Source organism: Musa acuminata, chromosome BXJ1-8, assembly GCF_036884655.1.
Source record: "Musa acuminata AAA Group cultivar baxijiao chromosome BXJ1-8, Cavendish_Baxijiao_AAA, whole genome shotgun sequence".
In the NCBI taxonomy this organism is placed as follows: domain Eukaryota; kingdom Viridiplantae; phylum Streptophyta; class Magnoliopsida; order Zingiberales; family Musaceae; genus Musa; species Musa acuminata.
Genome location: NC_088334.1, coordinates 43,130,469 through 43,198,997, shown reverse-complemented (window position 1 = coordinate 43,198,997; position 68,529 = coordinate 43,130,469). Strand labels below are relative to the sequence as shown.

At 38.1% G+C, this 68,529-nt stretch overlaps 11 protein-coding genes and 1 long non-coding RNA gene across 19 annotated transcripts in view; 7 read left to right on the top strand and 5 right to left on the bottom strand.

The window, feature by feature from the left end:
• The window catches only part of LOC135584717 (protein ACTIVITY OF BC1 COMPLEX KINASE 3, chloroplastic-like), a 4,997-nt gene extending 1,274 nt beyond the window's left edge, over window positions 1-3,723 (top strand). Inside the window, exons 4-8 of one of the 2 annotated variants that reach the window (XM_065079873.1) lie at window positions 1-547; window positions 766-952; window positions 1,061-1,427; window positions 2,522-2,665; window positions 3,522-3,723. The exon at window positions 1-547 is cut by the window's left edge and continues 9 nt beyond it. In XM_065079873.1, the coding sequence (XP_064935945.1) occupies window positions 1-547; window positions 766-952; window positions 1,061-1,427; window positions 2,522-2,644 (1,224 nt within the window). In that variant the 3' untranslated portion in view covers window positions 2,645-2,665; window positions 3,522-3,723. Of the gene's footprint in view, window positions 548-765; window positions 953-1,060; window positions 1,428-2,521; window positions 2,807-3,521 lie in introns of those variants that run through there. The other variant, XM_065079872.1, reaches the window with a different exon arrangement.
• Window positions 3,724-6,531: 2,808 nt separating this feature from the next.
• On the top strand, window positions 6,532-12,670 carry LOC135587978 (UDP-xylose transporter 3-like). 2 transcript variants are annotated; one of them, XM_065079875.1, is made up of 8 exons: window positions 6,532-6,772; window positions 6,868-7,025; window positions 8,130-8,314; window positions 8,688-8,755; window positions 9,984-10,116; window positions 10,375-10,536; window positions 10,609-10,881; window positions 12,268-12,670. In XM_065079875.1, exons 2-8 carry the CDS (start codon window positions 6,905-6,907, stop codon window positions 12,382-12,384), a joined length of 1,059 nt encoding a protein of 352 aa, XP_064935947.1. In that variant the 5' UTR covers window positions 6,532-6,772; window positions 6,868-6,904; the 3' UTR covers window positions 12,385-12,670. The 2 variants fall into 2 exon arrangements, with proteins under 2 accessions (XP_064935947.1, XP_064935946.1); XM_065079874.1 differs by having other exon boundaries at window positions 6,533-6,772; window positions 6,855-7,025.
• Window positions 12,671-13,285: 615 nt separating this feature from the next.
• LOC135587977 (superoxide dismutase [Mn], mitochondrial-like) lies at window positions 13,286-17,950 on the top strand. The gene is made up of 6 exons (XM_065079871.1): window positions 13,286-13,664; window positions 14,820-14,866; window positions 14,961-15,086; window positions 15,203-15,259; window positions 16,547-16,624; window positions 17,743-17,950. Exons 1-6 carry the CDS (start codon window positions 13,349-13,351, stop codon window positions 17,833-17,835), a joined length of 717 nt encoding a protein of 238 aa, XP_064935943.1. The 5' UTR covers window positions 13,286-13,348; the 3' UTR covers window positions 17,836-17,950.
• A 2,602-nt stretch (window positions 17,951-20,552) lies between these two features.
• LOC103995406 (transcription repressor OFP1) lies at window positions 20,553-21,758 on the bottom strand. The gene is made up of 2 exons (XM_018830159.2): window positions 21,676-21,758; window positions 20,553-21,572 (listed from the first exon to the last, which is right to left on the bottom strand). Exon 2 carries the CDS (start codon window positions 21,539-21,541, stop codon window positions 20,705-20,707), a length of 837 nt encoding a protein of 278 aa, XP_018685704.2. The 5' UTR covers window positions 21,542-21,572; window positions 21,676-21,758; the 3' UTR covers window positions 20,553-20,704.
• Window positions 21,759-29,560: 7,802 nt separating this feature from the next.
• Window positions 29,561-32,666, top strand: LOC103995408 (CBL-interacting protein kinase 18). 2 transcript variants are annotated; one of them, XM_065079870.1, is made up of 2 exons: window positions 29,561-29,720; window positions 30,767-32,666. In XM_065079870.1, exon 2 carries the CDS (start codon window positions 31,097-31,099, stop codon window positions 32,459-32,461), a length of 1,365 nt encoding a protein of 454 aa, XP_064935942.1. In that variant the 5' UTR covers window positions 29,561-29,720; window positions 30,767-31,096; the 3' UTR covers window positions 32,462-32,666. The 2 variants fall into 2 exon arrangements, with proteins under 2 accessions (XP_064935942.1, XP_009414263.2); XM_009415988.3 differs by having other exon boundaries at window positions 29,564-29,726.
• A 734-nt stretch (window positions 32,667-33,400) lies between these two features.
• On the bottom strand, window positions 33,401-47,008 carry LOC103995409 (uncharacterized). Of its 2 annotated transcripts, none has more exons than XM_009415989.3 (6): window positions 46,838-47,008; window positions 45,540-45,636; window positions 34,690-34,871; window positions 34,382-34,579; window positions 34,036-34,095; window positions 33,401-33,812 (listed from the first exon to the last, which is right to left on the bottom strand). In XM_009415989.3, exons 2-6 carry the CDS (start codon window positions 45,628-45,630, stop codon window positions 33,672-33,674), a joined length of 672 nt encoding a protein of 223 aa, XP_009414264.2. In that variant the 5' UTR covers window positions 45,631-45,636; window positions 46,838-47,008; the 3' UTR covers window positions 33,401-33,671. The 2 variants fall into 2 exon arrangements, with proteins under 2 accessions (XP_009414264.2, XP_064935941.1); XM_065079869.1 differs by lacking the exon at window positions 46,838-47,008 and adding an exon at window positions 46,384-46,529.
• An 834-nt stretch (window positions 47,009-47,842) lies between these two features.
• LOC135587975 (WEB family protein At2g38370-like) lies at window positions 47,843-51,057 on the bottom strand. Its single transcript, XM_065079868.1, has 2 exons — window positions 50,666-51,057; window positions 47,843-49,470 (listed from the first exon to the last, which is right to left on the bottom strand). Exons 1-2 carry the CDS (start codon window positions 50,861-50,863, stop codon window positions 47,953-47,955), a joined length of 1,716 nt encoding a protein of 571 aa, XP_064935940.1. The 5' UTR covers window positions 50,864-51,057; the 3' UTR covers window positions 47,843-47,952.
• Window positions 51,058-54,410: 3,353 nt separating this feature from the next.
• On the top strand, window positions 54,411-54,911 carry LOC135680357 (uncharacterized). Its single transcript, XM_065194236.1, has one exon. The coding sequence runs from the start codon at window positions 54,411-54,413 to the stop codon at window positions 54,909-54,911; it is 501 nt and encodes a 166-aa protein (XP_065050308.1).
• Window positions 54,912-56,708: 1,797 nt separating this feature from the next.
• LOC103995413 (uncharacterized) lies at window positions 56,709-59,098 on the top strand. 4 transcript variants are annotated; one of them, XM_009415995.3, is made up of 3 exons: window positions 56,709-56,862; window positions 56,948-57,003; window positions 57,219-59,098. In XM_009415995.3, the coding sequence occupies exon 3, from the start codon at window positions 57,389-57,391 to the stop codon at window positions 58,958-58,960; it is 1,572 nt and encodes a 523-aa protein (XP_009414270.2). In that variant the 5' UTR covers window positions 56,709-56,862; window positions 56,948-57,003; window positions 57,219-57,388; the 3' UTR covers window positions 58,961-59,098. The 4 variants fall into 4 exon arrangements, with proteins under 4 accessions (XP_009414270.2, XP_018685126.2, XP_064935938.1 ...); XM_018829581.2 differs by having other exon boundaries at window positions 56,710-56,862; window positions 57,258-59,098; XM_065079866.1 differs by having other exon boundaries at window positions 56,723-57,003; window positions 57,258-59,098.
• Window positions 58,576-60,119, bottom strand: LOC135587974 (uncharacterized). The gene is made up of 2 exons (XR_010476025.1): window positions 59,518-60,119; window positions 58,576-58,943 (listed from the first exon to the last, which is right to left on the bottom strand). It is a non-coding gene; the product is annotated as an uncharacterized LOC135587974 (long non-coding RNA).
• Window positions 60,120-60,446: 327 nt separating this feature from the next.
• On the bottom strand, window positions 60,447-63,111 carry LOC135587973 (CASP-like protein 4B4). Its single transcript, XM_065079867.1, has 3 exons — window positions 62,764-63,111; window positions 62,532-62,667; window positions 60,447-60,896 (listed from the first exon to the last, which is right to left on the bottom strand). The coding sequence occupies exons 1-3, from the start codon at window positions 63,051-63,053 to the stop codon at window positions 60,705-60,707; spliced, it is 618 nt and encodes a 205-aa protein (XP_064935939.1). The 5' UTR covers window positions 63,054-63,111; the 3' UTR covers window positions 60,447-60,704.
• Window positions 63,112-68,247: 5,136 nt separating this feature from the next.
• LOC135587971 (sorting nexin 2B-like) overlaps window positions 68,248-68,529 on the top strand; it is a 6,972-nt gene continuing 6,690 nt past the window's right edge. The window contains exon 1 of the mRNA XM_065079865.1: window positions 68,248-68,529. This exon is cut by the window's right edge and continues 945 nt beyond it. Coding sequence (XP_064935937.1) covers window positions 68,404-68,529 — 126 coding nt within the window. The 5' untranslated portion in view covers window positions 68,248-68,403.

Genomic DNA, 68,529 nt, shown 5'->3' with positions numbered 1-68,529 from the left:
AATGCACGGAGATTTAAAAAGTTTTATGCCGACAAGGAATATGTACTTGTGCCAGATATATATTGGGATTACACTAGCACAAAGGTACTGACCATGGATTGGGTGAATGGGGTTAAGCTGAGTGAGCAAGAAACTATCGAGAAGCAAGGTCTGAAGCTGTTGGATTTGGTTAATATTGGTGTCCAATGTAGCTTGAGGCAGTTGCTTGAATATGGGTTTTTTCATGCTGACCCCCATCCTGGTAATCTCCTTGCAACGCCAGAGGGAAAACTTGCTTTTATTGATTTTGGGATGATGAGCGAAACACCAGAAGATGCACGATCTGCTATTATTGGTCACGTAGTTCACATGGTTAATCGGGATTATGATGCCATGGCTCGTGATTATTATGTGTTGGATTTTTTAGCACCTGATGTAGATGTGTCTCCTATTGTGCCAGCTCTTAGGAATTTTTTCGATGATGCACTCAATTCAACTGTAAGCGAGCTCAATTTTAAGACCATCGTGGATGGTCTAGGAAATGTTCTATATCAATATCCTTTCAACGGTGAGTATTATTTGTGCCTAGCGCCACAGTATTCTTGCAATTTTGTCTATTGTGTTTTTATAAACCCCAGAGTGCAGGCTGGTAAGGTTATGCTGATTCAGGAATGCGATATCTGCTCCTATAGCCCTACATTATATATTATTTTATAGATTTAAGGCTTCTTTCACATTGACACCTAGCAAGACTATTAACTCGTGGAGTGGTTTACTTGCTTGCAGTTCCAGCATATTATGCACTAATATTGAGGTCACTCACTGTGCTAGAAGGTCTAGCCCTTTACGCTGATCCCAACTTTAAGGTGCTTGCTGCGTCATATCCATATTTTGCTAAAAGACTTCTAACTGACCCAAATCCATATCTTAGAGATGCCCTCATCGACCTATTGTTTAAAGATGGCAGATTCAGGCAAGCATTTTTATTGGTTCAATTTGGTGCAATATGTTTAGGTTGGACCTATTTGGAGTTGGCACCTTATCTGGATTAACATTTGTGATACCTCTACCTAGTGTGCAGGTGGAATAGGCTTGAGAACCTTCTTGTTCAAGGAAGAAAGGATAGAGATTTTACTACTAAGGATGCTTTGCAACCTGTTTTGAAGCTACTACTAGGTCCTGATGGTGAAGAGCTACGAGTTCTTGTTGTGAAAGAAGCTGTTCGTGTCACTGAAGCTATTGCCTTGGGCTCGATGATTGATGCATATGATTCTATGCCTGAATTTATGAAGGGTTTGGTCAGTAATGGCAATGCAAGTGGACCTTTTAAGCTTAATGATGGTGAACAAACACAGATGCTAGAACTTCGAGATACAGTGTTCAGAATATGGGGCCTTTTGAGATCCTCGGATAACTTTGATCCAAGCCTTCTGCAACCAATTTTGCAGGTACTACAAATATACTCTTCTGTTGTTCGATTATCATGTATGCACTAAATAAATCTACACGATGGTTTAGATTTGCTGTTAAAAAATTTAGATTTTATTGAACATTCCTGGAAGCACTATTAGCCAACAACATAATGCTACAATTTTTTTTATTAGTCACAATCTCTTGTAGTCATAAACTCCTGTCCTTTATGGAATTTCTCTAGTCAATTTGCTGCATCCTAGTTCTATCCCCTTCAAACATTTTAAGAAAAGAAATGAGTCTCGAAAACCCTATCAGCAGAAGAGAGTCCTAATTTATGATTCTTACAATAACAGTATGTTCTCATACTGAACTTTTTCTTTAATATTCTGATTTTGTTGCTGTACTTTTGCATGTGGTATGTGGTTATTATATTGTTCATAAGCTGTGAATCAAACTGGTGGATGTAATGATTCAAGAATGAGATACCCTCTTTGACTGGTAATTCCTTTTGGGTTCATATCTTAGTTATTGACAGGCCATGTCTATGATGAGCAAACAAGGCAAGGGAATTGCCTCTATGAGAGATCAGATATTATGGTAGATGATCATGGTTCTCCCATGGCCTAGTTAGTTGAAATTGATGTGAAGGATCAATTAAATCTTTTCATTATACCACATGAATGTGATCATTTTCATTTCGAGTCAAATTCATTTCATGGTTTGACAATTAATGACATAGATCAAGATTTATTATTCAAAAATGCCATAGCACCTTCATCTTGCAGATCTTCAGTGACGACCAATGTAGGCATCAACTAATTTGCTTGTACTTGTTACTCTATCTAGTCCATCTCACATGTTTCAGATTCTGGGAAATATATGAATTTGTTGAACCATTGTCAATGAGTTTTGCTTTCTAGACATTTACATAAAATATAGTTTATAAGAGCACTGTAAGACTGAGAAATCAGGTGCTTATTTGACCCAATATGCTGCCAACTGAAAATAAATGACATCTTTATTCAAATTTTTTTGGACCTCTGATACACATCCAATGATGTCTTTTTGTGTTCATGCATTCCATTTATTCTGTTGAAAGGTTTAATGGAAGTATGCATTCATTGCACAGGTTCTCGAAGAACCTACAGCTCGCAATCTTGGTGGTCGTGTTTTCGGAGGAATTACTCAACGCCTGGCAGCTCGACTGCTGCAACAGGTTCTCAGATCCGCTTCCACTGCTGTTCCTCAGTAGAAGTTACCAGCTCAAGCAGTGGTATATGTGCTCTCAAAACTATTTGCACAAAAAAAAAAAAGTGATTCATGTATATGTTCTATTCATTAGTGTATTTGCTGTAGTTCATGGATGAAAATCCATTTCTGGTGATCATAATCTCAACCACACTTTCTGAATTCACTGTAAGTATAGGATTCTAACAACCTAAAAGTTTTCCTAAATCTTGGAAATTTCTTACTTTTATTTTTTTTCCAAGTGTTATAAAAAGACCATATGCACCCTTGTAAACTGAAAGCAACACATGCATGATGCATCAAATGTCATGATACACTAAACTTCATGGATGAAAACCATTTATGGTTATCATAGTCATTTGATATGTTCTTAAGCTTGAACCTAGTCATACTAAACAGGAAAGTAATACATTTTAAGAAACTATAAGCTAACTTAAACCTTGGAAATATCATGCTTTATCTTGCCAAAGTTATTAAAAGATCATATGCACCCTTGTGAACTGAAAACAATACATGATGTATCAGCTGCCATGGTGAGATCTTCCAATGATCTCACCTACAATTCCTATTTTCACCAGAAACCTCAATAATGGAACTGTATGTTCTTACTGTATAGTGCTTCTCATGTGGACATAGAATTGAGTGTTCTTGGAAATCCAATTCTTCATCTTGAGCGGGTACAAAAATTTAGACTTGTGTATAATGCAGAGTTTGATTACTTTTCTATACTGGTATCTGATTTAGGATTATGGCTTTATTTTACTATTACAATATATATTTCAGATGGTGATACAATCAAATAATTGTTGGATGCATAATCCTTCAGTTTAGATATATAAAAGTAAAAATTTTAATTTCGAATGATATCGTCCGGTATGCAGATTGCCCGTTATCGGATGGTATCAGTCTGGTTGAGGCTTGGTTGTAGGGAGAGAAGAAGCGTCAAGGGAGAATCAGGAGAACCTCGATATTTTTTGATCCGGCACCGTCCTCCCTCGACGATCTCGATCTAGGAGGTAACGAAGGGTCGACGGTTCGGTTTCTTCTTTGTTGTGTTCTTCGATGAAGGCTGGAGTCGTCTATGACCTTCGATGTCTTCATCAAACACCGTAGATGAGGAGAAGATCATATTCTTTTCCTTGTTTGTCGTTCAGGCAACGTGTGTGTGTGTGTATATATATATATATATATATATATATATATATATATATATATATATATATATATATATATATATATATATATATATATATATATATATATATGAATCGAACGATATATCATAGCGTACCGTTCGCATCATATCATATTGAGCAAAGCTCACAACTTGAAATGTCAGTACAATACAAAATTTGTATAAAAGTAAGTTTTGCTGCTTGAAACAACTTGAAACGTCCGTACAATACAAAATTCGTATAAAATTCATATAAAAGTATGTTTTGCTATAAGATAGATATGAATCTTAATATGAGGTTGAGGCATTTATAAAAGTAAGTTTTGCTATAAGATAGATATGAATCTTAATATGAGGCTGTGTAATGTCTCATTGAACTGTTACATATTATTTTGAAGTTTTTACATAGTTATTCTTTGGAGTTTCTAACATAGCACATTTGCTATGCCCTTCCAAATGTCAAACATTCATTCAAAAAGCTCAGCTTAGCCACTATCAATCATGGTTATCAATTTCTAACTTGAATTAGAAAATATTCTAAAATTTTCATTACCATAAAAAAAATTTAATGTCTACTAGAATCAAAGATTTAACAGATATTAAATATAATGGAATAGGAAATCATCTATAATGGAATATTTGTAAGGTTTTGGGTTTGACAGTGACATACATGTATATCCCAAAAGGATAAATTCGAAAACATATAATTTATTTATTTATCTATTTATGGTCTCCATGTCGACCACGGCAAGTTAGGTGACTAAGAGACAAGTCACATGGTGACATGGCCATTGGGTTCATTGGATGGGGACGACAAAAGTGTCGGTGTGCGAGAAGCAATGGGTTCGTTAAATTAGCATTAGATGCGACTCATTCCGCATCTAATTTAGATCCGACAAGTTTAACACATGTTGAATTGAGGTGATGATACTTGCGTGTTGACCATGGATTTGTGCCATTTATTGTACATGTGGCATCATAGAATATATATATATATATATATATATATATATATATATATATATATATATATATATATATATATATATATATATATATATATATATATATATATATATATATATCAACGAAAGAAATTTAAATAGAAGTACTGCATAATTTTTGGAAAATGTTTCGTATTCTATAAATTTTTAATTTTCTCATGTTGACTTAAAAGCCCCCTTTCCTCTTTGTGTTACACTAATATACTAAAAAAAAAAAGTAAGAAGGATCTCATGTAGAAAAAAAAAGAATAAGTGAAGATGACAGAGATTTGATTAGAGGATTTTGACGTGATTTGTTAAACTCTTTACCGATTAATTTAATTAATATTTTTTAAAAAATATATTGGATGAGATTATGAATCCTCATAAATGAGTTTGGTATATTGTTTAAGATATAAAATATAATGAGTGGGATTTTAAGCCTTCAACCTTTATCAATAATATATATACATGAATACCAATATTTATCTATAAGAAATTTTTTGAGTTTTCTTTTTACACTTAATATTCATTAAAGATTTGGGTCTTTCTTTCGGTTTTCAAAAGAGGTGGAAAGGACTTTAATCGCAAAAGAAAAACACATGACATGAGTCTTTTCAAGAAAATAATAATAATAGCCCAAAAATAAGACATTTCTTCCATACCTTTCAAGAACAAATACAAATGAATATTAATATTCACGAAAACTGAAGTGAAGAAAACCATTTAACATGAACTTTTTTAAGGAAAAACATTTTTGCACCAAAAATGTGTGACATTTCTTTAATAGCTGTTAATTAAACACAATTGAATACTAATATTAATATTAAAAAAAGCTGAAATTTTGGTAATTTTTCGAAAAGACTCCCAGCTTGAGTTTCTTTCCCTCTTCGGTTCCCTAAATTAGTTTCGAATATTACTATTTATACCTCGTTTTAATTACTTACAATCCCATGAATCTTGAATATTTTTAAGTTATCTTTTTATAAATAGATACATATTCTCAATTTATAATTTAATTTTAATAAGATTTTTTTACTCTTTACCTATAACCCTTTTTTTTTTCACTTCTCATCTTTTCCTTCTCTCTTTCATCGAGGGTGACGAGTAGTGGAGAGAATTTGCAAGGTGTGCAGACGAGCAAGGTGCAACGGGGATAGATTGGCGACGTTGATTAGTGATAGAAAGTATTAAGAAGTAAGTCGTAGGTGATCCTCGATGATAACAAGCAACGATGAACGATAAAAAGAGTCATCGATAGTAAAGTATGCAGGAGGAGAGAGTGATAGAATACGTAGAGAGCAAAGATCGACGACTATGAATTATAAAGTAGGCTATGAGGTAAGATGGGTGGTGAGGACTATGAATTATAAAGTATTAATTATTTATTATTTTAAAATAATTAATTAAAGATAGAGAAAATAAAAAGAGATAAAAGCATATTTAGACGGATGATAAATAGTAAATTATTAATTAATTAAATAATTAAAGGGTTATGAATCGTTAGCGAGAGACGTGAGAGGACCTGAAATGAAAAAAGAACATATGACATGGATCAATATGATAAATTGCCCGAAAGATTTCTTTTACGCCAACCATCCGATCAAACTTACCAGCAAGATCGCGTGTTCGTCAACCGTTGGATGCGGCCGGTGTACTCCAATGGCAGGATTCCGTTTGTTTGGCTTCACCGATTAAGGGATCCTGTAACCAATTTCCCGCAATTAGCTCGCCATTTTTAAGGCCGGTGGCGAAGGCGAGTAACATTTGGCGACGCGACTTAGAGCGCAACACGACACTCGCTCGCTGTCTCGCTCCCGCCCTCTGCTCCTCCCAATCCCCAGAAGCGGAGGGAGAGAGGCGCAGATCTTGTGTTCCTTCTGCATCTCCCTTCAGATCCGGGTTCCCACTTCTGGGATCTATCCTCTGATCCGGCTGGGCGTCGGATTCGTCGCGGTTCTTGGGTGATGATGAGGTGAGTTCTTGCGTTGCGAAAAGATTTGAGATTTTGGGTCTCTTTTCTAGGGGGTTTTGATGTTTGTTTCCATGGGGGAAAGGTGTGGTTTTTAGATCGAGGAAGTGAGAGGGGATTTCGATTGGATTGGAGATGGGCGAGGGCGCGGGGTTCCAGCTGGGGACCGTCGGAGCGCTGAGCCTGTCGGTGGTCTCGTCGGTGTCGATCGTGATCTGTAACAAGGCGTTGATGAGCTCCCTTGGCTTCATATTTGGTATGAGATCTGATGATCTATATTTCGCTTTTCTGGTTTCTGCTGATTTTTCTAATGCTTCGGGTATATCGATATATAGCTTGTATAACTCGTTTAGGTAATACTCGCCGTGGTGTGGATCTCGATGATTTCGTCTTTACTTTGTTCTGTGGCATAAGCCATTCAGAAAAGAAATGCATCGGCTGATGGTTGATCATGCTTGTTTCATGCTGCATCACGATTAACATTCACCCAGCAGAAAAATAAGCATCTAGAGGTCTTTTACATGGTTAAATTGGGAGCTGGTTGTGCAGCTGCGTGTGGTTGTTAGCAAAGGTTTCGAAATGGTCATTTGCTGAACAAGTCGTGTACACCTGCAATCTCTTGGGAGTGTATAAATGCTTATAATATGACAAAACAAAGAATAGAATCTTAAAGGAACTTTTCTTTTGAATACTGATATTGATCTGAAGATGAAACAAACAACACTTTGCTGTCAAGCAATGGAGTACTGTAGGAATGATGTTTGTTTGACAATATTCATAACTAAGACTTGAAAGCGAGATGTGTAGCACTGTAGAAGCATCGGTGGAGCATAAAACTGAGTGGCTTGATTAGTGTAATATACAAATCAAGTATGAAAAGTTATATGCAAGAGCCCTTGTATAGTAGCACTTGCAAGGAACATTGCAATTTTCAAATAAAATTCCAGGCTTCATTGATCTCCATTTTTTCCTGAACAATTAATGTCATAACCATTTTAGCCTGAAAAAGAAGAAAAAATTACAAGTCAAATTCTTTAAGGTCATCTCTTACTAGAAATATTTTCTTGTAATCTGATATCCCACAAATACTTGTCCACATAATTTATTATTTTAGCCTGAAAATGAAGAAAACATTTCACGTTTGCAAGTTAAATTCCTTAAGGTTATCTCTTACTAGAAATATTTTCTTGAAATCTGATATCTCACAAAGACTTGTCCACATAATTTATTATGTATTGCAAATATAATATGATCTGAATTTTGTTTTGATCCGTAGATGACTGCTACTGTCTGATGATTGACTGCTTATTAGATATTGCTAATAAATATGAATGTTTATAATGTTTTCTGTTATTCTCAGCCACTACTTTGACAAGCTGGCATCTATTGGTTACCTTCTGCTCTCTTCATGTGGCATTATTGATGAAACTGTTTGAGCACAAACCTTTTGATCGAAAGGCCGTGTTGGGTTTTGGAGTACTCAATGGAATCTCCATAGGGCTATTAAATTTAAGCTTGGGTTTCAACTCTGTTGGGTTTTATCAGGTACATACACATTCTTCTAGTAGTGGATGGATGGTTGTCTTTGAAGCTTGTTGATTTTCCTGCATTAGTATTTAGAGATTATGGTGAATTTGAATGCATGCCACTAAAAAACTACAAGTGTACTACTTCTGGATGTATTTTGCCATCAATCTTGGTCATTCTGACTCCATTTAATATTTGGAGTTGGACAATCATGTATGTGTTACTGGTCTCCTGGTAGTTCTAACTGTAGGTTTAATGTTTATCTTTAAGTTCAGCCATCATGGAAGTGCTACAGTACTTCTTCGTGGCATTATTTATATCTCTCTTCCCCATAGTTCCTTTTTTTTACTAGTTCTGATTCGTGTACCTTCCTGGCATACTTCCTATCCAGATGACGAAGCTAGCAATCATTCCTTGTACCGTCTTCCTGGAGACTGTCTTTTTGGCGAAGAAGTTCAGGTATGAATACATTGTATTTTGCAATTTTTTATATACTGTATTTAAGCAATTTTAGTAGTTCTAGATGAAAATAATTGCGAAACCCATTGTTATGCTTAGTGGTAGAGTTATTGGTCCAATGACAAAGGCACTTTAAATAAAAAATACTGTTATATTATTGTTTGAAAGGAGACACCCAGTGCATCAGTCTCCACCAATGTGGGTACTGGGGGTTCACCTACGAGAAGGTATTATGTGGCTTGAACCTTTGTCATCAAGGAGTAACTTTGCTGTTGTACCAAGGATTACTCTCTACCAATGTATTGTTATATATTTCACTATATTCATTTTAATAGCTGTAATCTGTAAAACAATTACAATAACTGTAATGATTTTAATTTTAAATTTGTGCATAATATCATTTATTTTTTTAAGGTGCAAATCCTACCTAAGTTGAGTCAGAAGACTCAGAACAATGTGAACTTCCACTTCACTTGAACCTTAAACCATCACAATGGGACCATCTTGAAGTTCTAGGAGGGAACACTTCAGCAAAAGTGGATTCACGGTGGCAATATACATCTTTGATCCAGAACAATTTGATATACATCATGGGGTCGTCCATTTCATAAATGGTATCGTTACTACTTGATGTTTAAAAAAGCTGGAAATTGGGACTATGACCAACCAAACTCTACTTAACTCCCTGACATCATGTCTTCACCTTGGAAACAAGCCAGAATCTCGGTGCTGACAATTGTGCTGATTGCCTAGAAGAAGTTTCAAGTAACTTGGTCCACATTTACATTCAAAAGGTTCATAAATACATTAGGGACTCTAAAGATTGCTTTGATGATTGCTTTTAAATATTCACCTAAAGCAACATTTGCATGTCCATGTTCCATCTGCAAAAGACTAGTATGCCACTTCAATGCTATAAAGCATAAAGATCACCAAGTGACAGCCACAGTCTGACAATCATTACTCATTAATCCAACCAGTTTTGTTTATTGATGATTATGGTATCTGCATTCTATTTGTCCATATGGTGCAGTATTCATATACAAGTCTAGAAATCTCATTTGTTAATCTTTCAAAGTTCAAATATATATTTTTGTTCTACAGTTATTTACCAGGCCAGTGAGATTTTTTTGTTTGCTTAGACATGTAGAAATTGAACTCGACTCTTCTTTGTATTTATTCTAAATCAATTTTTTTATCTAACTGATACTTTATACTTGTGTTGCAGTCGGAGTATTCAGTTCTCACTTTCCATCCTTCTTTTGGGTGTTGGAATTGCAACCGTGACAGATTTGCAGCTTAATTTGCTAGGATCTGTATTGTCTCTTCTAGCAATAGTTACGACTTGCGTTGCACAAATTGTATCCTTATATAACAAATTTCTATTATTTATTGCATTTCATCAATCATTTGTGACACTCAACTACTGAAGTTCTGGCAATAAGCATCAAGAACTTAACTTTTGCATGTACCACTGTGCTGTTTAGATGCTAGCATGATACCATAACAGCATGATAATTCTATGTAACTGTTGACCGAGGGTAACTTGTTCCTAACTGTATTTACCGAATGAGTCATGCTTTTGATTCTTGCTTTAGTCCTTAACCAGTGGTATGCAGATGACAAACACTATACAAAAGAAGTTTAAGGTCTCCTCAACCCAACTTTTATATCAGTCTGCCCCTTATCAAGCTTTAACCCTGTTCGTTTCTGGTCCATTTCTTGATGGGCTTCTAACAAACCAGAATGTGTTTGCATTCAATTACACTCCTCAAGTTCTTGTAAGTAGTTTCTTTTAAATTTCCTTTTTGAGTTATGCAGTTCTTATCTTATACTTGAATTTTATTTTGTAGGTTTTCATTGTGCTTTCATGCCTAATATCAGTCTCGGTCAACTTCAGCACATTTCTTGTGATTGGGAAGACGTCGCCTGTGACATATCAAGTTTTGGGTCATCTCAAAACTTGCCTGGTTCTGACTTTTGGTTATGTCTTACTTCATGATCCATTTAGTTGGAGGAATATCTTTGGGATCTCAGTTGCAATCGTTGGTATGGTTTTGTATTCTTATATCTGCACAATTGAGGGCCAGCAGAAAGCTCGTGAAGCATCTTCTCAGATGTTGCAGGTATGGCTATGGTTTTTTCAATATTATAATTATCAGAATCTAGCCAGCACTTCATGGCATTCTCTCCTGCTCTTTGCTCCTGCCATCCAATGATTAGAGGAGAATGGAGCCTCTTGGGTTAATGAAATGTTAAAAGAGAATCAAGGCCTTATTCTTCCTTGTTTAAGTGACTGATAGAGTCACTCCATCTTTATTAGTATTGCATGCTACCTCATTTCTGAAAAAATCACAATCAATCGATATGAAGTAAAATGTGGAAGCATCAGGTTTGAGTGTGTTGATCGATAATCTCATTCAGAATAGTAAATGTCAACTATTCCAGGCATCATATGTTACATTTGCACTTAAATTCTTGCTATAGGATATTCCAAATATTGGCAATTCATGGTACATAGGATCATGGCCAATATATATATGTCTGGAAGCAAGAATTAGAACAAATGGTTTGAATGGTCTAGAACAACTTTATAGCATTCAACAACCTGGTTATTTGAGTAAATCATGGCTAACACAAGGAGCTACATAGTGGATGCTATTGGTAGTCATTTGTAAAGCAAATCTATCATGTGCTTTTCGGTCTTCATTCCATCATATTTGTCTTAAGCTATACAGTAGTTGCTATTATTTTTGCAAGGATTTAAGTACCGGTCTAATGCCTGCTCTGGTTAATCTATTGGACCAATACAATACTGATATATTAGATGGTCTACTACCATGTATCGCCCGATGTCATTGAATAAAATTAAAACAAAAAAGATGAACAACGTACATAGCAGTATCAAACTGTATGTTTTGACGCTGGTTTTTGGTCAACCATTATGTAAGAGTTGATACATACTGACTGGTTCACCCTTTTTATAAAACCTTTATTATTTGTAATGTAAACCTGCTAGCTGGGCTCGTCTCAATCTCTGTGCCTATGGTTTGAAGGTTAACATTAGTGTCAGTGACTTAACATCAGTCTTTGGACACATCAATGAATATTTAAAACCCATCTTTTCGTTAGCGAAGAGGTCAAAATTTAATTGCTGTGCTTATATTGTGTTAGATGCCACTGCTAAGTGATGCTGCTGTTTTACCTTGTGATTACTGATAAACTAACTAGTAAATGAAATGCTTCATCCGGAGATGGTGTTTTCTGAGGGTTTGATTTACATGTCTTTACTACTCTCTTGGACCTCATTAACTCAGTCACTTCGTGCACTGTTTTCTTCGTGATGCTTTAATTAGACAAATAGTGTCAATTTCATTGATCATCGCGACGTTCAATGTGATCCAAATGGAATTTCCCAAATGTGTTACTCTAAGCTCTTGAAAAAAACACGATTCTATCTGAAGATTGATGACTTCCACATGTGCTAATCAACTCTTTTGAGCTCGTTGCAGGTGAAAGACAATGACTCTGACCCTTTGATGAGAGCTGAGAGTGGAGCTGGCATAGATGCTGATGGTGCTGCTCCAACAGCAACAGTATGGAGCTCAAACAAAGATTTGCGTGCTTGAAATCTGCTCCAATCTACACCATCACACATGCAGACCCAAAGTTATCTGAATGTCATGATGTTGGAAGAGAAGACCCCCTTATCTTTCCGAAATCAAAGTAAAAGCTTTGCATAATTAGTTCGTAAGGCAATTTATATTTGCATACGTTCTCGTGTGCATTTTTATTTAGATTCTTGCAATCTTTCAGTGAAGCGCATCAAATTCTTCTTCATAAGGTGCCATCCGCAATTTGTATCTCAAAAACTCTATGATTACACCACGGAAATGAAGTGAGAATCTTGAATTCCTTGTTCTTGTTTGCCTATCGGGTGTAATAATTTGGTAGATTCCGTGAGTTAAATCGATTTCGGTTTCATCTGCAAGTGAGACTTTTGTGCCTCGTGCAATTTCTTCATCCACAGAATGCGACTTGTCACTACCAAGCGGACACGCTTTTGGGACACGCCCAATTTGTCAGATCGTCAGAACTCTTCCAGTGCAGTGAATCAAACCGTGCCTTGGAATTCATTCTTGGGGAAATCTGTCATTGACCACTGTTTTATGCTCGACTTTGCAATGCAATACCATAAAATCATTTAAATATATTATCTTCGATCCCATCTAAAGCCAACTTTTTTGTCGTGCAAAATAAATCGACAATCCCATCTATAACAAACTTTAGTTATACAAAATAAATCGACAATCCCATCTAAAACAAACTTTTGTTTTTTATGAAATGATATTTAAAAATAAAAAAATATTATCCGAGCAAAATGGTCGGATTTGGTTGGGTTTTCTTCGATCCGCTGCAAACTGGTTTCCAAATTAAAGCGGGACGGCCCGGTCCGGTCCGGTCCGGTCCGACGAGCGTAGTGCCGTTGTTTTGGGATTGATGGTTGAGACGTTGCCCATAGTATTTTGCCGTATAATAGGAGCCAGGGTGACACCACCTCGGCTTAATCCCAAAGCTTGTGGGCGATCGGCCATGGCTCTCCGAACCCTCTTCTCCAAGAAAGCCTTCACAACAGCTTCTGGATTCCGTCCGATCGCCGCCGGAGATCGGTGTTTTCTTCGCCAGGCGCGGGGCCTCACGGTTGCTGCCCTCCCGGACCTAGCCTATGACTACGGCGCCCTCGAGCCCGCCATCAGTGGCGAGATCATGAGGCTCCACCACCAGAAGCATCACCAGGCGTACGTCACCAACTACAACAATGCCCTGGAGCAGCTCGAGACGGCTGTGGCCAAGGGGGACGCATCCGCGGTCGTTCGCCTGCAGAGCGCCATCAAGTTCAATGGTGGAGGTTCGCCTGTTACCATTTCCTCTTCTCCTTATCTCTGTGTTCCCTGGATCTGAGTTGGATTAGTGGTTATAGGCCGCCTGTAGCCTCCATTAGACTGTTCTGATTGTTCTGTCAAGATTTCACTTATATTTTTATTTATCTATTTACGTATTTTATATATGTAATCCTACCGGGAGGACTGAGATCTTCAACCCATCACCTCAAAATCAAATGCATATGATCCAAATCACAGACCAACTCCGTTGAACATAATCTACAATTATCAAGACGTTTAGAATCCATGTGTCATATGGTTTGATTATAATTTGTAGTTGTCATCGTACTCTTACAAACAAACAGTGTAAAAAGCATTCACGAAAGTCTGATGTAGAACGATTTAATTTTTTATTGGAATGATTTGGCCTTGATCTAAATATTGTTAGATGAGTACATATAAAAACTCAACCTATTCTGATACTTCTACGGTGTTGATTGAATCAAAATATACACTGTGCGGCTGGAACTGCTTATTTTCTTCATTTGATGCGTATTTCAGATTACTTCCATTTTTATTTTTCATTATAGCATTTCAAACATCAAATATTATGTTTAATGGAGCTGATCTATTATTAAGATCTTCCATGATTAATTTTGAGGTGACAAGACTGCAGCCCCAATTCTGTCAATGGGATTCCAGATCCTATGTGTGTGTGTATATATATATATATGTGTATATATATGTATGTATATATGTATGTATGTATACACACACATATATATATACTCATGTACATATACATGTATACACACACACACACACACACACACACATATATATATATATATATATATATATATATATATATATATATACATACATACATATATACATATATAAATACATATATACATATAATTTATATGGAGCATGACAGATTGTCAAGATTTGGTAATCTTCGTTACATCAGAGTTGATTATACTTGAATCAACACTGATATACATCAGAGCTTTAGATAATATTGCCCTGAATCAACAGATTCATGGTTACATTTGTCAATAATCTGCTGGACAAGGCCATCTAGGTACCACTTGGAAAGTCATTGAAGTTGAGGACTGGTTTTTTGTTGTGTTTTGATTTGAATTATTTCAACAATGTATTTTGATATTTTCTTTCAGGTCATATCAACCACTCGATCTTCTGGAAAAATCTCAAGCCTGTGAATGTAAGAGGAGCATCACCAGTTTTATTGCTTATGGAACATCTTGTTCTTTTATATTTATAATTCTGCAAATGTTATTATGGAAATGATCTTGCAGGAAGGTGGGGGTGAGCCTCCACACAGCACACTTGGTTGGGCAATCGATACAGACTTTTGTTCTTTGGAGGCTCTGGTGCAGAAAATGAATGCAGAAGGTGCTGCTTTGCAGGGATCTGGATGGGTGGTGAGTTTGTTTATATTTTTATTTTTTTTTATTTAGTCAACCAAATGATCCATTTCTTTTGATGTGTATCTGTTGGGTTGTTTCTTGTTCATTCTCTTTGACTTACTTTGGAACAGTGGTTAGCTCTGGATAAGGGAAGTAAGAAACTCTGTGTTGAAACCACTGCAAATCAGGTAAAATCTGTTCTGCAGAGTAACATACTTCTATCCCCCAAAGCTTTAGGTTTTTTTATGGTTTGAGTTCCTTGTGCTTGTCATTACATTAAAGCCAGTCTAACTGAGCCAATTTTGTTCCTTGTTATTCATTTTTGGTTGGTTAAAAAAGAATGATTGAAGGATCATTGGAGGAATTTCCTTAATCATTGAACATTTGAACATAATCACTTTTATAAGGCTTCTTCTCTACACATTGGTAACTTTTGCAGTTGTATTTTAGTGCTATCGTGGCACATTTGAAAAGCTTTTTCCTCCAAGTTTGTTAGTGTTTTGAAGGACATGAATTTTGCTCTTTTATTTGGTATATGATCTGGTCAGACAATTGAAGTCTATGAATCTGATATGATCGAAATGATCCATGTAGTAGAAGATTGTGGTTATAAACATAAGGACCTTGTGCCATGCGGATTTACATTGTTATGCTTTAGGAGCTTATTTTTATGTTTTACATAATGCATGGCCTACTAGTTGTCTAAAATTGTTTTGCAGCTAGTAGTTGGATTGGCCAGTTTTAAGTATAAGTTCTGTGTCCATTTTGTGGTTCACTAAAACCTTTGGTTATGGGGGATTTACAACTTAAATATTTGGTCTAAGATGGCTTATTTAAGGTGTCTATTCCCACTTTACTAACTTTCTAAATCTGTTTGTTTGGGAAATATATATCACCAATTTTCTAAAATCATAGTAGATTTTGCCAACTATATTGTCCAATAAAGAGCCCAAAATAAAAAAAAAAATCATCATTCAATAACTAACTAAATAAATACTGGTTACTTCAGGCTGATTTCCCTAAAATGGAACACATGATTAGAATAATAATTCTAGGCTATACAAAATATTGCTTTGACACAACTTACTTGATATAGCCGACTAAATTGTTGAGAGTTAAGATATATTTATGTATCTCTTTTTGTAAAACTCACATTCTTTTATGTGGTCTGTTCCATTGAACTCTAAACACTACTGGCTACCACCTGAATACTGTGGCTAGATTGCTGATACCTGCCTGTAATTATATTGCCAACTTGAACCAAACACTTCTGATTCAGACATGTAACATGAGTTTCCATTTTGTTATCTGTCATTTATGATTGTTCAATGTGTTAAATAAAAATTTGCTGTAACTTTGCTTTTATTTTAATAACTTCCAGCCTCTGGTTCTTGTCTTTTATGCTTTAGTCTTTTATTTTTATTTTGTTTTGTGTATATGTCCAAAGACAATTGGCTAACTGTTTTTATTTACAGGATCCACTAGTGACCAAAGGTGCAAACTTGGTTCCTTTGCTGGGCATTGATGTGTGGGAACATGCATACTACCTGCAGGTACATACTGACCTCTACTGTTATATGTTTACCACCTGTTATTTTTAGGCTGCCAGGCATGCAGAAATAGGTCCATAGAGATGCAATCATTCTTTGGAAGCTTGCAAGATCCTGCATTAGTACGGAGAATCTGCATACATGCATTTATGAATGCTCTTGTTTCTGCATGTGTGATCTCGTGCATACATGTGTCTTCATTAGCATGTGACTAGATTGTTTTTGTGCAGGAATCCAAAACGAAAGTTTCTAGAAAAGGATCTTATCAAATTTCACATCAACTTCTTTGACAGATTGATATGATCCTTTAAAACAACATAGCTCTCTATGTATCTTTTGTTATAACCTCATGAAATCAACTTCATACTGGACTTAGAAGATAGTTGCCAATTGAGTTATCTAGCTTAAGCTCATGCAACAATGAACTTTAGTTACATATGAAGAAAATACTTTTTTTTTCTTGCAAAAAAACAGTTTGCTAAATATATTATATTCGTTTAATGTTTATATAATATTAAATTATGTAACTATCATTAAAATATGTCAAATACTTTATCCATGATTTAAGTAACAACAAGATGATCCAGTGCATAAGACTCTCACCAATAGCTTGATTTGTCATATTTTTTTATTATGGTCAAGAGCATGAAATGCTCTTTCACTTTAAGTAAGAAGCTATAGTGAAGTAGTGGATACTAGAAGACTCATGTTATTACATAACACAGCAAAACTACCTTGCCCATTATGGAGTATAAGTTGCTCTGTCCATCATGAATTAGAAAGGAATATTTCCGCTCTTCAATCTTTGGCAAAGAAGTTTTCAACTAGCACCAGCTCACATGTAAACTCTTTCCTTTCTAGCCAAAGAGACAATTATGTCAATCTCGTGATCAGTTTTCCTGTTATTAATGCACCTGATCACCTGTGATGATGCAATCATTGGATTGTTGGAAGTTCATTTATGCAACGTCAGTCTACTTCCCTGTCTTTGGAGCATTCCCAGTCTTGCTTTGATGCCTCACTGTTCTTGATGTTGATGTGTTTCTCCTAGGAATTGTTGTCATGACCTTTGTCTTCATGTGTATTATGTTTATATTTATCAACTTTCTGCTTTGTGGCAGTACAAAAATGTGAGGCCAGATTATTTGAAGAACATTTGGAAGGTTATAAATTGGAAATACGCAAGCGAAGTTTTCGATGAAGAGACTGCCTGATGTGCCCTTCTTGTTCCCTGACGAGTTTTCTCGTATGCAAGTCTTGTGTGTGTTGTCACTGTTCCGCTGTATCAAATAAATGAGGGCTTGTCCCTGTACATTTCATTGCCTTTCATTAATCTTTAGCACCTCCATGCAAATTACTTAAGATGTGTTTAGAATTAACCTTTTAGTTATCTGAAACAGGTTTGACCTCATAATTATCGATCGAGCCAAGAATTATTACCGGTCGACAATTAGTTTTTTTATATTTTTTTTATTATATCAAATGATGCAGGTTTGACCCCCGTAACTATCAAGAACCATAATTGGTCAACTATTATTGAAGGCTTGCAATGTGTTTCATATAAGAAAAGGAATGAATCTGCCAGGGTGCAACCTGTTCTTTTGGGGCCCAAGGCATATGATCTTCATACAGGGACAGATGAAGCATTCACCTTCATCCTCTCCCCTCAGGTTCACACTCTTTTTAACTCCTGCAACTGGTTACTAGTGCTAGGAAGAGAAGAGAAGAGGAGGAAGATGTATCTGTGGACACCACATATGTTTGTGGACCTCCAGGAACCAGAAGAACAACAAGGACTGATACTATGTTCTCAGTATTATTTGGCAGTTTTTGGTTTAGTTATGCTATCTTCTCAAACTCCATTTTGTCTTGCCCATTCATGGCCTCTTTCCTGTACACTGTGGACCTCATTCTGTCTGCGACCTCAACCAAGTTTGGATCTAAGAAGTGTGCTTGAACAAGCATCTCATATTAAGTCGCTTGGTAGTATAATAACTGGACTTGCAGCATCCAATTCTTCACTTGTCGTTGAGAGTTGATTGCTAATATCTTGATCATCTACACTTACAACTCCATATCTTTGCATCTTCTGCAGCTAGGAAGAACTCAGTGAGAGAAATGAGGACTCCTACATTCTGGATCATCCACACGAGCCACCAAATACTGCATGAGATAAGAGAGCTTCGAGTTCGTTCTTTGTCTTTGGTATTTATTACGTGGTCCTTCATGCTGCATCCCTTGATGTCCCTACCGGAGAAGAATCCACGATTCGGACGGTAGATGATCATCGATTTCAGTTTTGTGGCAATTATAAGGCTCTCTAATGTTCATGTTCTGTAATGTTGCAAGGAACTGGAGACCTTCTTGCTTCCAACTTGCAATGAACTCAAGAACAGAGACAAGCTTGTGAATGAATTCAGAGTACCATTCAGTAAAGAGCAGTAATCCAGCATTGTTTATCTAAGCATATCAAGATTAACATATAAATTTTCAGTTAAACATGAAGCATAAATCTCTCTGGATTTTAACAGTTCCAACATGCTCAAGTTACTTATTCTGCTACTGGGAGACTTCCAGCCCGTAAACTATGTTCTGATTCCTAGCCTGTACAATATGTGCTGCAAAGCAAAGAATTAAAAAGGAAGATATGAAATGCATGGGTGCCTGGTGAATTCAGATTCGAGGGATCATTCTTCTCTGCTGTGAGTGCTGTCCATAAGAAACCTAAATTAATTGACCATTCTTTCCTCTTTCATGCGGCTCAAGGCTGACACCTTTTTGTTGTTTTGATCATCCTTGAAGGTATAAAGTCCACTGCCTGGTACGCAAGCATTCCATGGGCATAGCAGCTTTTGTTGCATTCATGCTTCCCTCTTGTGGTTTGCTTTGCTGAAAGCCTCTTTTTCTTGTTGTGGGACACAACAAGAAACTTTGAAACATACTATATGGACTGTAGCCTTGAAAGGTCTGAAAGAATCCATTTCCCATTGTAATATTTAGTTCTACTCTCTCCACCATGCCTTGAAAGGTCTAATCCATTTCATTAATCTATCAGTAGGTCGATGACGATGGGGGGTGTGATGGAATTGATGGAGAATTGAGTGTCTCAGCGAACTTGAAGAAACAACTTATGTATTCTATAAACATTCTTTATTCAACAATATAAGAAATATGCTTTGAAATTAAAAAAAAAAAAGAATTACTTCTTGTGTTGAGATATCATTGGTGGAATAGAGTTGAAAGAAGTTTGATCACATCGAAAGGTGGAGTGGTCGGTATTAGAAGAAATTTAACTACAACAGGGGTGACTGTGTGATGAAGTGGGTGTAAAAGAGTGTTCTCTTCCGAAAGCTTTAGTTGAAGTTGTCCCACTGACAAACACAACATCTCTTCTTCATCCTTCCTACATGGCTTCTTATGCTTTAATTTGGATAAGGGGACACTTCCCACAGTTTTCAGTCTGATAGATTTGAGAGAGAGAGAGAGAGAAAGAGAGAGGAGAGAGTATTGGATTTGCATGTAGGTGTCCAGAAACTTCTTGGACCACTGGATACATACAGAATGGGTGACCAACTTGTCCTCTTTGATCTTTTAGTTGTAATGATGTCCAGAACATGACTAATTCATTATTGATTGTGGCCACTCATTTTCAAACAACAAAAAAACTCCAAACAAATTTGTCTTTACTCCCTTGCACACACACACACACACACACACACACACACACACACACATATATATATATATATATATATATATATATATACACCAAACTTAAGTTAGAAAATTAATGTGGTATGAGACTTATCAGTTCATTTACAATACATCATGAAACATGATGACTGGGTGAATTAATTCAATTATGTTGTTACCATATGATGATTGATGATTACAGGAATCATGATGTGCTTGTAAGATATTTCAACCAATCTCAGGAACAGAAGCATGCAATCAAAAAGGAGAGATTTATGTATACAAGAACAATTCCAACAAGTTTCAAAAAGAAACTACTGCACTATTGGAGTATAATCCAACCTTACAAATCCTCTCTTGCAACTCTTAATTGCAGCCACAGATATGTAGTCACATTCTTACTTCACCAAGAGCAAACCAGATATGCTCGAACACCTTGATGATGACTTCATGATACTCCTTGGAATTCAAGAACAGGTAGCAGGCCAGCAGCTCCTCCAAATCCTTGGGCTCGCGGATGTTGTTCTCCACGATCATCTCCATCATCGACTCCATGAAGTCCCTCATGGGGCTCGAGGATGACTTGATCACCACAAAGTTCTCGGATAGCAGTGCTCTCCGCCGCATTGCTGCCTCGGATGCTGCGGCGTTGTGGTTCCTCTCAGCCTGCGCCTTCCTGCTTCCCACCCTTGGAGAGTTCTGCCGCACCTTGATTCCATGAACTCCCGACACCGATCTCCTTGCTGCAGCCCTGCGTGCTTCTTTCTCCACTGGCTTGGTCAGGATTGGTGCGAGCTTCAGCTCCGATACAACCTCCAAGTCCTCATACTCCTTGAACATGGTGGAAGAGCTTGTGGTTACATGCTTACAAGGATCATTGTCATGACTGGCGCATGGCTTGAGAGGCCTTCTTCGGGTCTTCCGCTTCGGCGTCTTCGGCTCTCCTGGAGGGAAGTGGGTGTCTGAGGCCTTAATGTTGATGGGAGAGCGAGGGAGTTTTGGTGTTCTTCTTCTGCTTGGGATGTAGGAGGAGGCTCTGTTGGGGAGGCAGTCTTGCTGTGTCGCCGGAGGTAGTGTTGCAGCGGAAGCTGCGGTTGTTGCTGAAGACTGGCTTCTCTTCATGGAGCGATGAATGCTTTGGCTTCTGTTTCCTCTTCCCATATCTTTAAGCTTGTAGAACCAAGACTTTGACATCATATCAGACAGCCAAAACCTATACTTTCCCATCTATGACAACTGAAATCTTCACAAGGATGTCCTTCACGGAGATAGCACACACAAATGACCTCAGAATCCTATCCTTCACTGTCAAGTAGTTGATGAACACATGAAGGAGTAAAACTAGTTCTATCAAACTATACCTCTCTCAAAGAAGGACCTTTGTCTCTGTGATGTGGAGGTCTTGTATGGTAATAGCTTTATGCATTGTTTTCTGGAGTTGAGGTTGATATAGATGGTAGTTGAGATTGGGATGTAAGGAAGACCAAAGGTTGGGGTTGCGTCCGTAAGTATATGGTGGGGTCAAACCCATGAGTAGATGGACGAAGAAAATGCCATCTATGGATTACAAGATCCAAAGAAATCAGTTCCTCATCTTTCATTTGTAGGATTCTAAGAATTTGAAATACCAGCAACGAAGATAATCATTGAGTGCTGGTAGACCACCAAAAGATTGCAGATGCTAAGTTTTCTTGCAGCCAACTGTATTACAGTTATTGTTAAAGGATTCCTGAATCAGAACAATAGATGTCATTTAGTGAGTGTTATGCATGCAAAATTTTCTGCAAATTATAAAGTTAGAATTCATGTATATCAGGAGTTTAAAAGCAAAAGAAATTGCCAAAGAAACAAAATAGGTTTCCTTTTCCTATTAGCAGAATGAGATCTACAGGAAACCAACCACATTAAAGGAGTGTTCCACATCTAAAGGAATATAGTTTCTATGGTGTGCATCAAATGAGTCTTGATGATAAGTTTAATTAAGGTGCCAAAGAGGCACCCTCATGTGCTTTCTTACCTGGAAAGTTGAAGAGATTATGCTATCATTAGGCCAGAGATTGGGACCTTTTCAAAATTTATGTTCTCAGAGTTCTTCCTTTAGCTAGAGGAGAAGGTTGTCACAACATCAACCACAGGATCAAAGCAAACTGGTCTGTCATAAACAGCAGCTGGATATTAATGCTACCCATTTTTCCAGTTATTTCATGGAATAATGCTACCCATTTTTCTGCTGAAGAGAAAGAAGGAAAAGAAAAAAAGAAAGTATATTAAATTTGGATGGAATTCATAGATTCCATGACTTTGGCCATAACACAACATCAACCACAGGATCAAAGCAAACTGGTCTGTCATAAACAGAAGCTGGCTGCTCCTGCAACAACACATAGATCACCAAACTTTTATTGGTCTGAATGACACTATGTTGAATTGAATTATTGATATGCTTGTAAACATGTGCAGGAGAGATGCATACTGTGGATTACATTCAGTAGAACAGGCACATGTATCATTAAAATTCTCTTTTAGTTCTAGATAAATTAGTGAGTTGATTTTAGAAGCACAAGTGCAGAAAGCCAACAGATGCATCTCTAACATATTAGCTTTGGATGTTGTTTCTCCACTACCTGTCAAGTTCATCATACAATATACCTCAAGAGGTAGGACTATCTTCAGATCAATCCCTCTACATTACCTCCTTAAAAGAGCTGAGTCTAAAAGTTGATATATACCTGCAAAATATACTCAGAGAGAGAGAGAGAGAGAGAGAGAGAGAGAGAGAGAGAGAGAGGGTCCAATGTCACTAATGCAAGAAGAGAGTGCTATGGAGGCTCCACTTGATCATTCTCCTGCTATCATAGCTTTAGGAGAACAGCTCTTTACAAGAGTGCAGACCTCTTCTCTGAGTTTTCCTTTCATTGAGAGCTCACCACTTTACAGCTCAGTGTGAGGATGTGATCTCAATTGCATCACTCTCAGTACTGCTCTCCATTGCACCCCTTCGTCTCTGAAACTAAAACCAAGCTGGCTGAAGCAGATCACATTTCATGTGAAGGGGGACCAGAACTGATGTCCACCTCAATGCAACTCACCTCTTGCCATGAATTGGAGCTCACTCTCCTATCATGATTTCAAGGCTGAGCTTGTGCCAAATTTTTATTATTATTTTAAGGAGAGATTGTACATCGATTCAACCCAAAATCTTAAGTTAATATTTCGGTCAACAGCCAATACATAGTACGACTAATTCATACTCTTCTTAATTCTATGACAAAAAAAAGAAAAAAAAATCAATAGCTAAACTAGGGATTTAAATCGATCGTTCCTCGTAACCCGAAACCTAACTCGAAACATGTATGAATCGCCGTCTCAAACCCATAAGTCTTGTTGATCTAACTTTTTACAAATCCAATTCCTAACTCAAATTTGACTCGAAATATTTGGTTAGGATATGAGTCTTGATTCGACCTAATGACACTAGTTTCGGTCGATCAAACTAAGATAGGACACGAAGGATGACTAGATTTTTTTTTCCAATTTAATTATGTGGCTATAAGCATATTATCTTACTTCTTGAGTATAAGATAAGATAAGATATTAGAGTAGGGTGAATTGAATGTCTTATAACAAGATATAGTTTCCCTTTCATTTCTCTACTTTATTATCCATCTAGTTTTCTTTTGGTGTACATTTGACGTTTGGTCCTTTATTCGATTGGACTATTACTTTTAATCGATCCCTCCATATTGATTTAGAATTTTTAGACAGGAGTGTTAATAGATTTGTGTTGTTATAGTACATAGAATACTTAGTTAGGTTTGAGTAGATACATATCCCATCTCAAGGATTTTTCAACACCCAAAAAACATTTAGACTCTTAAGCAACCTTGTTTGTTTCCAATTCAATCTCTACCACCCTAACTTTGTGCCTCGTTTCTTCCATCAAAGGTTACAACAAAACACATTTTGTGCTTGCGAATGCCTTCAATTTAGGACCACAGTACAAAATGAGGTCCTAATTCATTTGTCCATTGGCTTTAGGCCACCATGGGCACGACCATTGGGTATGGACAAACACATGGTCACATCTCATTCATAAATGACTCCCAAAGATAATTTTGGATTTATTATATGTTGATGTACACCATATTACTATCTAATATATGCTTGCATAATATGTGCATGTGAACTTGCACTTCACATTTCATTATTTTTTTGAAAGAAATTTTCATTACATTAAATAACATCACGTCACGGGGATCACATTTTATTGTTGATGGTGGCATTATGATAGAGAAAAAGAGAGCAAAAGCATATATCTTAGTTAGCCACCTAACTTGGAGAGTGTGTTGTACTTCAAATCATATCTTAATTTGATGGTGTGCATGTGAACAACGCATGAATAAAGATTAGACAACAACAAATCTATCTTTAAATGACATACTTTTTATGCTTTCATATGATCAAAAATGAACATGCCACAAATGTTATTATACAGCTTTCAATCTCCCTTCTACTGTACTATTTGCATGTATAAGAAACCAACAAGAAGAGTGTATATGTTTGTGTGCATATATGCATGCAACAAAAACCCTAAGGAACACAAAGAGAAGAAGCCAGAGTTGTTCTTCCATTCAATTCTTGGTCTCATTGGATCCATCACTCGGACCAGAAGGCGGTGGCAAATCCCCTCTTGGAAGCTTGACGAAGAACATCTTCCCATACCTCTCCGTCTCCGTTCTTGAGCCAACGGTGGTCATCTTCGCCATGTCGCACGGACGTCGGTTCGTCGGAGGACCGTAACCCGAAGGCCTTGCGGCGGCTGCGGACGGATGGAGGAAGACAAGCAGAAGAAGCAAGATGACAGTGATGGCTTTTCTCAGGAACACCATGGTAGAGGCCATGAAGAGTAAAGAGCAGTTCAAAGGAGAGAGATGAAGAGAGAAGTGTTGGGAGATCAGACTTTAAAGCTTTGGTTACCTCCGAGACTTTGAAGGAGGGGGGAGTGATTCATGTGTCCAAAGTCTGACTTGGGAACGTGCAAGTCAAAAGTGGAGTCAAACTCACAGCCATGTTTGAAGTTTTAGGTGGATCGGCTCTTTCTTCTCCTAACTTTGACATTTCAAGTGCATGACAAAGGGTCTGTTGATGCGTTGGAAGCACAAAAGTCAGAGGTTGCAAGGAAGTTGCAGGGAAACAAGGGGATCAAACTAGGCCAAAAGTCAAAGTCAATGAAGGGGAAAGCGAGGAATCGAGGTGTTCTTATTTGAGTAGGCAAGTGGAACGACAAGCCTTTCATGACATTGTGATTGAGGTGATCACAAAGTCTAATGTCTTCTTAGACGACCAAGAAACTAAGGAGTGTTTGATGCGTTGGATTTGGTTGGTGAGGCGTGTAGTATTGGCATGGCAAGTAACGTAAGCTAAAATGGTGGTTTGTAAATGCTATTTCCATTGATCGATGGTTTGCTGATACAAAATGGACGCCATGTATTGATCGAGGGCATCATATATTATCAGTCTTCAAATCTTAAAATAGACAATATGAATCCTCTTCACCAAGAACACTACCTTTCTCATTTCTCTTCGTGTGGCCATCTCACGGGTCAACCCATGACTCATCGTCCTATCATGGACGGTTATCTCACGCCTAACACGTTTGTTAATAAATCATTCATTATTTTCATTTGCTTGTATAAATATTTAGTAACATGTTTTATATTATTTTTCTATGTTATTGCTTGAAAAATATAAGTATGAATAGGTTCTAAAGTTGTAGGGCAATAGCTCATTAAAATAGGTAAAACTATATCAAAATAATCTATTTTTAGTTTTCTATATATTATATATATATATAGTGCAAAATATCAACTATCTTAACACCTTAAAATCACTCGTAAATTCGTACATAAGACATATGAAAACTTCCTAACAAGTCACTCGTTTATGGACTTATAACTAATCTTTTATATTTTAAAGTCCTTATTTTTCTCTTTCTCTCTGTTCTCTCTAATACATTAAGTGTTTGCTAAATTACTTCTAAAGTTATTTTATTTTATGAGATATCGAGACTTCTTTGTCACTCGTTTTCTTAAGCTAATAAATTTTTTTTACAAATTCTTTGGGACCTATATGATATTATCTCTAGGTTAATCCTTTGTGATCGGATAATGTAAAAATACCTCACAACTTAATTAATTTTAACTAAATCTAAAAGTTTGCCATACATAAGTATAATTCCTTCTCTTCTTCTCCTTCTATCTTCCTCTATCCTCTTCTTTCACAATGTCTTCTCTTTCATTTTTCCTCTAACATCTCCTCTTTTTCTTTTATCTTCTTCCTTTTTAAAAGCTTCCCCCTAAAAGCTTCGTCTACTAAATATCGATATATATTGGTGTAACACATGTTGGTATATCAAAATCAACCAATACACAAGGGTTTGACCAAGGAACAATAAAGGTTTAACATGTTAAACAATTCTTAGACATTTTTATTACATCTGACCCCTTTTAATATATTTTTATATTATTTAAGTGAATTTAAAAAAAAAAGTAAAAAAAATAAGTTAGTTACCGTTGATTATATCATAATTGATTATATTTAGTCTCGTATAGTGGTAGTAACCTTCTATCATTAACGACACCTTTTGAGGCTTACGAAAGAACAAAAAAATTATATAAGTTCAGTCACACAACTTCTTTTACTCATGTCAAGATCTCATCCTCTCGTATTTATGCCAAGGTTTTATTGACCTCGGTTCCTCTACTAAAAGTACCGATATCATTGAATACTAATTGAAAATTAAAAAATCAAAATGTTATAAGTGCGGAAATCCTTTTTTATCCAACCATTTTCTCCGTAACGTTAGATGTTCGTTTTTAGAGCTCAAATATTTTTTAAATAAATAACTAACAAAAACAAGGATGATTTGTAGAGAAATATCCTACATTTTAGGTTCTTCTCGGATATATATATATATATATATATATATATATATATATATATATTCCAATGATCAAAATATCCTCATACCAAAAGGATAGTTGTTTCCTCACAGCCACTTGGTTCGGCTGACCGGTTTTCTATTGAACCGGTATAGTGTTAAATCGGACAAACCCCCCAATATTACTATTACTGAATCCGTGTTATGTTATTTCTTTATATTAGAGGATGTCTTTTGTGTTCAAATCAAAGCAACATTAGGTGTTATCCAGCATAGAGCTGACATCATTATTAGTATAATTTACGATATATATAATACAATAAACTACATTACATCTACACAATAGTATTCTTATATTCCTATCTTTTTTTTTCTCAAGAAAAAGAAAAATATTTACTAATTAAGATTGAAAATAGTATAATCGTTCGTATCCTAAGGCAAACCACAATGTCGAGATCGTTAACAGCAAAATGTCTTAGAGTTCTTAGCAAAATTAGTGAACTAATTCGCACTATTATTTCTTCAACATGATATTCCTAATTTATATCTTTTACGTCTCAACCGAAGAAGAATGAGAAAATTAGAGTCCGTCGGCTCTAATGACATTCCTAATTTTATTTTATACATCAATATGATTAATAAAATTACAATAAGATTTTTATCAAATATTTACCTGATTGTTAAGCTTATTAATAGATGTAATGCTACAAGTGTTTTTTTTTATATAAATACAAATTTTGATCACAGTTATAAATTATCGACATATACGAGTCATGTCACAAAGGCATCACAAAGTTGCTGCTTGTTGTCTTCAATGGGGATGCAGTGCAGATCTCATCAATTCTCGAAAGCTTTCCTCCTTTGTGAGGTCATACTTATGGTCGAGACAGACTTGTGCTTGCATTGCATGGAAGACATCAAAGGAAGCAAATACCCCACAAATGCCAAATGCCAAATGCCTGTGAGAGAGATATCTTGATGATGGTGTGGTCACATCGGCTCATAGATTTGGGACAATGTAGCTGTCGATCCAGCTCTCGACCACTCGATGCTTGGCAAACATTTTATTGGTCCAAAGTGGATGTAACTTTCAGATACCATCACTTCAGCAGAGTCGTAATAGATATTTCGGTAAAGAATGTGGACAAATCGAATCCATAATAATATCGTCCCGAATAAATAGATTCTTACTAAAAGATTGATGGTTGATATGGGGACACCATAAGTCAAAAGTTGGAACATCAAAAGATTCTTACTAAAACTATCGACTATGAATAATCATCACTATTGATAGATCGGATCGGAATTGATCAGCTTCCACTAAGAGATATGATATGTGAAAAGTCTGAGTGTCACATTAATACTAACTCAACACAAGTTTGAATGTTGGTTACTCACTCGTTCGAAAATTATTTTTTTGATATCACGCTATCTTAAATCCACTGTAACTTAAATATCAATAGGATATTGTCGATTACGTTTACGACCTAATTGAGATTATTCAATTGAGCCCTTTTGGCGAAGACGATTCTAATTCATGATCGTAGATAATCAGAATTATTGAGTGTCATCCAAAATATACTTTAAACTTTTGTGATCATTCGATCGATTTTTTTTTTTTTTTTTGTCACAATCCAATCTTGCGAGGAAGACGATTCTAATAGCTCTTTCAAATCAATTGACGTCGCAGATAACCAGAATTGTCCCCAACAATTATCATCAAACACAGACATTGAACCTTCTTCTATGTCATTCGGTCGAACCTTCTTTGTCCGAATCCAATCTTCGACGAAAGCGATTCTAATAGCTTCGCAAGATCGATCGATTGATACGACGGACAAGACGCATCACCAAACACAACTCGCTCGTCCATTTCCAGGTCGCCTCCCGTGCGCGCGGGCCCGGGTGCGAACGACGACACGCGCGCCGTCGACATAGTGGGTCCTACCCGGGTCCCGCACGAGCGGACAAGCGCCACCCTGCCAGCCAACGGGACGTGGGCCCACCCCCAGTCGACCGTTTACGGTCCACAACGAGCGTATGGCTTCGATATTTTGCTGACCCTTCGCCCCCCGTCAAGACAGACCATGGTTCGATAAATATGATTAAGTAGGTCATTTGGATGAGTTATTATTGTTCTTAGTCTCCACCAACCTCACTGGCGGACATGGATTAGTCGAGCTGATGAATCTTATTATATTCATAATAGATTAATTAGGGGCAAATGGCACGAGTTGTCACACTTCAAGAAAAGGATGGCTATTTGTGTACAACGTTACTTTGTGGGTTGTCAGAGGTTGGTGGCTGCCAATCACGAGAGAGAGAGAGAGAGAGAGGGGGGGGAGGAAGGGGGGTTAATCTTGAGCTTTTCTCGCCTTCCTCTTTCTCATCGCTGATTCCTCTGCCTGGATCTCGGTTTGGATCTCCGGAGGCTCGTTGTTCATCTCCCCTGAGGTCTTCCTGCGCGTAAGGGTAACGACTCGATCGGATTTTGGCGTTTTTCATGGCGATTTCCTTGACTGTGTTTGGATGCGGGAAAAACTAAATTAGATTCGAGGGATAAGCTAAAAATCTAATTTTTCTCCATGATTTGGTAAAAGAAGGGTTGTTTTTCACAGTATAGAAGCTTCTTTTCTCTTCTTATGGTTCAATGTTACCGGTTTTGCATGAGAAAATTTCGGCGCTAGATTCACTAGTTTGTTGGATCCCGATCTGTTTCCTGCGCATAGAGATAACAACTCGGTTGCATCGTGCCGTTTTTCCTGTTGATTTCTTTGATTTGTTTTGTTTCGATTCCCAAAATAAAAGCAATTTTGATTCTAGTGATCCGCTAAAAATCTATTTTTGCTCGATATTTATCGAAAAAAAAGTTTTTTTTCCCACATTAGAGAAAAAAGTTTCAATGTTCACCTAGTTTGTTAGATCTTGATCCGTTTAGATATGGAGTTCTGCTTTTGAGATTATTCTATTATCGAAGGATTTCGTTTATATGTCTGTTGATGCAGCCTTTGTGCTCACAGTGCTGCTTTAATCTATCGTATGTTCATTTTGCGAAGAAATTACCAACAGAGTCGCTTAGTTTCTTCTAATGATTCCTTTGATAAGAGTATACATTTCTCTGTTGACATTTATAGATTCTTAAACAGGCCTGCATGATCATTTTTTTTTTAAATTTTTTTTTGAAATAGATCGAATCTCTCGACTATGCTTTATGTATAATAAAAAGATCAATCTTTAAAAATAAAGTCTAGTAAACTCTGTGGTCTTAAATTTGATTGCAGAGTTTGGAGAATAACCTGTTATCATCTTCTCCAGTTTGAAGGGTTATTTTTACTAGTGCAAGATTATCTTTTGTGCTATCTTATGCTGTTATTTGCATATCTTTTCGTTGCTCCGCATTGTTGTCAAAGGCTGCTTTTCTTTATTAGTCCTGCTTGCTCTGATTCAAAATAATTCAGTCTTGTTATGTTTCTTGGAATTGAAGCAAGTTTGGTTTCTGTTAATTTCTGTAGTGTCCTGCTGAAAACTGGAACACAAGGGAATGCTGAAAGATGTGCTTGAACGCTGACAAACTTTTACCTCATATTAATGCTAGTGTTGCTTCAGCTAAGCTCTTACTGTTCATTCTTGATGAGATCGGAGGGCGCCATGAAATCCAGTCTCCGCTCCATGCTCAATGCCACAGTGGAGCTAGGAATATTCGAAAGGATGTCGTGTTAGACCACGACATCGGGGAAGACGGTTGAGATACCTCACCCACGCTGACGATCCCGCCCTTAAGAAGGTGCCATCTCACAAGCGGGAGCACATCATATTGGTTTTGTGTTTAGCTTATTCATAAGATGGAATTGGAAAATAGAGGAACTGTGTTGATGCAGAAGTATGAGGTTGGAAGATTGTTAGGGAAAGGTACATTTGCCAAGGTTTACTATGCTAGGAACATAAAGACTTCTCAGAGTGTTGCCATAAAGGTGATTGACAAGGAGAAGGTGTTAAAGGTTGGGCTTATCGATCAGATCAAACGTGAGATATCAATCATGAGGATGGTAAGACACCCAAACATTGTAGAGCTCTATGAGGTCATGGCTACCAGATCTAAGATATACTTTGTCCTGGAATATGTGAAAGGTGGCGAGCTGTTTAACAAAGTTGCCAAAGGCAAGCTCAAGGAAGATGTGGCTCGAAGATATTTTCAGCAGCTGATTAATGCTGTGGAATTTTGCCATAGCAGAGGTGTCTATCACCGTGATCTGAAACCTGAAAACCTTTTGCTCGATGAGAATGGAGATCTAAAGATATCAGATTTCGGTTTGAGTGCTCTTGCTGAGTCTAAGAGACAAGATGGCTTGCTCCACACAACTTGTGGTACTCCAGCATATGTTGCTCCCGAGGTGATCAGTAGAAAGGGATATGATGGAGCCAAAGCTGACATATGGTCTTGTGGGGTGATTTTGTTTGTTCTCATGGCTGGTTATCTCCCGTTCCATGATTCAAATCTCATGGAAATGTATAGGAAGATTGCAAAAGCAGAATTTAAGTGTCCCTGTTGGTTCCCTTCGGATGTTAGGAGGTTGCTATCACGCATTCTTGACCCAAATCCTACTACCAGGATCTCAATCGCAAAGATTATGGAAAATCCTTGGTTTGGAAAAGGACTTGATAAAGGAGTAATTAGAAATGGTGAAGGAACACAAGAAATTGATCAACCTGATATGAACGAAGTTTTTAGCTCCCCTGATACAGATATGACTGAGGAGAGGCAGATGAGGAAACTCACCAACTTAAATGCTTTCGATATCATCTCTCTTTCGGCTGGATTTGATCTTTCAGGTCTGTTTGAGGAGACCGACCAGAAGAGAGAAGCAAGATTCATATCTGGTAAATCAGCCGCTACCATTATCTCCAAGCTGGAGGACGTTGCGAGGTTTTTGAAGTTAAAGGTGAAGAAGAATGACCATGGAGTGTTGATAATGGAAGGAACCAAGCTAGGGCGAAAGGGAGTTCTGGCTATTGATGCAGAGATCTTCGAGGTCACTCCATCATTTCATCTGGTGGAGATAAAGAAGACAAATGGAGATACTCTGGAGTACCAGAAACTGTGGAATCAGGGCATCAGACCGGCCCTCAAGGACATCGTCTGGGCATGGCAAGGAGAGCAGCAGCAGCAGCAGTGTCTTCACCATGTTGCTAAAACCTCAACCTTCTGATGTAGTAATAAGAGTTCATGCATTTCATGATTAGGTGATCTCCAAAAATTCTGTATGGTTGTCATTGCTATCTTTGTTTCTTGTTGTTGCTTTGCAGTCTCGTGAGATTATGAATTTTCATCCAAGTTGTCTAAACTGTTACTCTGTTGTCCTGTGCATGTAAACTTCATTTAACTAGTTCGAGTGGTCCTGTGTTGTGTTTGAATTCGATAACTTGTTCGAATGTTTTTATGCATGCTTTGTTCGAGGATTACTGCCATGTTCAAATTAAATGCAATTATTAGTAGTAGATTCTCTTAGCGGTTCCATATTTTTCATCATAATGGAATATTCTCTTACCGTGGTATGTTACTATGTTTCATGAGTACATCCCAAGATTCTTCTTCTTCTTCTTCTTCTTCTTCTTCTTCTTGTCTCATGGTTGGTGCAGCATTATTATCAGGGCCCATTTGACAAAGCTAATGACAGATAAAGGTGGAGCCATGGAGAATTGTTATGATGTATCATTATTGGTTTGTAGTACCAAACCAATGATGTCGAGATGCTTCCTTTGATTTTAAATCCATGAACATGATTAGGTCAGATACCCAGAAGTACTTCTGTCACCAATAGTGCTCCATCTGCCTGCCTAATCTCTCTCAACTAAAGAAGACGAGGGGGTTTATGATTGTCCTTTGAAGAGACAAAAGAAGGAATAGTTTTCAGATTGGGAACACATGATCCTGACGCAAATCAGGGCAATATTTGCACTGAGGATGCAGAACACTGTCTTTAGCTAATTCTCTTCAACAATTGCTTGAAAAAATTATCATATATATAAACTATTACCGGTAAATTCTGTGTGCTAAATACAATCTCTGTGTACCAACCAATCAAGAATCATACCAAACTGATAACCAAAATGCAAAAGGCCAAGGACTCCATCAGAAGAATCAAGTCTGGAGCAAACACAATTTCATTGATGATATCTATCTAATCATATACATACTATGAAGAAAGAGAAAGAGAAGTTGAGCAGCAGAATACATGAGAAATCAAGTGTTACAAGCGCCCAATCTGATGGCCATGGATCAAGATACACTGTTGTATAATTATCCAAATTTTTTTCTTAGATCTGCAATGTTTGTTGAAGGTACAGTTCATTGCACAACTAAGGTGATTACAATGCTTATTTGCAGCCAATTCCCTCGGGCCTCTGTGCTTTCATAGTTCACATATCAGCAAGTGTGGATGTGATGTGATCTTCACTGTTCTTGCATGCATAGATGGCAGTGCAGACATCAGTTGTCTCAAGAAATTTCTCGGCATTGATCAGGATTGGTGGGACATATTGCAATACCAGTTTCTTGCACTGAAAAGGCCAACGACACACATTTAAATCCTGTTTATTGATAGAACTGAATTCAGATGAAAGAGAGAAACTTCTATCTAGAGATGAAAAACCTAAACGAATGTGAAACATGTCACCCAGTCCTAAGAGATGACATGAAACATTGTTCATACAAGGAAATCCGTTACACATGTCATCTCAGATGTCATGTCGGATAATAGGAGATAGACATTAAAAAGCTCACCTGTTGAACATAACTCCCAACTTCCTCGCAGCCCTTCATTAGCATCTTGATCACCTCGAGCTGAAAAAGTTGCAAAGTTACATTTAATTTATGTTCAGCAGTTTGCCTAATATGATAAATATGGATAACCAATCGATACAAGAATTAACAAGATCCATAGATTCTGACATATAACATTAACAGAGCAGAAATGATGCGCAGATATCAGTGAAATGAATTGTTCGATGATTAACACAGCAGATCATACCCCAACTTGGTAGAGAAACAGCTCATGATTCAGGGGATATATGTGGTCAAATATGTTATAGAGCAATCGAGAACCTCGTGATGCAAAGGATTTCAGTACCTGAGTATCAGGATCTTCTAGTTTGGTAAGAATCTCCTTGACAATATTATGGCAAAGGGTGCAGAAATCAGAACTCTTTGGCAGATTCACCAGCACAGTCTCCCCACACAGATTCGCTTTTTCACATAACTGCTCTGGTGTTATTGTGGAAAGTTCCAAGAAAAACAATGGCGCATAGTGATCAACCAACGAAATACACTGCCAAAAAATCATTTCGGAAGTAACCGAAGCACAAGAGTTCATCATCCTTGTATAAAACCTATTAGAAGTTTGCTAGTTTTTCATACAAGAAGGTAGACATACCATACCTGTTGTTTGAGAAAATGCATTTGGGAACATGCTTTGTGAAGTGTACTAATAATATGTGCTTGAGTCTCATTTTCACCAAGATAGTTTATAACCTGGGAAGTATACTCTTCACACAGTGTGCAAGATTGTTCATTCCTGCCAATGTTACTTTCATTCTGTACCTCGTTATCCATCTGCACAACTAAAAAAATACAGATAATCTTAATCAAATATGCAAAAAGATCCCCCGACCCATTTATTTATCAACTGTGCAAAAAGATACCCAATTCATGGGATGAAATGACAAAATATACTTTAAAAAACCAAGTAATTTTCATTACTTTACATCTTTCTTTGTACTGTGAAGTTGAATTATAAGTATGATATGTAATAACCAAAGGGGTGAAATCGGATTGGATACAGACCGGATGTTGGAAAAACAATACATATAACCACTTTTAATCAGCAAACACAAACTTGGAAATGGATTGTCGGATGGATACCATATTCTTCATCCATATTCGTTTACTACGGATATACAGAGATTTAAAGGGAAGAAGTGCATACTAAATGAATCAAATATATAAGTGAAAATAATTAAGAAAATATGTTGAACCCATGAATCTTATTTGTGGATAATGGGGAATTAAGGAAGAACTAGAAAATTTGAATGTAGAAAAAGTAATGAAATGACATTTTTCCTTCTAGTAGTATTGAGAATTTACATGATTGAGATATATTAGGGTCTAGGATACTCATATAGGAATAAATTGAATGAGGGACATACGCTTACATAAGCATTTCCACCTCCATCCGGTAGGAAGTGGATTTGGACTGATCTTATCCAATCCACTTCAAATGATATGGATTACATAAATAAATTATATTGCCCAAGTAAACTAAATTAGTTAAAATCTTTTAAAATTACTGATTTAATATGTAGAATATTTTTTTTTCTTTTTTGTAAAAGGTAGATGGTGAAGATGGGATTGAGTTCGAAATCTTACGATGAATTATCAAAGTTTTTAATATGAATAAGAATGATAAAATTATAACTAAATGACTCCCTTCTCAGTAGAAGGATAACATGCAAAAATTATGATCAAATAATTTGATAGAATGACAGAGACTAGTGATATATTATTACGTTTTTAAAGAAATGGAAGGGAAGATAAAAACTACATCATAATTCTGGAATAAATTGTGGAATCAAAAAATTATGAAAATATGAACATCGAACTTTTGAGATATTAATGCATATACCACAATATCGTCATTAGTCCAATAAATGTGTAACAAAAGGTCTTTCGGGATAATTTAAAAGTCATGTATATCTTTTAGATATAGCTGGTGACGCAACAACAGAAATATTGAAACTTAACATAGAATAGAATACTGATGAATTAAGGATGATAGAATACTGATGAATTAACAGAGAATAGAATACTGATGAATTAAGATATAAGATGTATGATAGTTTGCAGGTGTACACAGAGATTTTGTTTGGCACAACAAAGACCGACCACATCTTGGAGTATGATAGTTTGCAGGTGTACACAAAGAGATTTTGTTTGGCACTGTTGAATCTCGTATTTTGATGATGAAACTACTTGATATATGTTTATGATTTAATCTGCGTTTTGAGTGACGCAGGATGCTTCGATCAGGATGAGACAATTAAAGCAGGAAAATCATGTTGTGCCGAAGGAACATGTCAGAAGATTGGACGTCGGGCCGGTAGATCGGTCGACGTATCGACAGAAGGCTTCGGGCCGTGGACTCGGGCATCGGGCCAAGAAGAGCGGGTATTGTGCCAAGGATATCGGAGTTGCGGAGTCAACTGGCCGATTGGGCAATAGGCTGCAGGAGAGAACGATGCGCCGAAGAATCGGACGAAGCGTCGAGGGACCAATGACATGTCGGACAACTTGGTTAATTGCTTAGGATTAACTGTCTCGATCGAAGTTTTGAGATAAGTGTGCAGGATTAACTACGATGAAAGTTAGACAAGCAGCAGGAGTTGCGCCGGAGTCAAGTTCATGATCACGTTGGGAGTTCGAGAGTTCGACGGAAGTTCGGACGGTCGTCGGAGGTTCTGCGGGAACAGATCTGAGAAGTCCAGAAGCTTCCCAAGCGAAGCTCGTCGAAACTCGCCAAGTGGATCGTCGCAAAGTCCAGGAGTTTGCCGGAAGTCCGCAGGAGCATCACCGAGGGTTCATCGGATGATCGACGGAAGTTCGCCGGAAACTCGCCGGAAGAAGCGATTGACGCACCGAAGCAAAGCTGCAGGAATTATCTTAGATTTAATCGTAGTTAGCACATTGGTTAAGCTAGAAAATGGGAGGTGATCCCATTAGCTTAATCTTGGGGCAATTGGGCCCCTAAAAAATCAAAATTGGGCCGAATGGAGCTAACCATTCGGACCCTGATTGCACCAGGAGGTGCAACCGCCTAGGCCAGGAGGTGGCACCGCCTGGGCTGAGTCTTTCAGCGAGACTGGGCGGTGCAACCGCTCCAGCCAGGAGGTGGCACCGCCTGAGCTCAGTCTTCGAGCTAGACTGAGCGGTGCAACCTCCCTGACAGAGAGGTGGCACCGCCTGAGCTCGGTCTTCGAGCTCTGGTAGAGAGGTGCAACCGCCTCTGTCAAGAGGTGGCACCGCCTGGGGCTCAGTCTCCGAGCCAGACTCAGGCGGTGGAACCTCCCTGACAGAGAGGTGCAACCGTCTGGGCTCAGTCTTCGAGCTCTGCCAGGCGGTGCAACCTCTCCAGTCAGGAGGTGCAACCGCCTGATCCCGGAATTCCGGGATTTGATCGTTTTGAGCTCCAAATTTGAATTGGGTTGGGGCCTATAAATACTCCACCCATTCAGCACTGAAAAGATACAGATCCACACCGAATTCCTGATCTTTTCTGTGATTCTAAGAGCTCAAATTTGTGTAAAGTCCTAAAGTTCTCATCTTTCTGTTCTTCAAATTCTGAGTTGTAAAGAGAGGAGAGAAAGGATCTGTGAAGGTTGTCTCCTGAGCCTGTCAAAAGGAGAGAAACTGTAAAAGGGCAGTTGGCCTTCGCCTATTGAAGGAAGGCCCCTAGTTGACGTCGGTGACCTCGCCGGTGGAGGAAGCCAAAAGTGGAGTAGGTCAAGACTGACCGAACCACTCTAAATCTCTGGTTTGCGTTTATTTTGAGCACTTTATCATTACTGCAAACCTCCTACTTTGCTTCTGCTCTCTGCGCCTTTACGAACAAGTTTCTAAGCGCTGATCTTTCCGAATCCGCATTCAGACGTAAATCGGTGTTTTCGTACGAGATTTACATTACAGTTTACGTTTACGTTTTGATTCTGCAAAACTGTCTTCTGCGCTTTTACGAACAAGTTTCCAAGTTCAGATCCCTTTGAAATTGCGTTTAGACGTAAATCTACGCTTAAACGTAAACTGCGTCTAGACGTAAAAACTGCGTTTAGACGTAAACTGCGCAAACTATGTTTAAACGTAAAACTGTGTTTTTGACGTAAACTGCACAAACTGTATTTAGACGTAAAACTGTGTTTTAGACGTAAACTACTTTCAGACGTAAAACTGCGTTTAGACGCAATCTGCGTTTAGACGTAAAACTGCGCTTAGTCGCAAACTGCGCTTAGACGCAATCTGAGCTTAGACGTAATCTGCATTTAGACGCAATCTGCATTTAGACGCAAACTGCATTTAGATGCAAACTGCGCTTAGACGCAAACTGCGCTTAGACGCAATATGCATTTAGACGCAAACTGCGTAAACTGCGCTTAGACGCAAACTGCGTAAACTGCGCTTAGACGTAAACTGCGTTTAGACGTAAACAGCGTTTAAACGTAAACTGTGCCTAATCTTAAAATCGGCTTTTACATCGAAATCATTTTTATCAAAAGTACGCAGCTTTCGGTTTTAATCGCAGAAAGATTTCCGCTGCACTAATTCACCCCCCCCCCCCCCCCCTCTTAGTGCTCTTGATCCTAACAATTGGTATCAGAGCCCGGTTTTTCTCATTTCGGATTTACACCCGAGAGAAATGGCTCTTCATGGCTTTCAAGAGGGTTTATCGGTTTTTCGTCCACCGTTATTTAACGGATTGGACTACACTTATTGGAAAACTCGAATGAGAGTTTTCTTGATTTCGACGAATTTGGATTTATGGAATATCATTGAAAACGATTTTCAACTTCCCTCTAAACCGACGAACGAATGGTCGGATTTGGAGAAGAAGTATTTTTCTTTAAACGCCAAGGCTATGAATGCCTTATTTTGTGCTTTGGACAAAAATGAGTTCAATCGGATTTCTACGTGTGAAACGGCTTTTGACATTTGGCGAACACTTGAAATCACGCACGAGGGAACTAGTAGAGTCAAAGACTCGAAAGTTAACTTTTTATTGCATGATTTTGAGCTCTTTCGAATGCAACCAAGCGAGACTATAGGCGACATGTACACCCGTTTCACGGATGTCGTCAATAGTTTAAGAGCTCTTGGAAAATGTTTTTCGGACTTTGAACTCGTAAACAAGATTTTGCGTTCTCTTTCTAAGAAGTGGGATTCAAAAGTAACTGCAATACAAGAAGCTAAAAACCTAAACAACTTGCCACTTGAAGAACTAATTGGTTCATTGATGACATATGAAATGGTGCACAATGCACATGATGAACATGTTGAACACAATCACCTTCCAAAGAACAGGAAGGATTTGGAACTCTGGACAAATGAATGCCACTTGAGCGATGAGTCAAGTGATGAGGACAATGATGAACAAAACAACCTTCCAAAGAACAGGAAGGATTTGGGACATAGAACATTTGAAGACCACTCGAGCATAAGCTCAAGTGATGGTGAACTTAAACTACAAATGAAACGAAAATTAAAAAGCAAAAAGAATCGAACTACTTGCTTTAAACGCAAGAAGAAGAACAAAAATTGGGATGAATCAAGCTCCTCCGAAGACGAGGAGAAAATCAACAAAGGCGAGGTGGCAAACTACGCCTTTACGCCTTTCGACGCTGAGGTAATCAAAATGCCTTTAATTTACTTCGAAATTACATGATGCTTTTCATGATGCATTTTTCTTTTTCTTTAAATTTTCTTGAAAATTATATTTTTAATAATTTAATAATGAAAATGCAAAAATATGATCATGCTTGTAATTTTGAAAATGATAATGAAAATTGCATGTCTTATGTTAATGCAAGATAGAAATCTAATGATTTTACACCTAGTGAGATTAATCTTATTTATGTGCTTGAGAAGCAAGAATGTATATTTTGATGATTTTCATATTGCTTTTTAATGACGATACATGGCTTTTGTCTGGAAGGCTTGATATTTTTCATTGTCTTTGTTTATTAAATATGATGTATGGTTTTGACATAAGAATAAAGATTTGAGCATGCTATTATAAAGTCAATCATATAAATTAAAACTAAAGAAGTTTTAAGTATTTATAAGAATTATTCAAAATTATGTTCAATGAAACCTTGCTTAATGTTGCAATGAAAATATTAAAGTTATACTTGATGATTTCAGATTTGACAAATGCTACACTTTAAATATGAATCATGCTTCAATCAGATTAAATGCTTCAATCATTTTCTATCTCTAGAGTTCTCGATTTTGGTGAAATACAAGTGATAAATTCATTTATGATATCTTGAATTATGAATGAGTTTTTCTTTTTTATGATGTGTTAAAAGAATCACTTAAAAAGAAAATGCTTTTCCCATCTTATCGAGATTAATGATTTCATGATATTATGTGAATCTCGAAATTGATTTTGATGAAATAGTAATAACGTTATTCATGTTATGAATCTTAAAAATGATAATATGTTTTATGTGATAATATGAATACATGAAACACTTATGATATTCTGTGTATTCATAAAATATTTATCTCATCATCCAATAACTCTTCTTGATATTTCTTATGAGATGAAATAAAATAATGCATGAAATACAAATGAGGAGTTAATGATCATGCATAATAGGATGTAATGAATTCTAGATACCATCGTTTGAATATCTATGATCATGTTGCCAAAATGATATATCATGAATGCTTGAATATCATGTTTGATATACTCATGATGATGATTGATTTTTCGGTATCGTGCATAAAATTTTTTGAAATGTAATGTTAATGAATTTGTGCATTGAAACTATAATGATGCACAAATAAGAATGATTACTTACCTTTGTCATGATTTAGAAATTGATGTAAAGGGTTTTTCCCTTGTTGACAATGACAAAGGGGGAGATAGCTAGCTTGTACAAGTCAAGAAGATGCAAAAACTTGATTGCTAGCTTGCCTATCGTAAGTAGCAGATATTGCTAACTTGCTTATTTCAAGAAGCAAAAGTTGTCTTCTTGAACATCACCATCTTGAATATCTCAAGAAGCAAGACTTGCAACCTGCACATTACAATAGGAAGCAATAATCATGAGCCTACACAAGAAAGTTATCTTGCATTTGCTTTCGAAGTTTTTGCTAGCTTGTATATTGTGAAACTTGTACATCGTAAAAATTGCTAGCTCGTAGTCTAAAGAGAAGCGAAAAGTTGCTATCTCAAAAGAAGCAAATATGCTATCTTGCCTATCTCAAGAGGCAAAAATGCTAACTTGCACATCTAGCAAAACTTGACAAATTTGCATATCTCAAGAAGCAAGAGTTGCTTTCTTGAACATCTCAAAATTGCTAGCTTGCGAGCCTTAAAATGTAGAAATTTTTTGCTAGCTTGTATATGGTAAACTTGCTATCATACTACCATGATGATGAGCATGTCTTATCTTTATGATTGTAATTGAATATCTATAGCAAAACCTTGTCCGAATGGAAGAAAGAGTCAAATTTCATTTTCGGATTCTCTTGAATCTAACATATCAAGTTCACTCTCTTCCAAACTTAACAAGCATATGTCATATCAAGTTTAGTTCATATCATTGATTTTTGACATATGTAATTAACTAGCAAATACATCTCTCATACACACATCATGTGAAAAATATTTTTTGAGAAATGGATTTGATGAATATGGATGAAAGTGTTTTTACTTGCAAGGATTTATTTCACATACATAACAACCAGCAATTATGCTTAAAATTTGCTTATATCGTTCTCCGTTTTGTTGATGACAAAGGGGGAGAAATATATGAATTGATGCTATGAACACTGTTGCAATGCTTGCATCATTAAGAGATATATGAATTGATGCTATGATTACATCATGCGTTAAGATATCAAGAACTTGTATCGTAATTTTATGCGTTGATATCTTACCATGTGATTAAATGCTACAATTGATAAACACCTGAAATGTTTGCGTTATGATATCAAAAGCTTACATCGCAATTTTTCATGTTGATATTTGATATTAGCAAACTTGCATGATGATAAAACTTGATAATATGTTTTTCATGCAATAAGTTAAACCAATATCACAAACACTTGATTGTGGTACTTCTCCTTTTTGTTGATGACAAAGGGGGAGAAGTATGTTGATGACATGACATGTTATGCATAAGTTTATGCATAAGTTCATGATGATATGTTGCAAGTATTCATGATGAATATTGCAATGACTTGAATTCAGTTTGAATTCAAAGTTCTATCAATATGGCATATTGATAGGGGGAGTTTGTTTAAACTCCGGGAGTTAAGTTTAACTCCGTCATCAAGTGGTTGTCATCATCAAAAAGGGGGAGATTGTTGAATCTCGTATTTTGATGATGAAACTACTTGATATATGTTTATGATTTAATCTGCGTTTTGAGTGACGCAGGATGCTTCGATCAGGATGAGACAATTAAAGCAGGAAAATCATGTTGTGCCGAAGGAACATGTCAGAAGATTGGACATCGGGCCGGTGGATCGGTCGACGTATCGACAGAAGGCTTCGGGCCGTGGACTCGGGCATCGGGCCAAGAAGAGCGGGTATTGTGCCAAGGATATCGGAGTTGCGGAGTCAACTGGCCGATTGGGCAATAGGCTGCAGGAGAGAACGATGCGCCGAAGAATCGGACGAAGCGTCGAGGGACCAATGACATGTCGGACAACTTGGTTAATTGCTTAGGATTAACTGTCTCGATCGAAGTTTTGAGATAAGTGTGCAGGATTAACTACGATGAAAGTTAGACAAGCAGCAGGAGTTGCGCCGGAGTCAAGTTCATGATCACGTTGGGAGTTCGAGAGTTCGACGGAAGTTCGGACGGTCGTCGGAGGTTCTGCGGGAACAGATCCGAGAAGTCCAGAAGCTTGCCAAGCGAAGCTCGTCGGAACTCGCCAAGTGGATCGTCGCAAAGTCCAGGAGTTTGCCGGAAGTCCGCAGGAGCATCACCGAGGGTTCATCGGATGATCGACGGAAGTTCGTCGGAAACTCGCCGAAAGAAGCAATTGACGCACCGAAGCAAAGCTGCAGGAATTGTCTTAGATTTAATCGTAGTTAGCACATTGGTTAAGCTAGAAAATGGGAGGTGATCCCATTAGCTTAATCTTGGGGCAATTGGGCCCCTGAAAAATCGAAATTGGGCCGAATGGAGCTAACCATTCGGACCCTGATTGCACCAGGAGGTGCAACCGCCTAAGCCAGGAGGTGGCACCGCCTGGGCTGAGTCTTTCAGCGAGACTGGGCGGTGCAACCGCTCCAGCCAGGAGGTGGCACCGCCTGAGCTCAGTCTTCGAGCTAGACTGAGCGGTGCAACCTCCCTGACAGAGAGGTGGCACCGCCTGAGCTCGGTCTTCGAGCTCTGGCAGAGAGGTGCAACCGCCTCTATCAAGAGGTGGCACCGCCTGGGGCTCAGTCTCCGAGCCAGACTCAGGCGGTGGAACCTCCCTGACAGAGAGGTGCAACCGCCTGGGCTCAGTCTTCGAGCTCTGCCAGGCGGTGCAACCTCTCCAGTCAGGAGGTGCAACCGCCTGATCCCGGAATTCCGGGATTTGATCGTTTTGAGCTCCAAATTTGAATTGGGTTGGGGCCTATAAATACCCCACCCATTCAGCACTGAAAAGATACAGATCCACACCGAATTCCTGATCTTTTCTGTGATTCTAAGAGCTCAAATTTGTGTAAAGTCCTAAAGTTCTCCTCTTTCTGTTCTTCAAATTCTGAGTTGTAAAGAGAGGAGAGAAAGGATCTGTGAAGGTTGTCTCCTGAGCCTGTCAAAAGGAGAGAAACTGTAAAAGGGCAGTTGGCCTTCGCCTATTGAAGGAAGGCCCCTAGTTGACGTCGGTGACCTCGCCGGTGGAGGAAGCCAAAAGTGGAGTAGGTCAAGACTGACCGAACCACTCTAAATCTCTGGTTTGCGTTTATTTTGAGCACTTTATCATTACTGCAAACCTCCTACTTTGCTTCTGCTCTCTGCGCCTTTACGAACAAGTTTCTAAGCGCTGATCTTTCCGAATCCGCATTCAGACGTAAATCGGTGTTTTCGTACGAGATTTACATTACAGTTTACGTTTACATTTTGATTCTGCAAAACTGTCTTCTGCGCTTTTACGAACAAGTTTCCAAGTTCAGATCCCTTTGAAATTGCGTTTAGACGTAAATCTACGCTTAAACGTAAACTGCGTCTAGACGTAAAAACTGCGTTTAGACGTAAACTGCGCAAACTGTGTTTAAATGTAAAACTGTGTTTTTGACGTAAACTGCACAAACTGTATTTAGACGTAAAACTGTGTTTTAGACGTAAACTACTTTCAGACGTAAAACTACGTTTAGACGCAATCTGCGTTTAAACGTAAAACTACGCTTAGTCGCAAACTGCGCTTAGACGCAATCTGAGCTTAGACGTAATCTGCATTTAGACGCAATCTGCATTTAGACGCAAACTGCGCTTAGACGCAATATGCATTTAGACGCAAACTGCATTTAGACGCAAACTGCGTAAACTGCGCTTAGACGCAAACTGCGTAAACTGCGCTTAGACGCAAACTGCGTTTAGACGTAAACAGCGTTTAAACGTAAACTGTGCCTAATCTTAAAATCGGCTTTTACATTGAAATCATTTTTATCAAAAGTACGCAGCTTTCGGTTTTAATCGCAGAAAGATTTCCGCTGCACTAATTCACCCCCACCCCCTCTTAGTGCTCTTGATCCTAACAGGCACAACAAAGACTGACTACATCTTGGAGTATTTGACAACTATTATAATGCTAATTTAATCTCTGGTACAAGCCCATAGAAGATTGTCAAACAATGCAACAACTAGTGGTGAGAAAAGACCCACGTAAAAGATCTAAATAATTAGAAAATTGTTACATCATATATGTAATATGTTTTATAACTTCTAACTTATTATTCAGTAGATCTACACTCCTATCAAGAAGCACATAGAATATAAATAAAACTATAAATTTGAATGATTTAAAGATCTTATCTTGTTTAAAGTACTTATCTAATACAACTTGTAACTGACATGAATTTACACGTTAGTTGCAAAAGGTAGGGCATATTCTTTTATGTAATTTTTTTATTACTCATAGACACAATTAATGTAATCCTTATTGAATCAACTAGTCATCAAATCTGCTTGGAGATTGTGCACTATAGTAAACAATTGCAATAACCCACATGTAATATCTCACTGATTATAAGAATTAAGTGAACAAAGAAGTTACCACAAGTCAGGTTAATGAAACCACATAAGCTTAGATCTTATATATATCCTTATACTGTGTTCTATAATATAGTGAAAATTTACTAGCCATAACGGTTAGCTAAATTACTTGAAAGAATGAACCAGAAAAATAACAGATAAGAGGCACCTTAAAGAAGAAGACAACCAACTAAAAAGGGTCCCTTAATGTACAAATATTGTACTTTTCAAGTTCACATAGATAAACTATAAACAACTTACCAAAGTCATCTAAGGTGACCAAACTCCTGGCATTTGTAGAGACAAAGCTGATTACCAGCACAAGTAGTAAAAAGTTTAGTCTTGAATCCATAGTTACCTGTTCCATAAGGAAAAAAAGCGGTTACTTGTTGGTATTCGACCATTCAGCAAAGTATATCATCTATGTGCCTACCTGCCACAGGCATATACCAAAATCATTCATAAAGGATCACTGACATATTCTTCCTTTACTGTGACTTTTTCAATAAACTATTTGATAAGAACAAGGCTACACATTTTAAAAGAAACAGATTAAAAGAAGAAAAACCATGAATAATTGTCAGACACTGAACTAATTAGATATATCAAAAAAAGAAAAAAGAAATCGATATGATGCTTGTAATTAAAATCTATCCAGATTTACAAGTCATATAGGAAAAAAACATTACATTTTAACCTAGTATGAAAGGCTCAATGATAGACTCATATTATCATCTGCAAGTTCACGGTCAAAAATATGTGCAACTGATGCAGCTGTTCCGATAAGCGAGATATAGATTGTCTTGAGGAGAAAATGTTATAAGATTATTCATCAAACAGTGCTATGTTAACATCCTATATCGATTACTGCTTCATCAATTAGATCTCTGTGAGTTTTAACTCTTTGATCCGTAACCAAACATGACTCTCATATCCTTACAAATTTAGAGAAGGAAGATAAATGGATGGACCCTTCATTTCCTTCTAAATCTTCACTTCTATATGACTATAGACTGGTGGACAAGACAATACAGAAAGAAGAAGATTCATATAACAACTGCAACAGAGTACTGGATTCAGGAATTTATGGTATAGATTCACAGACCATCACATGCAGAGCTTCTCATGAATAATCAATACAAAGTGCCTCTATGTTGAACCGAACTTCCAAATATCCTAAAATAGCTTCCTATATCAAATTACTCGGTTTGATAGTCTCAAAACGATCTCCAAGAAAAACCCCTGAGCAGCAGAGGTATCTGCCTCACCACTTGCCCCTTCAAAGAAAAGATCAATAGAAATTAATCGGTAGCTCCGTTATATCTAACGATTTATTCTCCTAAGAAACAAGATCAAATATCTTCCGGGCCCCGACTGATCTCAAATTCCGAGCAACGCATGGTAGTTGGAGGTGGATATTGGAGCTTCAAGAAACCTAAACTCGATAGGTAGCATAAATCGATTTTCATATTCGTATATTTCAGATACAATCGAAAGATATTAAGAACCAGATCGGGAGATAAAAAACAGATTTATCAAAGAGAGAGGAGAGAGATTACCTAAAGATTATCTTCTTTTGGGATGAAATGGATGAAGAGGAAGAGGCTGAGGATGATTATTTGACTTCTCTGCTTTATGAATAGCATCAGACATGAGACCGAAGTGATATGACGGAAGAAGGAGAAGAGAGGACTCCATTAGCCAATACCAATTCCGCTCGCACTACCTCTCTCCCTCGTTTTTCTTGTGCTCGGTGGCCTTTGGGTTAGCTTGCTGACGGAGAACACGGAGCCGAGAGAAACGGTGTCATTGAGCAATTATATTGCGAAAATAATTCTCTTCCCTTCAATTATACCTGCACTATAACTGGAAGATGTCACGGTCCCACGAAAAGACAACGAGACAGGTAGTGAGATTGCGAAGTGGATATAGTTCTGGGGAAGAATGGCCGTATCGTTGATGCGTGGTCACGTGAATTAACTTGAGAACGAACGTGTCCGTGACCTAACCGCCACGACTACCCATCATGCACAATCATATTTAGGAAAAGCTTTTCCGACCTGTGAATCGTCACCCGTCTTTCTACCTCCACTACGATTGCCATTAGTCATGGACCCAAAAAGGCCACGAATGCATGGGTTATCTACTGGCTGTCGTGGATACATTAGTTAGCTAAACAATAAAAGCTATTATCAACTACCCGGATTCCCTACCCTGCCGCTTGATTGGAGACTGCTGTGGCCCCACCATGGGCTCCACATATGTCTCCGATCACAAAGAAGGTAGGTGAGGCGGAGAAGTTGATGAACAGAGAAATAAGCATAATACAAACAACGTGGCCACAAGGTAACGTTGAGAACCCGCGCGGGCGGAGACCAATATATTTTGAAGGTCTCCCCGACCGCTCGCTCGGACGCATCGACGTTAGTTATTCATTGTTTACTTAAGATAATGATCCAAATTTAATACACACCACACCGTACCACATGAACTGAATACATCTTTCCTGCAAACGTTATACAGTGATAGTAACATTTAGACACCACCATGCATTTCGTGTCTAATTGAACGAAAACGTAGCTTCAATGCTATATACATCAGAGTAAAATGATAGTTCGAACACATTACATCACAACGAACAGAGTTCATGAGAAAACAGACATTCCAACAACAGTTATCTTGTACTCAATGACTGCCTCTTTTTCTTGTTCTTCTTGCTTTGCTTGGCCAAGAGAAGCGGGAAGCCAACAAAGCCTATCTTCTTCCTCTTGGCAGAAAACTGCTTGTGGAGAGACAAGTTGTCGGTCATGGGGGAAGGCAGAACCCCGTGCCTTTTGTTCAGCATCTGACCCAGTGAAACCGTGGGGTTTTTATTTTCTTTCTCCCATGCTCCCCTATCATACTCTTCAGGAGAACCAGGACCCATCAGCTTCATGCTCAGTATCTGCCCGATCGACAACGGTTGCCTTGAACCGCTGCTTGGCATGTCAGTGACCAAAGTTGAGTCATTCAGGTCAAGAACGCGGGAGTCCTTCCTGTGGTGAGCTGCATAGTTCTTGAATTTGGTAGAGTTATGAATGCTGTGCCTCTTCTGACCATGCTCGGATCTCCATCTCTGCAGAGAAACTTCAACTTCAAGCTTCGCTCTGGTTGCGACCTCTACTCTCTTCAAGGCATCTTCAAGAGCCTTCTTACATTTTTTTGCCTCAGAATTTGCTTCCTCAACCCTCATAAGTAACTCTGATTTAGACATGTTTGCTTCATCTACTTGAACCACAGCAGCTTCAACTTTCTTTCTTGCAACTTGGTCCGCTTCTTGAGCTTTGCTTGCTAAGGTGATGTATTCCTCCATCGAAAGGGTTACACCACATGCACTCTGAAGACCCAAGATTGAATCGTTGCTGCTTATTAAAGCTTTGATGTCAGCAAGAGCCACAGCTTCTGCTGCTTTGGCTGCTTCTTCCATCTTCTTAGCTGCGAGCCATCGAATGTCAGCCGTCTTAATGCTTGCCTTTGTCTGCTCAAGTTCAGAGGCCAGCTTAGTAACTTCAAACTTAGTAGCTTCAGTTGTCCTCCTTGACTGTTCTAATTCAGAGTCCATTTGGTTAATTTCCTGCAAAATATTTGAGGGATCTTCAGGTTTCTCATTTACCAAACCTTTGGCCCTTTGCAATTTTTCTGTTGTCTGATTAAGATCATCCTCCAGTGATGAGATCAGAGCATTATTGGAGCTCAGCTTCTCCTGGGTTTCCTCAAGCAAGAGTTTTTCCTCTTCTATTTTTATGCTCAGCATTTTAATGGAAGTTCGAATACCAGCTAAGTCACTTGTTGTCCTGTTCAAATTTGCCTTGGCCTGCTTCAGTTCAACAAGCATCTGCCCTGGAGACTGGTTCACCCCCCCCATGCTTGGGTCATCTATACCCACATTCTTCTCGGGGTCATGGGGACCATGTTCTTCAACTTCAGGAACAGGATGTAACTTTATACCATCTGAATTTGTAGCTGGAATCGTATTGGTTTCTGAGGTTTCTTTCTGTAATCTCAACTTTAAACCATCGACAATCTTTTTTGTCATTTCTAGCTCTTTTAAAACATCAAGTGTCTCCCTTTCTTTTAGGATAAGATCCTTTTCTAGTTGTGCCGCCTGTTCCTCCACTTTGATAACCTCAACATCTTCAGAGAAATGGAGTTTCTGATGGAAAATGTGGATAACACGACTTAGGAATAGATTATTCAGAACAAGCTACATTTGTTCAAGTGTCTGACTGAAAATTGAAAATAAAATAGCACTCATTCAAGATGCTTGTTCATCAAGAGATGATATAAGTATGAAATAGGACTAAGTGGTGAAGAATTAACTCAACAAGGTCTCCTATAGTGTTGCACGCTTTTTAAGAAAATTTCGGCCAATTGTGTGCATGAATTTGAATTTCAAATAGATAACTGGGAAGGAAAATTAAAGTTCATAAAAAAGAAGACAAAAATAAAGTGTTCACAAAGGAAAAGAAAACAGAATAAAGTTTAGATGGGAGTATATACATAGAACAAATGAACAAAAAGAGAGGAAACATAATACACTCATACATTTACCCAACACAAGGATGGTGTTGATCTAGAGGATAAAATCCAATAGCTGTTGTAGACACTGAGCATTGCCCATGACAAATCCAATAACTGGAAGGCCATTAGAACAAAGACAATACATGAAACTCAATGATTTTGAGAAACTTAACAAACGTGGAGAAATTACCATCTTAGAGCCAGTGTTCAGTAAAACTTTAATTGCAACCATAGATCCAATAAATTGTTTCCCAGATCAGACACAAATGATAAGGATGAACATGGTAATCAGTCCAACACTCCAAAACACCTTGCTGACTCCTTCCTAAGTTTTATATCGGACCAGTATTTAAAATCTTGCAAGTAAGAAATTTTTGGTGACATTACCCTTGATAGAATTCGAGATAAGTATAAATAAATTAATTCTTATTTGGAAAAAAAAAAGTTACTTATGTTGTTGTTCAAATGCAGACAACTTGAAATGTGGACAAGTCACTGTTAGTCTATTAATATTAGTTCTAACTTTGGAAAATCGACAATTTTGCTTACAGATTACACGTGCAACTTAAGAATTACAGAACAAATATGTCTAATTTGGTAAGCGATTCTCAACACAAGTCATAAGACATGCATCAATTGGTATTATAACTCTAAACGGACAGCAAAGACGAAAAAGAAGCAATTGTTTTACACGGAGAAGAAAGGTGTAACCAAAGAAGCCAGAAAAATAACAACTTGAAGGTCAGATTAGTAAAGCAAGTACTAAAAGATTCGGAAATAAAGATCAAGAACAAATAAAGAATATCCAAACCCAAAAGGGAACTTACGTCGGGGTGAAAGAGTTGCCTGAGCTGCGACTTCCAGACGGCGCTCCCACCAAATCGATCCACAGCCTCCCTCACCGACACGAACGGCGTCGACGTGTCGATCTCCGCCCTCCCAGCCGTTGCCGCAACAGTCACCTTCGGGTCATCCGTCGGCGGGGCCAGGGTTTCCGCCACCGGAACCATGGAATCCTCCTCCATCCCTCCTCTTCCTCCGCCCAGCGTTCGACGATTCAGTGAGGAACTTTTAGGGTTTTGCGGTGAATCGAAACCCTAAATGCCAGCGAAGAAAGCACTCGAAGGCGCGTCCGATAGAGGGGAAAGGGGGAAGTGGAGGCACTAAGGAGGAAGGCGAGGTTACCGAAGTGCCCTTAAGTAGCGGAAGAAGACGATATATTCACGCTGCTCTTTTATATCCACGCCACGTTGTGATCACAATACATGAAATAGAAGGGTGAGTTGGTGGGGAAATGATGGGGTGTGTTTATAAACATGCCTCCTGGTTTGGCCGTTGGCTTTGGCGAATCTCGATGCGGAGAAGACCGTTGGGGTGTGTAAGAAAACGAATAGACCAAAATACCCTTAGCTTAAGACCAAGATTGCGGTTTCGCCACGAACCATGTTCGGTGGGCCATCGTTCCAAGTTGGACCGTTGGGTGTCATCAAGACAATTGTAACGGTCACAAAAGTGTCAACGGCTTCTATAAGAAAATGGTATCAAATTTGATAGGGCATATTTCGGTATCGCCCATGTAGACCAGACAAGCAGATATGATGATACAGATGTGGAATCTCAAGTACGATATGGTGTGCAGCACGCACGTGACGGACAGCCGCTCACCACCCCCTCCGTACGAACGACATCATCACGGTACAGCCATCCCAGAAAACTCAGGGTGGCACCACACGATCCCGATCTGTGCAGGTCAGTCGACGCTCACATAAAAGCTTAAGTTGGCTGCCCGAGGAGCTAGCCGCAGTTAATTGATCCCATACGACCAACTCATCCTCGTAGGTATAAAAACTAACCCTCCTTATTCAAGAGAGGGAGGCATTTCGAACTCTCAATTCTCTCGTACATATTATTGACTTGAGTTTCGGATAAGTCGAGTCGAGAAACCTGTGCACAAGAGCCCGACGATGAAGAAGCAAGTCACTCGCCCAGAAAAAAGATCGCACTCGGAAGACGAGACTTAAACTTGACCCGACCTGATGCTCACCACCACCACCACCCGAGCATCCACGTGAGCGACCTTGTAGATCAGGGATTGAACCGAGCCGTGCTGACACCTCGATCACAGCATAAAGGTTCACCAACAAAATTGGAGAGTAAATGTTTTTGGACGAATTACTGAGAAAAATATTGTTTATATTATCACATCACATTTCATTTTTAAATCATAAAATGTTTGGGTTTTGTCGTCAATTTTCGATCCATTTTTCTTCTTTGGTCACTTTGAAGGGTCGAGATTGAGATGTGAAAGAGTAAAAGAAATCACTCTAAAATAAAGATTAAGAAATTTATTTACCATGGAAAATAAAAAAGAGGGACAATTTAATATGTATAAGAGATTATTTGTAGGACTATTGTGATGAATTCGGTTCTCAATTTTAGTTTTATAAGTCATGACTTATGGAGAGTTTTCATTCTTATTAACATATAGTTTAATGAAGTTGATTAGGAACATATGATAAACCAAACATACTTCACTCCAAAAGTATATCATAGTACAACAACAATGGTTTATAAAATCTCAGCTATTTAGAACTAATGCTTTGATCTTTTTCTTTTCATCACATCACACCATGGAGTAGCAAAGAAATAATATGAAATTGGCATGGTGGATCACCATAATTGTATTATCTTGTTAAGGAAGTTTAATGATATTCATCGAGATATTAAGTCAATTTGGTTCAGACAACTTTGATCGACACAAGATTTGTGTCGTACGGTCGTAGATGAAGATGAAGAGTGATTTCAATCGAATCAAATGCATTAACAATATTTCTCATTGTGTATTAGGTATTATTATATGCTAAAGAGTTCGAAGGTCTCTTTATTACTAATTTATGTAATTATAAGCAAGGTTTATCGTATCGGATCGTACCGCCTGTATCGGGCGGTACGTACTGGTCTGACAGGTCAACGGTGTGATGTGATGAAAAGAAAAAGATCAAAGCATTAGTTCTAAATAGCTGAGATTTTATAAACCATTGTTGTTGTACTATGATATACTTTTGGAGTGAAGTATGTTTGGTTTATCATATGTTCCTAATCAACTTCGGTGTACCGAGCCTGGGTCAAAACGTCGGTACGATACGGTACGACAGACCTTGATTATAAGTATATAATATATAATTATTCTTTGGTGGATAGTTTCATCGAGAAAAGTGAGATGAACATTCGAATCATCCAATATTATAATTGATGTTATGCTAATAATGGATCCCAATTAATGTTGACATCCGACTTGGTGTTGTGTTGGCATCAACATCATATGTGAATGTTCATATGATGTCTTCTCTATCTCACAATCAAATTGTTAGGTGGAATTTACTCGATCTCTTAAAATAAAGTCCATATCAAATTAGAAAAATGAGAAAGAAAAACATAATGATCACACATAACTCAATAGCAAAGTCCTCAAACATTGACTAGGAGAGATTCTTCCACTTTGTCAATTAGATTAGGTCCGATCAATCTTTCTTCTTCCTTAGCGTTTAAATAAGCAATTAATGTCACATTTTGGTCCTATGGTTGAAAGCAAACAAATGCATCCCTTTCCTCCCCAATTAATGCTTCATATGTTTGTTCTATTTCATCGTCATACTTGATTGCAACTACTACTGTTCAAATACGTATCATTGAACTACGGTTGAAAAGTGTGGTGCTACTGAAAGAGACTTTGGAATCTTGGGATGCGGTACTCTTACTCCAAGAAACTATCACCAAGTTTCTTCAATTGTGCCTATCATCACCTAATAAATGAGAAGTATTTCTAGAGTTTTATGAAACTGTGACAATTAATGAATAAGCTTTTTTTTATATTTAAATAATTTTTAAAAAATCTCTAAAGTTCTCACTTTTTTTTTCCCACAAAACATTTCTTTTTTTATTATTTTATTCTTATATAGAATTTTTTTATTAAAAATAAGGCTATCTTTATTTTATTCTTATCTATTGTGACTATTTTTACAGAGACAAAAATAATTTATTTTAAAAAATAAAATAAAAAAGAGAGTCTATGCAAATAAAAAATAAAAACTTTTTGATTTTTTAAAGAATTTGTTATAGATTTTTCTCCTAAAATTTCAACTCTTAGAGAGAGAATTCCATATTACTCCTATCGCATGCATACCACATCCTCAACCTCCTGTGTGTGTCTTTATGATTTATGGTTCCAAGAAAAGTAACAATGATGTGTGTTATATTTCACACTACTTACTCATCCATTCCTTTGATCTATAGATGTGATGTAGTTGTTGTCCTTTCTTATAGTACATGACCATAGGCTTGTACATGAACAGTGAAGTAGATAAGAGGATTCTCCGGACCTACTTTGATCTTTGTGTATTGACTAATAGCTAGTAGGCCATTTGGAAGATGAATTATTGTTGGATGACAGGTTCATTTTCTCTCTCTAGCATACATTCAGAAACACCATAAATCCTTTACATGCACCTCTGTATGAGGTACTGTTGCCTTGCAATCTCTCTCTCTCTCTCTCTCTCTCTCTGTGAGCCAAAGATGCTTCCAAGGAGCTCAGGTCTGGCCAAAGACTCCCTCCAAATCAAGCAGGGTGATGAGTTCTACTGCAGGCTTCTCTCCACGGAGAGCTCAGAGGCCAACCCTTCCTTTCGAGTCTACCATGCAGTGGCTTCTGCGACCGTGCCATTCGTGTGGGAGTCTCAACCAGGAACACCCAAGCACATGAGCTCCGCCGCCGCCCTCCCTCCCCTTACCCCTCCCCCGTCCTATTACTACAGCACCAGGAACAGTATCTCCATGAAGGCCTCCAAGTCCAGCTTCCTCCGCACCATTCTCCCCAAGCTCACCCTGCGGAAGATCCACACCTCGTCTCGGTCGTCCTTGTCTTCCTCCTCCGTGTCATCCTCTTCCTCGTCGGCATTTGGGCGCTCCGACCGCCGCGGAAGCTCCTCCAGCCCGGCGTCGTACTTCGCGTCGGAGGAGTTCGACGACGGGTCGCCTGCGTCGACCTTGTGCTTCGGGATGCGGCGCTGCGCTTAGAGGACTGAGACCAAACAACTTGTGGTCTCTGCTAATTACAGAGCTCGTGGTGCAACGTCGGTAATGGCGAGGTGCAACAGACAGTGATGAAGTGTTTGTCCAATCTCTCAGAATAATCTTGGACTAATAGTTCGTGTTCGCATCGCTCATGCTCCTCCTCCTCCTCCTCTTCCTTCCTGTCTCTATCAGACTATCACCACACCTCCTACTTACTCTTGTTGCATGGCAAATTGTGAAGTCTATGGTAGTGCAGTGAGATCATAGCCTATCTGTTACTGTGAATGCTGAAAGAACAAAGTGACAAGGAGAAGACACTCAGAACTATAATCTCAGAAGCATCAGCATAGGAAAGGAGGAATTAGCTTCCAACTCAGTGTTTAATTCTTTGGTAGATGTTCAGGACTCTCTCTCTCTCTCTCTCTCTCACAGTACAAGCTAATTTAAACATCTTTTACTTGCAAGTACTAACAATCTTTTGCTGAGACAAATCCTCGTGTCTTCTCTTCGGCTGGCACTGAAACTTAGGAAGTGCAAGTCCATAGAGGACATGGCATTAAGTTAAGGTTCCTAGTCAATGATGATTGTACTATACAAAGTTGAGTACTTCAGGTTAGGCTGTCCATAAAAGAACTTGGAGGCATGAAATCGTGGAAATATCAAAACAAATGTTGGAATTAGAGTAAAGATGAAAGAAGATTGACTATTTGGCATACACCTGCTGCAAACAGGGTTCTACCTATCACAGATCAACACTCTTTTTTTTTTTATTTCTTTTAATGATAATATGTTCCTTTTTCTTCCTTTTATCAGTATTTGGTGGAGGTCTGATCTCATAAAAAAGAGTGCCAAAAGTTGGGATATGAAGGATGATGAAGAATTGCCAGAGTTTGGGTGGGATATGCATTGAACCAACACAGAGGACTATCTTTTCATTAAATTTTGGGACAGCTGGGAAGAGATGAATGATGGGTCAATGCATTGACTTGTGTTCATGGTAAATTTTAATTTGTACTTCATCGAATTTGTATAGTTGATGATAGGAATACTCAAATCCAACCATTAAGGGCAAAACTAAATCAAATTATTTTTTCGATTTGATTCAATCAAAGTAAGATAGTTTGATCCGAAATCGATACGGATTTATCTAATCAAATCGATTTAAAATCGATTAATCTAGTTTAGTTATTGGTTAATTAATTCATAATTTTAAATAATTTATAAAATTAAACCCATAAAATTTATAAGATTTGATATTTAGGCCCATATAATTGAATTGGTGAACTCAATCGAATTGATATCTTTTAAATTAAAATTGATTCAATTCGAATTCGATTTAAATTGATTAACTGAATTAAAGAATAGTCCCTTTGGATAAAATTGACGATTCCAGAACTATAATCTCTACGACTTCTTTGTGTTAGACTTATGTTTTGGTCTCGCAAGTTCTTACACTACTGGATTCTGGATTGATTATAGAGATCTTTTTTATGAACTATTGCCGTCGGCTGGGATGCTTCATCATTACAATAAATTTTCGCTGCCACACATTCACATATTTCCGAATCGAATGCTGCAAAGCTGCGAAAGAGATATGCAACTCCATCGAAGAATCTTTAAAGCTGTCTGCTAGTAATCACTGCAGGAAGGAAGAATCTAAACTTAGACAAGTATACATACGTAGTTTGATGCCGGAAGAAGCAACATGGCCGTCAAAAGCACTCTCTAGAAGTTCCATTTCCTGGCGACACGTGGATCCAACCTTTTGACCGAGCCGCAATACCTACGCCACCGTAACGCCGTCCTGCCTCGGTCCACACGTTGCCATGCCTGCCATGGGTGGTCTTCTCGCCGTCTCCTCTCCGTTTCCACCCACCTTCTTCCCGGTAGGCGAAGAGTGGCGAAGCTTCCGTCAACAGCTTGCTCGTCAAACGCTTAGTCTCCAATTCGAACCGTGTGTTTTCTTTGACTGTTTCAGACCATATTGGCGTGCATCGATGTTTCTTCGTCATCTGAGTCCCTTCGTTGCTTTGCCTCAGGAGGAGATGTTTTATGTTATGCACGATTTTGGTGGACGGACAGCTTCTTCTCCACTGTATGATTCCTTCTCTCTCTCTCTCTCTCTCTCTCTCGTGTATGATGCTTGCTTGGTTATTGGGTACAGGACAGCATCTTATGCTTTCTTCGCCTTGTTATGATGATAACTTGCTGCAGTTAGTCTTACATTCTTGTAAACCACTGAAAATAGATTGCTGCGATCATGGTGTGATATAACGTTGTTTTTACGGATTTATGAACAATCTTCTGCAGACTGTTCAGGTAATGAATGGCTAATTTGGATGTCTGTAGGATAAAATTTCAGCTGCTTTTATCTTGAATGTCTTGCTGACTTTGGTAGAAGAAAGATTGATTGATTCCTGCGGATAGTAATCTTGAGAGATTATCACATCAACAGCAGAAATCAGCAGCTAAGAAAGAGAATGATTTCAATGAGTAATGGCAAAGGTACAAGAGAAATTGAAGAAGAAACTGAATCACCTACGGATCAGATTATGCTAGAGATTAGTACATCTAGAAGGACTCTTTTGGACAAGAAGAGACAGAATAAATTTCTGGCTATGCTGAAGACCTTCCCTGGTAGATCCAGCTTTGCGAAAGTTGAATCTTCTACTCGGTTGTCTTCATCTTCTTCAAAGCATGGACATGAAGCAGAGGAGAGTGTCGATGTCGATATTCCGCATTCCTTCCCTTCGCCTGGTGATCAGAGTTCCTCTACAAGTTTTCGTCTTCCTTTTGTCAAGAAGATCAACTGGGCTTCTTTGGTCGAGCTCTTTAAGACATGGATCAAGGAGCCAACGAACATGGCTCTGCTCCTTTGGATGACTTGTGTGGTCATCTCTGGATCGATTCTGTTCCTCGTCATGACTGGCATGCTGAATGGTGCTTTGCCAAGAAAATCTCAGAGAGACACCTGGTTTGAAGTGAACAACCAAATTCTGAATGCCTTGTTTACGCTAATGTGCCTCTATCAGCATCCAAAACGGTTCCATCACCTTGTGCTTCTGTGCCGATGGAGACAGGAGGACATTGTGAGGCTCAGGAACATATACTGCAAAAATGGAACCCGAAAGCCTAACGAGCGGATGCACATGCTGGTTGTAGTGGTTCTTCTTCATGTGAATTGTTTTGCTCAGTATGCCTTGTGTGGTCTGAACTGGGGATACCCTCGATCCGAACGTCCAGCGATCGGAGTAGGGATATGCATCTCCGTGGCAATTGGTGCACCAGCTATTGCCAGTTTGTATAACATTGTTAGCCCTCTCGGAAAGGAGTACACCGAGATAGATGAGGAGTCACAAGGTAGTATCAGCTCTTCTGTCGATCAAAGGCGTGCTCGAAAAAGATACTCTTTCGTGGATAGAGAAGACCCCAGGACGGCAGAAACTAGCCCCCGATGGGTGGGTGGGCTATTCGATTTCTGGGACGATATCTCTCTAGCATACCTCTCAGTTTTCTGTAGCTGCTGTGTCTTCGGATGGAACATGGACAGGCTAAGATTTGGTAACATGTATGTTCATGTTGCAACTTTCCTTCTGTTTTGTTTAGCTCCTTTCTTCATTTTCAACTTGGCCGCCGTCAACATCGATAATGAGACCGTTCGCGAAGCTCTGGGAATCACAGGCTTCTTACTCTGCATCTTTGGTTTGTTATATGGAGGCTTTTGGAGGATCCAGATGAGAAAGAAATTTAACCTCCCTCCGAATACTTTCTGCTGCGGCGAGCCGTCTGTGACAGATTGTTTTCAGTGGCTATGTTGCTGCTCTTGTTCTCTTGCTCAGGAGGTAAGAACAGCAGACTACTATGATGTTGTGGAAGATAAATTGTATGTGAAGGAACTGAGTAATACCATTCAACCTTCTCTCTCCCCTTTGCCTCGCGAAGCTGGAACTGCAATGTTCAAATCAAATCCTGCTTTTGCTTCAGAAATGCATGCACACATGGTAGAAGAAGATGCAATGAGACCTCCTCTGCTTTCTGGCATACAAAGATAGGAAATTCTCCTGTAAATGACACAAGATATGTGCAAAGTTGCCATACATTACCGGATATCTTGAGTTCTTTTTTGACATCGTATCGTTACCTATGTAATTTGTGGAATGAATGCTATAGGATGGTTGTTGAATTATTTACTGATCATTGTTATTGCACCTTCAGTTGTTAAAAATGTTAATCATATACTTAAATGAACAGGTCAGTACTCGGACACACATTTATGTGCTGCAGGTTAGGCAAAAAATTCATAGTAAATCACATGCAATACAAAGTCTACTTTTCTGCTGAGACTTTCTTGTAGCGACATGAACATAAGGCATCTGTGCCCTGATTGTTTATGTTGCAAACATACACATTTATGGAAGTTATCATGCATGTAAAAAGCTTATGAATTGTTCTCTCATGTATGTATAATGCTTCTTAAACTACAACAGGTAATTTTCATTTATCACAAGAATAGTTTGTAAACGCTATCATGTCGAGCGTTCCAAATTGTGAGCAAGTACTCGACAGCTTATTCACATTACGATGAACATAAAATGTACAGTCTACTTACCATCGTTGTAGTCCTCATCGTATCATCAAGGGGGTGGAAATGCCAACCATGAGCATGTCAATTATCACTGAGACGTGTGTTTGTCGTTGAGGAAGTAGTCCAACATTTTGTGGTGTAGTTTATTGTGGATGACTTTTTCTAAAACAAAAGCCTTTCCACAGTGATTTCTCGATGAAGAGACTTGCTTAGCCGAAGCCTTGGAATCGTCTTGCATCTCTTCTGAGATATTGAGCACTGTTCCAGTTCTACCAAACGCCTATAAGAACAAGAACACCGATGGGAAGGCTCCAACACCATTTCTAACTTGCATCCATCATTTCTAACTTGAGAACAATTTGGGTCGCAACAATTACTTGGCTTTCTTCAAGAAAACCGAATTACTTGATTTGGAGGTCGCGTTCTTCTGGAAAATTGAAGGTTTCTTCAGCCAAGGGTCTTCGACTCCATGTTTCATTCAACGCAAGATGTCGCCTTTTGACTGTTGAACTGCCCAGTCGAAGAAGGAAAGAAGGAAGACCCGTGGAGCTTCTCATCTGGCGATAAAAATTCGATCAGAAAAGGTTGATCGAATCCGATTCTAAAGCAGATTCGAGTTTTGGAGGGTTTACCGTGTATAGGGAGGAGAAGACCAGGAATCGAGGAGATGCGGCGGGGGAGAGATGACATCCGGCTCCAACGAACCCTATAATTCCTAAGGTTCGAATCACACTTAGAGAAGGAATATGGTAGACAAGACGTCTGATTGCTTCGATTTCGAATGATCTCGACCGTCTATTTGATGGACCCCGCATGATCTACGGTTGGCGACCGCTTACACATAAAAAAATGGTCGGTATGCTCTCGTTAAAATCTCTTGGCATGCATCGATCCTTTTTTAAGTTATTCTCCCTCGTAGTTTTAAAATATAAATCAACATAAGAAATTAGAAATGAAAAAATCGTCCAAGTCATGAACGATAATTGAAGAAGTACATGCTGAAGATTGCAATATAAATACAAATATTACAAATAATGAACATCATCAACAAACAAATAAAAAGAATGGTCCCTCCCCAATTGTTACACTCAAACAAACAATCTTTAAGGAACATTGAGGTGGCACCAGAATGAAGCGATATACTGAGTACGGCATTCTAAGAGGAACATACAACACAAGCATAGAGGGGTATTCACATCAAGAGGGTATGTTCATATATAAGTTTGCTTAGAAAGCTTGAACCCGGATATCAAAGCAGATAATGCACTCGATACAAAGGCGAAGAAGGCCATGCTGATTGAAGCACACGAAGAATCTGTGAAAATGTTATCTGACCCTTCTCTCATGCGATTAGTAAGGGGAATGGCTGCAGACAGTGCCGATATCAACAGGTAAGCCGTCACCTATTAAAACAGAAACACTTTAGATACCAAATCACCAAATACAAGAAAATCAACAAGATGAAATATATACTAGCTAGTGTTTGTCATGAATTCTCTGGAATTTTTTAGTGACACTAAGTTACAGCAAAACCTTTGAAAGACTCACGTTTTATTTACTTGTACAACTTGCTAGTTCTCCAATAAAAGAAAGTGTAGCATCTATCAATAATAGTACCCATGTCAAATGAAATTAGAAACTAAGACACAACAGATACCACATTCAAGTCATGTAATCAACAAAGCCATCATTCTTTACCAGTGCTGCTACATGTAGTCATTTTATTACACTACCAAGGTGGAAAAGCTGCATTAATCACAATCACTTATCACCGGAAAGCATACAATCCATTTCAAATTTAATATCAAAAGTTACTTTTCCCGGCACAAAAATGAGGACTGTCTATGATTTAGTGGACAAACGAATTGTCATAAGTTAGGTATCATTCATGTTGGATTCTAAGGATTCATAAGAAGTATCAAAGCTTTCATGAGATTCAGATTAGCATAGTAGGTATTAAGCTTTCATTCCTATGCTTGATGAGCCTAATCCCCACGTGCAGAAATTCTTTGGTGGATTAAGTATACCATCCAAGACTATTGGCTTAACTAGTAAGGATAGACCTAGCATACATCCCAGGTGTCATAAATTATGGTGGGCACAACCCCAGTTGCTAGATCTATCACCGATGCAATAGACTTGGCCTTCCAAGTATTTTCTCAAAAGAGGATTATTTTCTGGGAATTGTTAAACAATGTACTGTGGGTTTCCTTGGTGATCCATCAAACCGATGGCCCTTACCTTCCTAATGTTATCAACCGCTTTTAATTAAATTGCTCTATCCCAATTTATACTCTTCCACGATTACTTTGGCAATTTAGTCATTTATTTCTCCCAAAATAATTCATTCAATCATTTACTCTGAGATTCTTTCTACTCATTCTTCTTTCCACACCATAAGAATGATTAACGTTCATTTGCTAGAGAAGTTCAAGATAAAAATTGAAATGAATCAAGGACATCTGGAGAATTGGTGTTACAAGGAGATGATAGTGAGCTCAAAGCCATCCCTATTTGAGATGTTTTGGTTCTTCTTTAAAAGATAGCTCATTATAGAGTGATGTTGTCGCTTTTCGCTGAAATACAACATATGGAGGACAGTGGGCCTGCTTTGTGATTCATGAAGGAAAAGCTCTTCTGCAATTCGTACCATCAGCTTGATCATATCATTCCCTCAATAGAAAACACATATACTCTGATTCACATATATCACTTCAAACTTCCAATCAGAATTCTAAAGGTTTTGCAGGATAAACATATTGCAACCGATTCATATACTCTGTTCCAACCAAATAAAACATGAGTCACATTGATTTCATGATTGCTTGATGATTATTTTCCCCCTTTTGATTATGAAAGGCATTGAATCAATTACATAAATGTGGACAATAGTTGGTGTATTTAATAAGATGCAGGAGAGAAATTCCAGTATAATCTTTTCTTCTGATGCAATGGGATGATAAACTTCCTAATCCCAAAGAACGAATGGCATCAAATAGAATTGAAATCTTGAGACAAATAGAAAAAGAACCACCAACCTGATCTCCGGCGAAATCAACGATCCCTGAATAGTTTCTCGGCACCAAATCCTTCCCCGTGCTGAACCGGCGCGCCTGCCGCCATAGCTGACCCATCGAGTACAAGAACGCGAGCAAGGAGATACCCAACAAGTACCTGAAACCACGAAAAAAATTCAGGAACAATCAAATCGACTCAAAACCCTAACAATACACCGATCGGACCCGAAACGGGCCAGATCAGGAGCGGCACCTGTACTCCTGGTAGAGATCGAAGTCCTTCCAGTCGCCGTGCTTGTTGGAGGCCACGATGACGGCGGCGAGGAGGGAGAAAAAGAGCACGAGGGCGCGGAGCACCAGGATACTCCTCTCCAACAGGTCCTCCCTCCTCCACCTCGCCAAAACCGTCCTCACTACCGTGCCGCCCTCGTCGGCCGCTGGGGCGGAGGGGTGAGCGGCGGCGCCCGGCGCGGCCTTCTCGAGGTCGGGATCCGCCGAGGGGGCCGTCGGGGTCGGTTCGTCGCCGTCGGCGTCGGCAGCCATGGGTCTTCCCGATAGAGATGGCGAGAAGCGGTGAGGAGGAGTAGCCGGCGATTGGCGAGGCCGGTAAATAAAAGCTTGGAATCCCAAATAAAGCCCCAGTAAAATTACAATTCAGCCCTTGATTACATTATCCTTTTTTAATTTCTAAATAAATATGTTATATTCAAATATTAAAATAAAAGTCTACTAATGCTATAGGAATAATAATGAATTTTAATTTCAGATCTACAAAATTTATAATTATTTTGCAATATTAGTGTCTGCCAAAATTTGCACGATAACAAACGGGGTGGCTACGTTGACAGGGACTAATTTGTCTTTTACCATGTAATAACAGTAAGAAGAGGGACCAAACATGTAAATCTACGGGGCCAGAGGCTGACGCTTGCGTGCACGTAACGAAACGTGATTTGGCAAGACGGAAGCTCGAAGCCAATGCTTTAAATTTCACGTGATGCTGCTTTGCCATGATGTGATTCCGAAGCATCGACTCCGCTGTGGGTTTAAATGCAGATTGTTAGAATAAGGACGTAATTAAAATGATGATCACTTAGGTTTTATGAAGTTGTACAGACGGAAGAAGGAAAGTGATCGAGATATCTTTCAGTATTGAGGTAGAGAGTCTCTTTCACAGCATGCAGCAGATGGAGCTGATGTTACATTCATTATTCATGGCAAAACGAGAATATTAAGCATAAATAGAAAATGACAACTGGGATTTTAAGTATTCAAACAAAATTGATTTGTTTGATGGAGGAAACTGTTAGACAAAATAGTGGAGTTCGATGACAGAAGTAAAAGAAATCAATCAGCTACATACTTTTTTTACCGATGTAATCTTGCCAATTTCTTTGTATATGTAATGAGCTACATATTAAGTCTCAAATATTTTTTTTTCCTTCCATAAATCAGACTTATTAGAATTATTTCAATTGTCGATTATAATCTAGATAATGTACTATGGTCAGATCTCCTCTGTCAAGCTATCAATTTAGTTTCCTTTTTTTATTTTTATTAAATACAATAACTAGCTTATGAAATATAATCCTTCTATTATCATATACAAGAGAGTTAACGATGCTCGTTCTTAGGCCCAACTATTACACATCAGTATTAAACTATACTCATCTCGCTACCTCTTGAATGATTTAATATAATCCTTTAATCCTATTACCTTCTCAATTACATAAATACCGTGTATCTCATGTTGGAGGTTGGATCCCCGTACTAGTTTTTTGAATTAAAAATATTATACTATGATAATATGGATCTTGAGGTATATTTGTTATAATCGTATCGAAGTTGAACTACTTTGTTATTGCCATACAAATATTCTATTTCTTTTCTTTTGTATAAGTATCATCGGTTCTTTTCTATTTTGTTACCTGTGGAGTATATAGGTTTACGTATCAATATCAACAATAATAAGAATTGATATTTTGTCAAGTCTTTTAATAAAATAATATATTTCACCTTGCCTCGTACTACCTCATGGCACTCATTTGAAATCCCTATAGCATAAATCCATTGCCATCGTCGTACTCTCATTATGAGTCAGACCATTAATATCTCATTGTATCCTCATACAATATTCTAGTGATGCATAAATACCAACTCTAAGATATAAGCTAATGTAGCTATTCTTAATTTATCATGAAACAATATTCCAGTGATACATAAATACCAACTCTAAGATATGAGCTAATGTAGCTACTCTTAATTTATCATGAAACTATTTGTATGCAACACTTGTATTCTTCCTATTCTTAGGCCTTCTTTTAAATTGTATCATCTTTTATCTATTATAACTTATTTTGAAATAATTGATAGACCTTTATCAAAATCTTTTTTATTTTATAATATCGAGAAAGCCAAATGTTGCTTGAATGATTTCTCCACCCCTAATTAATGTAGTCAAAATAAATACATCATCAATTATGACGAGTATTATCCAAATGATGAGTATAATCCCACGCATCATCAAATGTCTATCGTTTGGGTACCATATTCTAACAAAAATTATTAAATTAACAAATTATAATTTACCCTAATTTTCATTGAATTTGAAATAACAAACTATGATTATATATAATAAATCTTACTTTGTCATTATAAACATGTGAATCGACAATATAGATCAAAATATAATAAAATCATCATTAAATCTACTAATAATAATATTATAAACTTAATTACTTTCTAATTAGTCCTATTTTACCACTATAAATATGTCAAACATCCTAAAAAGAATCAAATATATAGAGTTAACTCAATTTTAATCAAAGTACAATAAAATCATCATTAAATAAATTAATTATAATATTATAAAACTTAATAACTCCCTATAGCCTTATTTTATCTCCTAGAGCATTAAATACATAGAATTAACTCAATATTGATCAAATTATAATAAAATTATCATTAAATCAACTAGTTATAGTATTAATATACTTAATTATTATCTAGTCAGCCTTCTTTTGCCACTATAAACATGTCAAATTTTGATAAAATTATCATTAAAATTACTAATCATAATATTTAAAAGTTAATTAAAGGTCCTCTTCTATCATCTTAAATATGTAAATTATCATAATATATATTAAATACATACATTTCACCCGATATATGCCTAATTTTGATCAAATTAGTATTTAATACACTAATTATAGTATTAAAAATCTTAATTACTTCCTAACTAGCCCTATTCTATCATCATAAATATGTCAAATAATCTACTAGATATTAACCACGTAGAATATGATTAATCATCTCATAAATCAATAAAATACTAGGAATATATGCTTCTTGATTAGAATAATTTTTCTTTAACTTAAGTGTTAAACCTTTTAAATTTGATCCAATCCATAAATTATAATTTTGTTTGCGTTAAAAAAATAGAAATATGAGAATCGGAGTACGGGTAAGAATGAAAGAGTTGAAAAGTGAAAGAAAGTAAGAAATCGTACGAGGAGTGAGGAAAGGGTTTTTTTCAAATTATTCTAACATTCAAATTCATCATATGTTATAAAAATTGTCACTGGTTATAAGTTTTGAATGGGCAATCAATCATCCTATAATTGTCAATATGATAGGTTCTTCTCAACAAGATATAGGGTATCAAAAAAAATTAAGTTTGAGATAAGTTTCATATTATATGATAGGGGTAAAAACAGATCTGACGTGACACGCCGGATTTGACATAACACATCATGACATCAGCCATCCATGGGCGACACAGCTCCCCAAGGGACGAACATTAACACCCCCATTATGTGCACCCTCGCTGACCGTACCCAAACGACCTCATCGTCTGACCCCCACGATCGATCAAGACAGGAGAAGGCGTCAGTCGAGGAACCCGGCACTAATGCCGACTTGATGTGCGCCAGCGTCACCAGCCCTCAGCCAATGAACTGCAGCGTTTGACTCCAGGTGCCCGACCAAGGCAAAGGAGCACGTCAACCGAGACGTGCCCATACCCTGCGATAGCCAGGTTCGTCACGCAACCCCTGCGCCCTGCAAGCTGGCACATTAGGTAACATCAGATTCGTCTACAAAATACCCCGGAGTTCCAAACGAAGGGGTAACCTCGACAACTCAACACCAAAGACCCTCTCTGCCTCGCGGACTAGATCTGGGCACTCCTCTCCAAGGAACTGACTTGATCGTCGGAGGGGTCGGGCCGAGCGACCGACCCGACCTGTGTGCAGGTCCTCGACTGAAGTTAACCAGACGGTGGTGATCTTCTCCGGCCAAATCCCCTGTAGTCGGCCCCCGCAAGAAGGTTGAGAAGAACTTCGTCTGATCCCCGCCATCCGGACCCCTAGACCAGCCGCGTCGACCCCAAGGTCACAGTTAAAGAAGTTGCTTACCGTAACATTATTTACTTAACACATGGATTGGGTTCAGATCCAACCAAATCTACTTTCAAATTTATCTTATGTTGAGATGTCAAGAAACCAATAGATTCATATTATGAATTTTTAAAGTGATATATCGGGGCATACCTATCAAAACCTCTCTAATATTTAGATTAGTAAATATTTGATGAATTTAGATAACTGTCAAAGTTGGAGAATGTATTCAACTAGAAGCTTCTGAAAATACGTATATGAGTCTTTTTATTAGATGTATTAATTATATATGTGAGTATGGGTATCCACATGGATCCACCCTTAACGAGGAAGGGATAAGGATTATTTCCTATCATCCTAAATATTCTTGTTTTCATTATGACATCCCTACTTTTTATGATATGATAGATATTAGATTAAAATTATAGTATATATAAAGAATGATTATGTCGTGGAATAACATGTCAAACTCGATGATTGGTAAGTAATAATTTATGGAATTAGCTTTCTCGAAGATGTCGTGAACCTAATCTCATACGATCGAGCCAAAATATTTGTTTGTATCACGTGGTCAAAATAATATTTAATGTATCAACCGGTATAAATAACTTGTTGAATAAATCGACGTATGTTGGTATTGTCTATGTATCATAACTTTCATATCGTTTACAAGTAAGTTGATTCATCATAAAAATTCTTTGAGCCTCGATGGAATTTTCTCTGTATCATCTTTTTGTTGAAATTAAGATCAAGCACAACTACTGAGAAGAAAATAATATAATATGAATATTGGTTAGTACATTAATTTTGGAATGTGGTGTCAATCTTCTCCTTCTTTAGAAGGGTATTGATTGAAATTTTGGGATTCTCTGAGGGCAAGGTGTAAATTATTTTCAGATAATAGAAAACTTCTTCCATTAAAGAAATAAAAGGAATACGTTTTCGCCGAACAACACACAATCGAAGCAACCACGCATAACGAAAGGAATACCTTTTCATCACTCGTGACCGCCGGCCCGAGTCTGTACCCGTGTTTAATTCGAGCCTCAATATGGTTTTACGGGTGGGTCCCACTCGAACCCCGTGGACGCCCCCAATTACAGGGTAGGTAGCGCGCCATGTCATTCGCAGGGCGTGGGACGACTGCATCGCTCCGTGCGATCAAACGACTAAATGCTCCCGCACGTGGGTCCCACCCCAGGCCCGTCTTCTTCCTCCAAGGAGGAGGTGGGTAAGAGCGACGGTGGAGGTTTAGCACGGTGGGATCACAAGTATGGTGGTTCGGCCACACCACCCGAACCCCTGGCCCTCGGATCCATGACAAGTCACGTGACCCACCCATACCACGTGCCAACGTGCCGTCTCTCCCAAACCCCCCTCCCCCCTGCCCTTTATCCTCACCGCCGGAGCGCCCCTTCCTATTCAGATCTCCTCCTCCGATTCATGTTCAATTCTACCAAATTCTTATATACAAGGTAATTGATAATAAAGCGGCCATGATGGGTCCGGAGACCCCATTCGGGTTCGAGTCGCCCCCGGTGAGAGAAGAGATGGAGAGCCTCGCCCTCTCCGACGCCCCCTCCTCCGACTACCGCTCTGCCATGTCCTCCTCCCTCCCCACC

Coding starts and splice junctions, on each gene's coding strand:
- LOC135587978 (XM_065079875.1), top strand. CDS start 6,905: ATGGGCGAGGGCGCGGGGTTCCAGCTGGGGACCGTCGGAGCGCTGAGC. Junction 7,026..8,129: donor CTCCCTTGGCTTCATATTTG/GTATGAGATCTG, acceptor TGTTATTCTCAG/CCACTACTTTGACAAGCTGG. Junction 10,882..12,267: donor CATCTTCTCAGATGTTGCAG/GTATGGCTATGG, acceptor AGCTCGTTGCAG/GTGAAAGACAATGACTCTGA.
- LOC135587977 (XM_065079871.1), top strand. CDS start 13,349: ATGGCTCTCCGAACCCTCTTCTCCAAGAAAGCCTTCACAACAGCTTCT. Junction 13,665..14,819: donor CATCAAGTTCAATGGTGGAG/GTTCGCCTGTTA, acceptor ATTTTCTTTCAG/GTCATATCAACCACTCGATC. Junction 15,087..15,202: donor TGCAGGGATCTGGATGGGTG/GTGAGTTTGTTT, acceptor ACTTTGGAACAG/TGGTTAGCTCTGGATAAGGG.
- LOC103995406 (XM_018830159.2), bottom strand. CDS start 21,541: ATGGGAAAGTATAGGTTTTGGCTGTCTGATATGATGTCAAAGTCTTGG.
- LOC103995408 (XM_065079870.1), top strand. CDS start 31,097: ATGGAATTGGAAAATAGAGGAACTGTGTTGATGCAGAAGTATGAGGTT.
- LOC103995409 (XM_065079869.1), bottom strand. Junction 34,872..45,539: donor GGTCACCTTAGATGACTTTG/GTAAGTTGTTTA, acceptor GTATTTTTTTAG/TTGTGCAGATGGATAACGAG. Junction 33,813..34,035: donor TTGGGAGTTATGTTCAACAG/GTGAGCTTTTTA, acceptor TGGCCTTTTCAG/TGCAAGAAACTGGTATTGCA.
- LOC135587975 (XM_065079868.1), bottom strand. CDS start 50,863: ATGGAGGAGGATTCCATGGTTCCGGTGGCGGAAACCCTGGCCCCGCCG. Junction 49,471..50,665: donor GGCAACTCTTTCACCCCGAC/GTAAGTTCCCTT, acceptor ATTTTCCATCAG/AAACTCCATTTCTCTGAAGA.
- LOC135680357 (XM_065194236.1), top strand. CDS start 54,411: ATGCTTCCAAGGAGCTCAGGTCTGGCCAAAGACTCCCTCCAAATCAAG.
- LOC103995413 (XM_009415995.3), top strand. CDS start 57,389: ATGATTTCAATGAGTAATGGCAAAGGTACAAGAGAAATTGAAGAAGAA.
- LOC135587973 (XM_065079867.1), bottom strand. CDS start 63,053: ATGGCTGCCGACGCCGACGGCGACGAACCGACCCCGACGGCCCCCTCG. Junction 62,668..62,763: donor GATCTCTACCAGGAGTACAG/GTGCCGCTCCTG, acceptor TCGTGGTTTCAG/GTACTTGTTGGGTATCTCCT. Junction 60,897..62,531: donor TTGATTTCGCCGGAGATCAG/GTTGGTGGTTCT, acceptor CTGTTTTAATAG/GTGACGGCTTACCTGTTGAT.